This window comes from Sciurus carolinensis, chromosome 13 (assembly GCF_902686445.1).
Source record: "Sciurus carolinensis chromosome 13, mSciCar1.2, whole genome shotgun sequence".
NCBI classification, from domain to species: domain Eukaryota; kingdom Metazoa; phylum Chordata; class Mammalia; order Rodentia; family Sciuridae; genus Sciurus; species Sciurus carolinensis.
Window position 1 is genome coordinate 27,722,257 of NC_062225.1, and position 72,089 is coordinate 27,794,345.

Sequence of the window (72,089 nt, forward strand, 5' to 3'; positions counted from 1 at the left end):
GAGGGAGGTATTGCCTGACACAATTTACTTCAGTAAAGCAGAATTTAAGGTATGCATACATGTAAACAAATATTAGCATAAAAAGAAAGATGTAGGAACTGGGATGTGGCTCAGTAGCAGAGTGCTTGCCTCCCACATTTGAGGCACTGGGTTTGATCCTCAGCATAACATAAAATGAATAGAATAAAATAAAGGTATCATGTCCATCTACAACTTAAAATTTTTTTTTAAAAAGGAAGATGTACCTGAGCAACACATAAATGGATTAGAAAATATTTAGCACAAAAAGAGGAAAGGTCAAATAAAGGGTCAACTTTTATTCTAATGTGAACTATTATAAAGAGAGATGGATGAAAATCCTTCGTGGACACAAGGTAACTACAACTGAAGTATAATAACATAAAAGTAGTAAAAGAAAATGCAAAAAGCAAGAGGGTCATTCTCTTTCTCCCACTCTTCTATCCATCCTTAACACTAAGGACTTATGTTTCCTCTACCCAAGACATCTCCAGATCAGGCTAAGTATTATCTTGTAAATTTATCCATATCCTGTGGGTTATCCTGATCTGTATAATTCCATCTGAAACTCTGGGATCAATTTACTCATGAGCAATGAGTTAGGAGTAAACCTGTTTAGAGATAAGGAGTTGGAAACAGACTACAAGAGCCCTTCCAGTCCTGGATCCAGGAATTTATTTTATCAACTTCTTCTCACATAATGTACAATGTGAATGTTCCTGGTCCAAGATGGCCTTCCATGTGGCCACTCAGAAACCCAGACTCCTTCCATTTTATGGCTCCATTATCCTCTAGAGCCTTGGAATTCTTTGCCAGATTTCCTGCCCACATCCAGCAGAGAGGGAAAGAGAAGAATGAGGATCCTGTGGTAGATTTTATGACCCAGGCAATATAGAAATTGCAACTGTTAATCAGGTAGGCCTGCTACATTCCAACAGGCAGAACTTGGTTACATAGCCACATCTAACCACAAGGGTGACTGGGAAATGGTGTCATCTATGAGCTTCAGGGACCAAGGAAACAGGATTAGACAATACATCACAGTCTTTGCTGCAATTCAGCAAATGGTTTTTGAAAGTATATGATGTGATAAGCTTTGTACATCATTCTGAGACTCAGAAAGAACAAGAAAGACTCCCTGCTGTGAGGCACAAGTAAATAATTTCACAATGGTGTGGTAAGAGTGTGTGTATATACATACGTGTATATATACACATATGTATATATTTATGTATATGCATATACCTAAGAGGGGATTTGTTAGATTGGTGTATAGTTTCAGAGCTGGACAGTCTCACAATGGCTGTCTTCAGGCTGGAGAGGAGGGAAACTGGTAGCTATTCCATCCAAGAAGCTGGAAGTTCAGGACAAAAGTAACTGGTGATAGAGTCCTAGTCTGAGACTGAAGTTCTAGAAGCTCCCTGGAAAGTTATTGATGTGACTCTGCATTCAAAGCCTGAAGAATCTGGAGTTTGATGTCCACAGGTGATGGCAGTAGAAAAAAATATACTGCTGAAGAAGCATCAATTGTGTGTGTGCAAGGTTCCCCCTTCTTTCATTCTTTCGTTTTACCCAGGCTCACATTCAGAGCACATTCAGAGCACATTCAGAGCAGGGCTTCCCCATTCAATTTGCTAATGCACATGCCAATCATCTCTGGACACACCCTCACATACACACAGAAAATGTGTGTTACCAATTTTCTAGGCATCTCTCAATTCAGTCAAGTTGACAACCAAGATTAATCATCACGATGCATAACTTAAAGTTGGGAATGTTTGCTTATTGGTTGTATATATAGACTCAAGGAAATGGAGGTGCCTTGAATGGTCTCAGCTCTCTGACTTGGATAATCCTGTGATTTGTTCATGAACTGACAAGAAATGTAGATATAGTTAGTAGGTCCTAGACAAGGTGAGTGAAGTTAGTCCATTTTCTGCTGTTATAACAGAATAGCACAGAAGTTTATTTGACTCGTGGTTCCAAAGGATGGGATTCCAAGATTGAGGAGCTGCATCTGGTGAGCATCTTCTTGCTGCATCTTAACATGGCATCATAAAACACTTGCAAGAGAGAAAATGTGAGCTGGACTCATTCTTTTTATCAGGAACCCACTACCAGAATAAGGTTATTAATCCACTCATGAGTACAGAGCCCTCATGACCTCTTCAAGTTCCCACTTCTCAACACTGTTACAATGGCAATTAAACTTCAACGTGAGTTTGTAAGGGGCAAATACCACCAAGGAGTTTTCCCATTGTTTATTGTGCAAAAACCACCTAAAAACTTAGTGACAAAATCACCAACAATTTACTATGCTCATGGATTCTGTGAACTGAGAAGTTGCTTCAACTTCTGGAACTTTTATGGGAAGAGTGTATGGTTGGGAATTGAAATCACTTGGAGATTTCTTCACTCATTTCTGGGGCATTGGTGGAGATGAGTGGAAAGCTGAATTCAGAACTGTAGAATGTTTACCAGCATTCCCGTTCTCTAGCCACTAGATTAATAGTATCCCACCCACCCAGCAGTGACAATCAGAATGCCTCCCGACATTGCCAAATATCTCCTGTGGGATAAACTGTCACCTGTGGTTGAAGGTCAATGGGTCATTAATCTAAAACTTTGACAGAATGGGAGAGAGGAGAGAGAGAGAGAGAGAGAGAGAGAGAGAAGAGAGAGAGAGAAAGAGAGAGAGAGAGAGATTTTAATTTGTCAGCATGTAGGTGGTTTATAGAGTCACTGCAATATATATGTCTTAGGATGTGTGGAGTGGAGTGAGAAGATCAGTGGTTCAAGGTTAGAAAGATGGTCCCATCTTGAAGGGGAGAAGAAAGAGAAAGGGGAACATTAAGAAAAAGTAAAAATAAATATCTAAAAAGACAGTAGGAAGTACAAAAAAATCGGTATAGCCACTGTATAGTGGCTACTGAGCATTCTCAGTGTCCTGTCTCCACTCTTCTTACCCAGGCCTATCTTCTGGGACACAATGATTGGTCCATGGTTAGATTCTGTACACACACCAGTCCTTCCCTGTGGTTTCACATTCTATACCATGGAGCAAAATGATACCTTCCTCTTGTATCCTTGCACTGGAATGATATAAATCTGGAAGTGTCCACAATGTGTTCCCTGCCACATGGCAGTGGTTGAGCTGAGTGGTTGAGCACCATGAGTTGACAAAGATCACCTATGCCTCATGGTTTAGAAAGAGGGTCCTATGGAAGTTGGGGAGCAAAGATCATTCCTCATACCTTAAGAGAATTTCCTAGGCTCTTCAAACAACTTATACTTCCTAAAGTTTTCTCAGACTTTTGTCAGCTAGTGCTTCTCTGTGTAATTACGTTGGGGAGCAAAGATCATTCCTCATGCCTTAAGAGAATTTCCTAGGCTCTTCAAACAACTTATACTTCCTAAAGTTTTCTCAGACTTTTGTCAGCTAGTGCTTCTCTGTGTAATTACAAAGAAACAAAGGAACTGCACCAGAAGCATCCCTTCTATTCTATCTCTGTCTTCTGATGATTTCTGAGCTAGAAAAATCCAGAAACTGTGCCAAACACTCACACATATAACCTGTGAGCCATGTGGAAGCTTGATGAGTAGCTAACAATTCAAAAGGCACTATACTGGTACAAGTGTGGGGCAGTTTCATCTGCAATAGAAGGAAATAAAACCAACAGGAGAGAGAAGATGAGAGCTGAAAAAGACCAACCTTTTGATGGCATCTGAGACCCTGAACCCAGTCTTCCCTACAGCCAGATCCAAATCTGCTCCTCAAGGTTTTTGAAACAATGCATCCTCTTAAGGTGAATATCTTTTGGTTGTAAATCCAAGTGTCCTCTATAGAAACTGGAACCAGGAGTGGAGTGATAAACCTAAAATGTGAAACTGGGTGTCAAGATCAGAAGGTTGCAAAGCTGGAATCCTTGCTATATGGAAGTGAAGCAACCAGCAAAACTGTTACCTAGTGTACTATGTGCCTTAGATAAATGTCCCCAGCACCCTAAAAATGGGAACATCATAGACTTGGAAGAAAGGTATCAGAATAGTGGAGTGAGAACTGGTAAAGACAAGTGCTACAAAGTCCTTTGCCCGTACTGTAGCCCCTGCCTAGCAATGGTCATAATCTTTCCCTGCAATTGGATAAATCCTGGAGATGAAAGAACCTCCTGGCTGTTCTACTTTCCTAAAAGGGAGAGACCAAGATAGATGAAGTTAGTCTAAAGCCCCAGAAAAGGTGATGATTCCTGTGACTATTGCCAAAGACAAAAATTGGGAGGGTGAGAATCCTGATCAGAGATGCTGACTGAAGACTCTGGGCACTGTTACTGGTCAAAATAAGGCCATCCAAAATGATATAATCTGGTGAGCCACTCAGGGTTTGAAGCAAACTGTATCATCCCCTCCCTTGGCAACCAAAGATTATGAGTATCATTAAGACAGTCCTCTACACCCTATAACTGAGAGTTGATTGCTAAAGAAGTAGAGACCCCTGATTATCCTCTTAGGCATGCTGACATGGGCAGGGGAGATTCTCCCAGTGGGAAGGCTCTGGAGTATCCAGATAGGCTGACTAAGGAACCTACTCCACAGTAAGAGAAGGGAGCCAAGAGATAGGCAAATCTCATGGTTCCTGTTGATCTGTTTACTAGATATTGCTTCTTCCATTACTAAATATGGTCTCTTCCTTCCCCACCAACTTCCTCTCTCTATATGGGACCGCCATCTTATTTCTAGCCTTAGGTAAGTTTTCTATTCCTCTAACAATAAACAAATACACTGCAACCTATAATGGTTAATTTAAATTGTCAACTTGATTGGATTAAGAGATGCCAAAGATTGAGGATTATGGGTGTATAAATGAGGGTGTGTCTAGGCATGATTGGCATGTAGGATGCAGAACATGTAGGATGTATTGGAGACCCTCCTTAAGTTGGGTAGCACCGTTCAATAGGTTGGAGGCTTGGATGGAATAAAAGTTGGAAGAACAAGGAAGGAACAGCAGATGTAAGTTTTATTCTTCTTCAAAGTGTTTTTGATTGCTGCTGCGATTGCCTGAGGATATCAAACTCGTTCCTTCACTCTTCCAAAGTGATTCTCCAGGGAGTTTCCAAAAGTCTTCAGTCTCAGACTGGGGTAGCATTGTTGATCTCTGTTGTTCTGAGGCTTCAGCATCTTGGACTGTGCAGCTACTGGTTCCTCCAGCTCCCCAGCATGTAGACAACCACTGTGGACTATCCCGCTTCTGGTTGTGTAAGTCAAACTAATAAATCCCCATTTTATAACCATACCTCCTGTTGGTTCTGTTCCTTTAGAGAACCCTGACTAATACACAACCACAACACATAGCCTATAGAAAATGAAATGTCCAAAATTCCACAGGGACAATTTCTCCATTCTAATCCTTGAGGTGCCTGGCAAAAGCCCACACCCACCCATATAGAAGGCTGTCATTTAAGCTAAGTGTCACCACAGAGACAGGCATGAATCAAAAGAGTTTAAGTAACATTTATTTTTTTTATACCATTCTAACTTTGGTTTCCATCCTCAGCTCCCATTTCCATTCTTTTCATAGGAATCCAAAATTTTTAAAAACAACATGTTTAAAATCATGATTATCTGAAGTTATAATAACCTTTCTTCTTTCCAAAGGGGGGAGGAGGTCACACAATTTTAATTCTTATGCAGCATTTTCAAATATGCATGTCAATATATATTTTTTATAAACAATTTATAATTAAAACACTTCATCCTTTGAGGCTGACATTTGCTAGTTCACTGACACATCCCCCATAATACAATAATTCTATTCATTTTAATGAATGAGGTGGGAACTATACTAAAAAATAGGATTTTAATCCCTGAGGTGTCAGTTAAAATGGAGAGATTGCCATTGCAACTCAAGATTTTAAAAATTTAGCCTTAAATAATAAGCATGGATCATGCTCTCTGGTTCACAATCACCTCCACAACATGGAGTCACTTAGAAAACTGCATTTTGGGGCTATTCACCCTGATAACTCCAGCTCTCTTGCTATGAGAATCTTTCCTTTTGTAAAGGAATAACATAGCAATGAAGTCTGTAGAAACTTCTGAGATCCTCAGAAATCAAGAGAAACCATAGTCCCGTTTCTCAAATCTCCATCCACATTGTTGGAGAGGGTGTTTCAGCACCATTCCAAAACCTGGAAATGGATGAGCCAACTTGATGTTTCCTTTTGGAGAGAACCAGTCCTGGTTAGAAAATGGGCACGTCAGACTTCTCTGCCACCAACATTTAGCAGGGCTGGGTTCTGCTCCTTGTGCCCGCCACCATCCCTACAGACCTACTCCCTTCCAGGTGGCTTCAAGAGGTTTTGAGGGTCCCCGCTGCTCCCCTAGTAGTAGCGGTTCAGGCTCCTGGTGCCAGGTGCCTCGGGCTGGCCGTTCATCCAAATCTCCCTGATGATGCGCTCGCGTTCCTCCAGCCGCTGGGCGCGCTCCAACTCCTCAGCGGAAGTGAACACGTTCTTGTTCAAAGTCCTCTCGAAACGGCGGTGTCTCCGCACCGAGAGGTCAGATGCGGTGTCGGAGCTGCCATCCTCGCTGTCGCTGCTGTCACTGCTGCTCTCTCGGTCTTGCAGGAACTTCCTTTTGGGGCGTCGCTGGCAGTCTGTGTGGCAAGAGATCCTCATCACCAAGGCAGCCAGGGTCAGGACCAGCCCGATGCACACGCCAGAGACAAAGTACAGAGCTGCTCGCTCAGGGTTTTCTGGAGGAAGAAGAAGAAAACATTGGAGAAATGGCAACTTCACATAGGACTTTTGCCCAAAACCTCTCACAAGGCTCCAAGCCTTGATGGTTACCAATACTGCCCTCCAATGTGTCAAATCTATTAGTGTAGTCCAAATATTACTATTGACATATGGTGAATCTAGAAAGGATAAAGGGTATACGGGATCATTTTATTCACTTTCAACTTTAATTTTGAAATTATTTCAGAATAAAAAGCTAAAGAAAAACTATTTTAGTACCTACCACATGCAAGCAACTGTGCTTAGGTGCCATGTGTTTAGAAATATATCTTTTTAAAGGCTCTTTTTAACTGTACCAAAAAAAATTGCTCATGAATTTACTCATGCAACCCTCTAAATTACCTTTTCATTACTGTAAAAGGCAACTTCTGAGATGCCCCACTTCCTGGTACGCATGCCCCTGGGTAGCCAGTAGTCTCACCTTAAGGGCTGAACTCAGTGACTTACGTAAGAAACAGGATATGATAAAAGCTGATTCTAAGATTAGGTTGTATAAGACTGTGACCTCATCTTGCTCATTCATATTCCCTCTCTTTCTGCTCACTTGCTCACTCTGATGAAGCCAGATGCCATGTGTATGCTCTCCTCCAGAGAGGCCCAAGTGTCAAGAAACTAAAGGTGGCCTTCAGCCAATATTCTACAAGGAACTGAATGGTGCCAAGAGCTAGCTGGATAATCTTGGCAGGGAATCATCCCTGGGTTGAGTCTTGCAGGAATCATGTTGGAGACCTTGAACAAGAGAACCCACCTAAGCCACCCTGAGGTTCCTGAACCAAAGAAACTGAGAGATAATGTATGATTTTAAATCACTTAATTTTGGGTAACTTAAGTTTGTACACAGGAATAGATAATGTATGCAATCAATCACATGTTTAAAAATCACCTTAGGCATTTAGGAATGATCTCATGAGGTCAACTGAAAGAAGAGTAAGAATCTGAGGTCTTCCTTGGTGAGAGAAGAATGAAATCATTCTGTTGATGAGCAATATGCTTAGTGGGCCCAGTGGTGACCCTTGTAAGAAGTGCTCAATAGGAAGCCTTTGGGTAAGCAGCTGTCCCTTTCTAGGTTCGAGTGAAAACATGGGTACGTGCCTGGCCTGTATCACAGGACAGGCCATGGTCAAGCTGATAGGCTCAAGCTAGACATCAGCAAATTAAATTTCCATATTCCACATTCACTTGTAAGTACGAATCAAAATATCTATAATTTTATGGTTCTAAATAATACAAATGGAATCATAGAAGATGCATTTTTTGCTTTTTAAATATAAGAATATTTCTTAAACAGATTTCCAGATCTGTGTATTTAGGTCAACAGAATTTTTAAATTAGAGCTTTATCATTATTATACATAGTAGTGGGTTCATCCTGACAAACTCATATATGTATGGAAATTGATTTGGTTCTTGATACCCCCCACTTTCCCTCTCCTTTTTTCCTCCTGTCCTCTCTCCCTTCTCCTTCCTCTACTCTACTCAACTTCCTTTCACTCATCTATTAATTTGTGTTTGGCTGTTTCCTTTTGTAATCTTATCCTTCCCTCCCTCTCTCCTTTGTTGTACTATACCTTCTACTTATGAGAGAAAATATTCAGCCTTTGAGTTTCTAATTTTGGCCAATTTCACTTAAAATGATATTCTCCATTTTTGTCCATTTACTGGCAAATGCCATATTTTCATTCTTTGTAATGGCTGAGTAGAATTTCATTTTTGTGTGTGTGTGTGTGAGAGAGAGAGAGAGACAGTTTCTTAATCCATTCATCTATTGATGAGCACCTGGGCTGATTCCATAATTTAGCTATTGTGAATTGTGCTACTATAAACATTGATGGGGTTGTATCACTGTAGTATGCTGATTTTACATCTTTTGGAAAAATACCCAAGAGTGGGATACCTGGGTCATATAGTAGTTCCATCCTTAGTTTTTTGAGGAATCTCCATACGCTTTCCACAGTGATTGTATTGGTCTGCAGTCCCACCAACAATGTACAAGTGTTTCTTTCTCCCCACAACCTTGCTAGTATTTATTCTTGTGTTCTTGACCATTGCCATTCTGACTGGAGTAAGATGAAATTTTAGTGTAGTTTTGATTTGCATTTCCCTGATAGCTAGATGTTGAGCATTTTTCCATGTATTTATTGGTTCTTTGTGTTTCTTCCATTAAGAAGTTAGTTCTTTTGCCCATTTATTTACTGGGTTTGCTTGCATTTTTTTGGTGTTAATTTTTCTGTGTTCTTTGTGTTAATTCTAGCTGGCCAAGATTTTCTCTCATTCCTTTCGTCCTTTCATAAACATTTCCTTTGCTATGCAGAAGCTTTTTATTTCTGGCATCCCACTTATTGATTCTTTGTTTTATTTCTTGTGCTTTGGGTGTCAGGTTAAGGAAGTTGGTGCCAGCATCTATATGATGGAGTGTTGACCCTATGTTTCTTCTAGCAATTGTAAGGTTTCTGGTCTAATTCCTAAGTCTTCAATACATTTCGATTTGAATTTTGTGCAGGTTGAAAGACAGGGGTCTAATTTCATTTTTCTACATATAGCTATCCAGTGTTCCCAGCATCATTTTTAAAAAGGCTGTTTTTTCTCCAAGATATATTTTTGGCACCTTTGCAAATACAGACAGCTATAAAATTGTGGATTTGTCTCTGTCTTCTATTCTATTGCATTGGTTTTCATGTTTATCAGCAGCAATTTATTATTATTATTATTATTATTATTATTATTGCACACTGTTCTGTAGCACAGGCTTATTGAAGTTACTCAATAATTTCTGTAGCATATGAATTGTTTCTAACTTATAACAGGATCAATGCAATAGTCAATGTCCTTACACACATCTCTTTATTGCACATGCAGAATAATTTCTATAGGCTAGTTATCTAGAAATGGAACAGCTACATCAAAGAGCTTAGGCATTTTGAAGTTTTATGTATTCTAAATTGTTTCCAATAAAAGGTTCTGTCAGTCCAAATACAGCATATTGAACCCATGTGTTACTAATCCCTCACTCTCTCTGAAATCCCCATTGAAATGATGGCAATGTGTACAGACAGAAATTATAAGAACAAAGAGTAGAGTGGACAAGAAAACAGAAAACAAGACTAGGAGGTAAAGTAGTCAACAAATGGGACAAGAGTAGAGTGAAGTAACCTGAAACTGAACTTTACCAGCTAATATATCAACAAATGCAGAGAATCCAGGGAGCACAAGCCTTGGGGCCCCAACAGTGCAACAAGGACCCAGATCCACCCTGTTCCATTACAAAAGCAAAGAGCTACAATGGAAACAGGAAGTGGGAGCCCTGGAAACACAAAGGCAGGGGAGAAGCCAAGATGCGATATGGGAGTCTGAGGAAGAAAAGGTAGTTTCTGAGTTAAGAATTGATTTTCTACCACCAGCTGCATCAGGCAGGAATAAGGTCATTGTACTCGAAGCGACAGCTGGTCAGGGAGTCCAGGTTCCTTTCTCTGTCCACACACCCACAGCCCATTAGGTCACTGACCCTGCCTATGTTTCTGTGAGTCTGAAAGGACCTAAGCGATACCTCACTGCTCTGGGCTCTTCTCTAGAAAAGGTCTTCACAGTGTGACACAAGCTAAGAGGCAGACAGGATCCATGGTTTTGAAGAAATTAATTGCCAGACCTTCGCTGGACACTTCCTTTGTTCTTTCCTCTACTGGACCCACCTGAGAAAGCATCTGTGGAGAAGGGATGTGCTCACTTGCTTCACGCCTCCACTGTGGCCCTTCCCGATCCCACCCTCACTGTGCCCTTCCCCCATTGCACAAAAGGCAAGACTGGCTCCGAAACCCTGAACCTTATCACAGTGTGTCGCCTCAAAATACCAAAGTGGCCACCAAGGAAAATAACTTAAAATATAAACGTCAAAGTCAGGAGGCCAGCTGGGCATGGTGGTGCATGCCTGTAATCCCAGTGACTCAGGAGACTGAGGTAGGAGGATGGTAAGTTTGAGCCAGCCTCAGCAACTTTGTAAGACCCTATCTCAAAAAAAAAAAAAAAAAAAAAAAAAAAATTAAGGAATGAAGATATAGCCCTGTGGTAAAATGCCCCCAGGTTCAATCCCCAGCACAAGCAAAAAAAAAAAAAAAGTCACGAGGCAAAAGTGACTGGGCAGTACATCCCTTTCCAACTGTGTTTCCATGCTTACTTTTCAACAAACAGAAGGAAGGCTTAATCAAATTGTCAGCAGATAGATCATTAAAAATAATTTTTGATGACAGATCACTCTGACTTTTGGCATAAAGCACAAATTTAATTCAAAGACTTGAGTGATATCATTTTAATAAAACTCCTTTTGCTCCCATCTATGTATTTATGTGAACAAACTTTCTCAACACCCATATCTATGAAAAATGAAAACTGGAAGAGAATATTCACTGTATCGTACCTCACTCTTTTATTAAGTGATATTTACCCATGAATTAAAAGTTAATGGGGGGATTCATCCATCCCAAGAGATGTCCGTCAGTAAATTTTAATTTTAATATTAAAATTTATATTAAACTCCTTTGTAACTTCCAACTTCATACAAAACACACCTCATGTGAAACTGCTCTTCTTTTACCTCTAATCATCCAAGGTCTCTCTCCCTCTCCCTGTCCCCTGCCCCTTTCTCCTTCCCACTGTTACCTTTCTGCCTGAGGCCTCCCCTCAGCCCACCAATCACCTATGCCCAGGTCCTCTTTGAGTCCCTCTGTGGCTTCCATTCCCTGAATTAATGAGTCTCACTCTTCTCGTCTCTTCCAATCCTTCCAGTCTTACTGACATTTCCCAACAGTTGGGCGACCCCTGCAGCTTCCCAGCTCAACAACTCGATTCTAATTCCTCATGCTTCCATTATATTTTGAAGATAGACGTCAATGAGACATTTCTAACTGTGACTCCTATTACATGGCTTATTGCCTCAGTCCCCCCAAAAAGTAATCTTTGTCAAAGCCTTCAAAAATCAGGTTCCAATCTCCCATGATCATATCCCAAACTCTTCCATAAAAGACTTTACTACAGACAAGCCAAGGGCCTCATTGTCCATTCTTGACCCCAAAACATATCCTCTTCAGATTCATTGCTGACTCCTTTGTTGGAATGCCAGAATGTGGGCCCTCGTGTGCCTTTGTTCACAGTGAATAATTAAGGTTTGATAAAACCTCTCTTACATTAGCATAGTCCTGCTCAAGGTGAGATGCCTTGAACCCCCCTTTAGCACTATGAAACATTCTACACAAGTTTTCTTAGAACGCTACTAAGAAAAACTTCACAGTGAGTGTAAAAATAAGTTATCAGTTTGTTGTGAAAATTCTCCCTTAGGAAAAGAAGAATTTCAAATAATTTCAAATTCTCCTGGAAGGAGAATGGGAAAGGAGAGGGAGGACAGGAGGGAAAAGGAGGGGATCATGAAAATTGATTTTCATGTATGTATAAATTTATTGGGAGGAACCCAACTACTACATATGACTATAAAATCAGTAAATGCTGATTAATTGAGTTGTTTTTACTTTTTGGTGTTAAGTTTTTTGAGTTCTTTATAAATTCTAGATATTATTCCTCTATCAGAAGAGTAGCTAGCAAAGATTTTCTCCCATTCTGTAAACTCTTTCTTCATATTCTTAAATGTTTTTTGGCTGTGCAGAAGCTTTTTAATTTGATGCCATCCATCTAGTAACTCTTGGCATTATTTCCTGAGCTTCAGGGGTCCTATTGAGAAAGTCTTTGCCTTTGGCTGTATGCTTAAATAGAGACTCTACATTTTCTTTTATGAGTTGCAAAATTTCTTGTCTAATCCCTAAGTATTTGATTCATTTTGAACTGTTTTTTGTGCAGTATGAGAGATAAGGTCTAGTTTCATTCTCTTACATATGGATAACTAGTTTTTCCAGCACAACTTGTTAATAAGGCTGTCTTTTTTCTGATGTATGTTTTTGGCACTTTTGTCAAGAATCAGATGACTGCAGATGTGTGGGTTTGTCTCTGGGTCTTCTATTCTGTACCACAGGTCTATGTGTCTGTTTTTATGCCAGTATCATGCAGCTTTTGTTACCAAAGCTCTGTAGTATAATTTGAAGTCGGGTATTGTGATGCCTCCAGCATTGCTTTTTTGGCTTAGAATTGCTTTGGTTATTCTGAGTTTTTTATTCTTCCAAATTAATTTTATGACTTTTTTCTACTTCTGAGATGAACATCATTGGTATTTTGATGGGAATTGCATTAATCTGCATATTGCTTTGGATAGTATGTTCACTTTAAAATATTAATTCTGCCTATCCATGAACATGGGAAGTCTTTCCATCTTCTCATTTCCTCTTCAATTTCTTTCTTCCGAGTTCTATAGTTTTCACTGTACAAGTCTTTCACCTCCTTGGTTAGATTTATTCTAGGTATTTTTTCTTTTTTGAGATGGTTGTGAATGGGAATGTTTTCCTTCTCAGCATATTGACTGTTGTATATAGGAAAGCTATTGTATGTTGAATTTGTAACCTGCTTCTTGGCTGAATCTATTAGCTCTAGCAGTCTTTTGATAAAGTTTTTTGGATCTCCTAAGTATACAATCACATTATCTGCAAACAGTGATAATTTGATTTCTTCCTGTTCTATTTTTGTTCTTCCCCCACCCCCTTTTCTTCCCTAATTGCTCTGCCTAGAATTTCTAGCACTATATATTAAATAGGAGTGGTAAGAGTGAACATCCTTGTCTTGGTTCAGATTTTAAAGGAAATGTTTTGAGTTTTTCCCCATTTATAATGAGTTTGGCTTTGGGTTTTTCATATATAGCCTTTATGATATTGGCATAGGTTCCTTCTATCCTAAGTTTCTTTAGTGTTTTTATCATGAATGGGTGCTGGATTTTGTCAAAAACTTTCTCTACATCTATTGAGTTCATTGATTTTTTTGCCCTTAATTCTATTTATATGGTGAATAGACATAGCAGAAAAGTTTGGGCTACTTCTTAACTTTCCAAACTTGTCACAAGTGGAATCTCTTCTCTTTGTCCCCCCTTTCCCAACATTGGAACCTAAGAATGTTAAAAAAAAAGTGCACAGATATACATATTGCATGCACGCATACACCAAAAGATGGAAATACAGACATGGGAAGAGAGAGAAGGATGAGAAAGGAATAAAGGAAAGGAAAAGAAGGAAAAGGAAGATGGATGACAGCTGGATAGATGATAGACAGATACACAGACGTAAAAAAGGGACTATCATTCACTGAATCTTTGCCAAGATGCAGGATAATCCCCTTGTGCTGGTTATCAACTTGCAACCATTACCACAATCCAGAAAAGTAGGTAAGTATTGTTAGTCTTGTTTAAAAGATGAAACTGAGATGAGGTATGTTCTTGCTTTCACCAGGACAGAAAACTAAACCTGATACTAAAAACAGAAAAACAAATAATTCTGGTTTTCACATCCTGCCCTCACCCAATCTATTACATAGATCTAACCTTGGAGAGCATTTCTGAACTCTATTTTGGAAATTGCTATTCTCATTCTAGCATAACTAATTTATCCCACCTGCCCCCACAGATCAGAAACATCCTCTACATACAGCATCCCAGACACGGACTCCCACAGAAGCCCAGTAAAAGCAACCAGACTGGGCAAGGAGTTTCCTGGGTGTCCCTGAGTCCTAAGCTGATGCCTCAGGGCAGATTTTCATAGCTGATAAAATTTACATTGCACTACTACATCATTTTTCTGCATAAATAAGAACTGGAGCTCTCTGGCGATTTTTTTTTTTTTTCTCTAATACTTTGCTCCAGGTCACTTCCTCTTGGCCAATGATCCACCCTGGTCTTGACCAGATCCAGACAGCTGTTAATTACCCAGGAAGCAGAGTGGGGAGGGCTATTGTTGGTTGTTTTCCCTTAATAAATAAAAATAAATGTATTGCTATATCTTATTTCCTGCAGGGTCATTGTTTTCATGGACAGGAAGAGGCCCTATGTTGAGGTCCTGGGGCTAATATCATCTGCACCCTTGGAGGTCGCATCATGCCCACACGCTCTGCTGGAGTAGATAGCAACAGTCAGCACAGGCTGGGTCCACTGGTATCTGTGCAAGGGTAACCTTTTTCCTTCCTGGGATTTCTTTTTGGCCCCATAGTTTCTAATCCTTTGAGTGGAAGAGATTAAGTTTTTAAGTGGGCTTTAAAGAGAATAACAGGGCTTGTATGGAATCAGGGAGTGCTTAGCATAACCCCTTCTCTCAACACTTAAGGTATTATAAGGATGTCTCTGGGGAATTCTGGCCCACTCCCTAGGAGAGGGAAGACTCCTACTACAGCTTCTGTCCTCTCTGAAATGTTGAAGGAAGCTTCTTCCTCCCCTCACTGAATTGTTCCTTCCCAGGAAGAAGTAGTGGAGAATCTCTGTCCCCACAGGCCAGCCCTGGTGTTGTTCCTTTCATTTCACCTCCTTTATCTTCTTGTCCTCACCTCATAACCAATAAGCACCCTACAAGGAAGCCTCCACTTCCCTAACCCTCATGCTACCCACTCACTCACTTTTCTCCCCTACACTGGGAAATTCCTGTCATTCAGTAGTTATCATGCACTATGCTTTAGATGAGTGTCCCCTAAAGTCCCATGTGTAAGGGCGTGGTCACCAGTCTCTGATGCTATTGAGAGGTGGTGGAACTTTATGAGGTAGGGCCTAGTGGGAGGAAGTTAGGTCCCTGAGAGAGTGCCCTTGAAGAGATACTGGAATCCTAGCCCCTTCCTCTCTCTCATTGCTTCTTGGTCACCCCTAGGTGAACGGGCCTCCTATGCATGTGTTCCCACCATGATATACTCTGCTGCCACAAGCCTAAAGCTACAGGGCCAAGCAGCTATGGACTAAAACTGTGAGCTAAAATAAATCTTTTCTCCTCTTTTTAATTTGATTATCTTAGGTTTTTTTTTTTTTTTTTTTTTTTTTTGCGGTGTGCTGGGGATTGAACCCAGGGCCTTGTGCTTGCAAGGCCAGCATGCTACTGACTGAGCCTTATATATACCGACTGATATATCCCCAGCCCATATCTTAGGTATTTTTGTCACAGTGATGGGAGGCTGACTAACACACTCTGGGACTCAAGGGAGTTAGGGAGAAACCCTGACACATTCTCTAATCTGGCTTTGTCACTGTTGAAGTCAACACAGTATTCTGATGCTTTAATCAGTCCTTAAGTTTGGAAAGAAAGAACAGTGTGATTAATTAGCTCCTGCAATCTAGGCAACACTTTGTGTAGTTATAACTGGTTATGTGACTATTATCTTTCCCATATGATTATGAGACATTTGGAGCCAAATGAATCACTTTGGATTCTCAGAGAATCAAGTATAAGTACATTGCTCATGGAATGTACCTCACAAATATTTATTGCATTAAATCATGAATATAAAATTTCTAAAAGTTCAGTTAATAAATTTACATGTGGATATATGTCTATGTATAGATGTATGTTTATTTATGTTCATGTGTGTATGTAAGTATATATTTACATATATATATATATATATATATATATATATATGTATGTATGATATAACACTAAGGAGAAGGAGAAGGGAATGGAAAAAAGTCATAAAACCACCATAATTTGCAACTGGATATAACTATATAATATGTAGGATAGTGAAGTGAATTTTCTTTTTTTTCTTCAATCAGAATTGCAGGTCATGTTAAGTCAATTTTCTTCTGTTCTTTCCCTGTTATATAAAAATATACATATTTATATTTACTTGGTTATAGTCAGGGTATATATAAAATTCAAACCTTTTTCTCTGGATATATAATTCATAAAATATATAACATTGTTTATATCACTCCATAGTATTTTCCCAATCACATCAATAATGGCTACATGGGATTCCACCCAGTGAATACACCAGTTTATAAAAATGGTTTCCTACCTTTAGACGTTTAGGTTGTTGAAAAAAATATAATGATGGAAGGGATATTTGTGTGTTTAATACTACTTCCTTTTTTGTTTATTAACTGTTTATTTCCCTATGATTAATTCTCAAAAAGGAATCTCTGTGTCAAACAGAATATACATTATTATAGTTTTTGATACACATTGCCAAGTGATCCTTCAAAAGTGGTACATTAATTTTCTTGCCATCAGTCATATATGAGAGTACTACTTTCACCAAACTCTCTTTAACGAAGTGATCTAACATTTAACATTGGGGATGTTCCAATGTTAAACCTTTTCTTTTTTTTAACAAACTGAATATTTGCTAAAAGGTATTTATTCCACAAATTACTGTGAGTCTACAATTCCTTGGGCAGTGCTTAGGGGCTAAGAACACAAAGGTCCTCAAACCTCACATGATTCACAGTACAAAGGGGAATAATAAAATAGAAATGACAGAAATGTCCTTCTGAAATGTCCAAATTTGAGACTAGCATCAGTTGCATTCTGGAGAGATAGTTAGGCCCCACTTACACCAAGCTTATAAGAAACGTGATTTGAATTTTGGCCAGCTACTATATGGTTGGCACAGCTATAGTTGCAGTTACACATGCAGAGAATATCAGTTAAATGAAAATAAATAAATAATCCCCCAAACTTTTGCATTGAAAAATAATTACTATAAGCAAAGTCAAAAGACAAATGGGAAATCAGAAAAAAAATTTGTAATATGTAGGAGGGACAAAACAATAATAGATAAAAAGGACCTAGAAAGCCAGGCATGGTGGCATATACCTATAATCCTTGCAACTCGGGAATCTGGGGCAGGAGGATCGAAAGTTCAAAGCCAGCCTTAGCAAATTAGAAAGGCCCTAAACAACTTAGACCCTGCATCAAAACAAAAAATAAAAAACAGCTGGAGACATGGCTCAGTGGTAGAATGAATCTGGGTTCAAACCCTGTACCAAAAAAAAAAAAAAAAGAACAAAAGCACCAAAAAGAACATTAAGAAAATACTAACAATCGAGAAAGAAAATAGACAAAAGTTATAAACAATTCACAGAAAAAAAATACAAATGACTTCAACACATGAAAAGAGGCTCACTTAAGACAGGGATTGGCATGGTGTCACTTACAAGCCAAATCTGGCCAGCCCACTGTTCTTGTTTAATGAAACACAGCCACATCCAGTCATTCATGCATTATCTGTGTCTGCTTTCAAGCTGCAACACAGAGTTGAGTTGTAAGAAGAGATTGGCCCACAAAGCTGAAATATTTACTTTTTAGGCCTTTATAGAAAACAAATTTGCTGACCCCTGACCTTTAGATGTCATTTTTCATCTATCAGACTGTCAAAAACTCCAAAGGTTTAAAAATACTGCTGTAAGCGCTTCTCTTATATCTTTTAAAGAATAAATTGGTAAAACTCCTAATAATAAAACTCCTAATAATAAATTTGGTGATTTTTTTTCTGTGTAATACATGTTTATTTCACTCTCAAGTAGTCTTTTGTTGTAGAAACATGCTATTTTGCATATTTTGGTAAACATTTCTTTTTATACATAATAGAGCTACATTAATTCATAGGTAGTTTATTTAAAATATCCAAAAGACTCAAAGAAATGTTTATTATTTAATGGATATAATTTTTTTTGTTAGAATTTTTTTAAAGTACAGAATGATAATACATGCTTCTCGTAAATTAAAGAAGTCAAAATATATTAAAAATTAAAACATCTGTATATCCATTATAGATGTATATCAAAACAAAATGTGATTAATATCAATTTCTTAACACACACATATATACAAATGTACACACACTGAAATATTCTTATATTAGGATTAAAAAGGAGAGTAATGGGAATTTTTCTACTAAGCAACTATGAATCTATGAAACTTTCTTAACTTCTTTTTATATTATTTTAAAATTAAGAATTTATTATTAATAAACTTTATTGATTATCTTTATTTTTAATTTATTTTTATTTTTTATTGATTCTTTTTAGTTATACACAACAGTTGAGTTCATTTTGATATAATTGTACAAGCATGGATTATATCTTATTCTAGTTAGGACCCTATTCTTATGGATGTACATTATGGTGTATTTATATAAGTACGTACGAAATTATTTTGGATTCATTCTACTGTCTTCCCTTTTCCTACCCCACCTCCCTTCTCTTCATTTCCCTTTGTCTAATCTACTGAATATTTATTCTCCCCTCTACCTCCTTATTGTCAGTTAGCTTCCATATATAGCAAAAACAATTGACTTTTGTTTTTCTAGGACTAATTTTTTTCACTTAGCATGATAGTCTCCAGGTCCATCAATTTACATGCACATGTCATAAAGACATTCTTCTTTATAGCTGAGTAATAATCCATTGTGTATACATATACCACAATGTCTTTATCTATTCATCTGTTGAAGGGCATCTAGGTTGGTTTCACAGCTTAGCTATCATGTATTGAGCTGCTATAAACATTGATGTGTACATGTTGCTATAGTATGATGATTTTAATTCTTTTGGATATAAACCAAGAAGTGGGATAGTTGGGTCAAATGGTGGTTCCATTCCCACTTTTTTGTGGAATCTCCATACTGCTTTCCAGAGTGGTTGTACCAATTTGCAGTCCCACCAGCAATGTATGAGTGTGCCTTTCTCCCCACATCCACGCCAACACTTATTGTTACTTGTATTCTTGATGGCTGCCATTTTGCCTGGAGATGAAATTCCTTTGTAGTTTTAATTTGCATTTCTTTAATTGCGAAGAATGTTGAACATTTTTTCATATATCTGTTGATCATTTGTATTTCTTCTTCTGAGAATTGTCTGTTCAGTTCCTTAGACCATTTATTGATTGGGTTTTTTTTTTTTTTAGTGCTAAGTTTTTTGAGTTCTTTATATATTTTGGAAATTAACATTCTATCTGAAGTGCATGTGGTAAAGATTCTCTCCCACTCTGTAGGCTCTTTCTTCACATTCTTGATTGTTTCCTTTGCTATGAAGAATATTTTTAGTTTGATGCCATACCATTTATTGATCATTGATTTTACTCCTTGAGCTGTAGGAGTCTTATTAAGAAAGTGAATTCCTGAGCCAATATGTTGAAGTTTTGGGTCTACATTTTCTTCTAGTAGGTGCAGGGTCTCTAGTCTAATGCCTAATCCTGATCCACTGTGAGTTGAGTTTTGTGCAGGGTTAAAGATAAAGGTTCAATTTCATTCTACTACATATGGATTTCCATTTTTCCCAGAACGATTTGTTGAAGAGGCTATCTTTTCTCCAATATATGTTTATGGTGCCTTTATCAAGCATGAGGTAACTGTATTTTTATGCATTTGTCTCTGTGTCTTTTATACTGTCCATTGGTCTTTATGCCTGTTTTAGTGCCAATACCACGCTGTTTTTGTTACTAAAGCTCTATAGCATAATTTAAAGTCTAGGATTGTGATTCCTCTTGCTTCATTTTTCTCGCTCAGGATTGCTTTGGTTATTCTGGGTCTCTTATTTTTCCAAATGAATTTTGTGACTACTTTTTCTATTTCTATGAAGAACATAATTAGAATTTTGATGGGAATTGCACTGAATCTGTATAGCACTTTTGGTAGCATGACCATTTTTATAATATTAATTCTTCCTATCCAAGAACATGGAAGATCTTTTAATCTTCTAAGATCTTCTTAGATTTCTTTCTTTAGTGTTCTGTAGTTGTTTGTTTGTTTGTTTGTTTTGGGGGGTTACAGGGATTGAACTCAGGGCCAATCAATCACTGAGCCACATTCCAGCCCTATTTTGTATTTTATTTAGAGACAGGGTCTCACTGAGTTGCTTAGTGCCTCGCTAAGTTGCTGAGGCTGGCTTTGAACTTGTGATCTTCCTGTCTCAGTTTTCCTAGCCACTGGGATTACAGGTGTGTGCCACCATGCCTAGCTATAGTTTTCATTGTAGAGTTCTTTTGCCTATTTTGTTAGAATGAGTTCCAAGTATTTTATTTTATTTGAGGCTATTGTGAATGAGATGATTTTCCTAATTTCTCTTTCAGCTGACTCATCACTGGAGAATAGGAACACACTTGATTTATGGGTGTTAATTTTGTATCCTGCTACTTTGCTGAATTCATATAGATAAGTTCTAGAAGTTTTCTGGTAGAGTTTTTTTGATCTTCTAAATATAGGATCATGTTAGCAAACAGATACAGTTCCAGCTCTTCTTTTCCTATTTGTATCCCTTTAATTTCTTTCTTTTGCCTAATTGTTCTGGACTATGTTATATAGAAGTAGTGAAAGAGGCCATCCCTGTCTTGTTCCTGTTTTTAGATGGAATGCTTTTAATTTTTCTCCATTTAGAATGATGTTGGCCTTGGGTTTGCATAGACAGCTTTTACAATGTTGAGGTATGTTCCTACTATCCCTAGTTTTTCTAGGGTGCTGTATTTTTTCAAATGCTTTTTTTGCATCTATTGAGATAATCATGTAGTTCTTGTCTTTAAGTCTATTTATGTGGGGAATTACATACACTTCCATTGTTGAACCAACCTTGCATCCCTGGGATGAAACCCACTTGATCATGGTACACAATCTTTTTAATGTGTTGTATGCTATTTGCCAATAGTTCATTAAGAATTTTTGCATTTATGTTCATTAAGGATATTTATCTGAAGTTTTCTTTCTTTGATATGTCTTTGGTTTTGGTATCAGGGTAATACTAGAAAGAGAATTAAAAAATTCAAAATTTTAAAATCTGTAATGAAAAAGGAAATATCACCATAGACACAACTGAAATATAGAAGATAATCAGAAAGTATTTTAAAAATTTATACTCCAATAAGCTAGAAAATCTTGAAGACATTGACAAATTCCTGGAGACTTACAACCTTCCCAAATTGAACCAGAATGATATACAAATTTTAAACAGACTAATTTCAAGTAAGGAAATTGAAGCAGCCATCAAAAGCCCAGGACCAGATGGATTCTCAGCAGAATTCTATCAGATCTTTAAAGAACTAACACCAATCCTCCAAGAATTATCCCATGAAATATAAAAGGAGGGAACTCTTCCAAATTTGGTGATATTTTTGTTAGTAATTTATATATACTTTAATCCAGTAATTGGATTTTTGGAAATTTATTCTACAAATGCACTTGAACATCTGTGTAATGGTATTTACTGCATCTCTCTTAGTTGCACAGATTTGAACCACTGCTACCAGCCAGGGTAAAAAGCACTGGCTAATGGATGGATGGCCCATCTATACAACTGAACAGTATGTAGCTGGATAAAAGAATGAAATAGCTCCATAATATATTGTTCAGCAAACAAAGTGCAAAAGCAAGCGTGTTTGATATGGTACCTATTCCCAAGATAAGGAAGGATGTGACTGTGTGCTTATATTTTCCTACATCTGCATAAATAACTCTGGAAGAAGCCAGGTGTGGTGGCACATGCCTGTAATCACAGTGACTCAGGAGGCTAAAGCAGGAGGATGGAGAGTTCAAAACCAGCCTCAGCAACTTAGCAAGGCCTTAAGCAACTTAGCAAGACCGTGTCTCTATATAAAATATATAAAAAAAAAAAAAAAAAAAAAAGAGATGTGGATCACTTCCGTGGTTAAGCTCCCAGAGGTTCAATCCCTGGTATGGCAAAAAAAAAAAAAAAAAAGAGAGAGAGAGAGAGAGAGAGAGAGAGAGAGAGAAGAAACAAAGAATTCTGGAAGGATACATAAAAGCCTAGCAATAACTCAAGACTGAGAATTGGATGGAGGGGGCTACTCTGAGATTAGACTTCTGACTCTATGTCTTTTTATATTGTGGTTGTTGATCCATGTTTGTTCACTGATTTATTGAGCATCTGAGAGCTTCCAGGCACTATTTTACATTCTGAGGCTACAGAGCAGGTAACAAAAGAAACAAAAATCTCTCTTCTCCTGGGATTTTACATTTTAGTAGGTGAGATTAATAATAAATAAAATATGTAGTATACTAAATGATGATAAGGTATAAGGAGAAGAAAACAGGCAAAGGAGAAAGGTAGACATGAAGTATTGAATGTGTGCTGGCAGGAGGAGGGAAGTAGAGTGACCAAGGAAAAACTCATGAGAAGGTGACTTTTAAGGGAAAACCTAAAGGAATGGAAGAGTGAACCAGACAAATGTATTATCAAATCATTAAATTAAAATTAACAACTATTCCATTTACTCTAATAACTATACTAGAAGTTATTAATGAGATTATTATTGCTAATGAGATTATTAACCTCATTATAAAGTATTATATTCTGGCTTCACTGGGTTTCTTTGCAAATAGTTAAAACAAGGAATGTTAACTCCTCCAATCCAGGTGCTGAGATGAAAGGAAACAAAATACATGGGTAGATAAGATAGCTACTATTTGTAGCTGAAAAATAATCCTATCAGTTAAACTCCACATGTGTTCGGATTTTTTCCCAGAGGTAATGAAGATCCACTGAGGGATTATAAAAAATGAAAAGTAGTGCATCTTCACACCTGCAGTTTGGAACGATCATTTTGCTAGAAAATATGGGCTAAGAAGGAAGACATGAGTCAGAAAGACTGTGGGTGCCATTATGGCAATGCAGGCAAAAGAAAGATGGGGACTTGAACCAAATCGGTGATGACAGGAATAAAGGAGATGTAGGACAGTGAAGGGCAAATGAACTGAACCCTCGAATTGATATGGACCATGAAGAAGATGCATTAAAAGTTAAAAATCATATTTCTGGATTAGGTAATGTCCTAGATAGGTATGATTTAGTCAGCTATTTGGCTGCTGTGACTAAAGGACCTGATCAGAACAATTGTAGAGCAGGAAAAGTTTATTTGAGGGCTCATGGTTTCCGAGGTCTTAGTCCATGGACAGCTGGCTCCATTCCTTAGGGCTCAAGGTGAGGCAGGACTTCATGGTGGGAGAGTGTGGTGGAGGCAAGTAGCTCACTTGTTGATCAGGAAGCAGAGAGAGGGGCTCTACTTGCCAGACAAAAGCATATACCCCAAAGCCATACCCCAATTCCCACCTCCTCCAGCCACACCCTACCCTTCAGTTACCACTCAGTGAATCCCTAACAGGGGATTAATTCACTGATTAGGTTAAGGCTCTAACCCAATCATTTCTCCTCCAAAACTTCTTGCATTGTCTCACATGTCTTGCTTTTGGGGGACTCTTCACATCCAAACCATAATAGTATACAAAAGAAGGAGCTTATTTAAAGAGAAGGATAATATTCCATTTAGATCAGGTTGATTTGGCACATCCAAGTGGTAATTTTCAGGACACTTAAAACTGAACTCACAAAGTCAGAAAATATAGGTGGATGGGAGTTGTTTAATGTATGTGTATTGTAAGTAAAAATATCCTAATAACATGACTTATTACAAAGTAATATCAATAAATAATAGACCACTTTAAAAATACATTCAAGCAAAAGAAAATTAAAAATACACAGAGACATACTCATACAATCTTAGTACCCAGATATAAAGTATAATAAAGTGTGGTTACATTTATATAAGGATATATACAAATAATGGGATTCTACAGCATATGTTCTGTGGTAACAGGTTTTAGCCATTCAAAAGCACATCATGAATATCCTTCTAGTTCAGCCAGGTTCAGCAGGGCACGCCTGCAAAAATCCAGTGACTTGGAAGGCTGAGGCAGGAAGAGCATGAGCTCAAGACCAGACTCAGCAACTTACGGAGGCCCTAAGACACTTAGCAAGACCCTGTCTCAAAATAAAAAATAAAAAGGGACAGGGATGTGGCTCAGTGGTTTTGTCCTCAGAGTAATATTTCTGCCTGATTATTTCCTTGGAAGAAAAGATTCCTAATAGTGGGACTGCTGACTAAAATATATATATAAAATATATATATATATATATATATATAACATATATATGTACAAACTACATATATATAAAATATGTTATACATATATGTAATCTATGCATATTTGAGGTTTTGCTAGATATTGCCAAATCATTATCTAGAGAGATTATAGCAATTTACAATTCCATAAGCACTATATTCAAGTACTCATCTTCCCACACTTTCTCCAAAACTGTCATATACTTAGTCATACAAATCTTTAAGACTTGTATAAATAAAAATGTAAATTGCATTGTTTTTTCCCATTTTCCATTTATTTGCTTGAATTTAAACTGTTTACATTTTACTGGCAATTTGTATTTTTCCTTTTGCAAACTACTAATTGTCCTTTGTCATATTTTCTTTTGTAACACTGTTATCAACTTGTAAGAGCTTCTTACACATTATAAACTTTAATGTTTCATTATTAATGCTACATTTTTTCTTAAAAATGAAAATACGTTTGTCTCTTGTCATTTATCTTTAGTGAGCATTTTGTTAAGCAGAAAAGTTCAATTATTGGAATAGTCAAGGTTTGAAATGACTGTTGTGAAGAACAGGGGCCAGATGTATCAAGAATATATACACAATGGAATATTATTCAGCCATAAAGAAGAATAATATTATGGCATTTGCAAATAAATGGATGGAATTGGAGAATATCATGCTAAGTGAAATAAGCCAATCCCAAAAAACCAAAGGCCAAATGTTTCCCTGATAAGTGGATGGTGATATATAATGGGGATGGGGAGGGTGGGGAGTGAGAGAAGAATGGAGGAACTTTAGATTATGTAGAAGAAAATGAGAGGGGCAGGGTATGAAAATCATGGAATGAGACAACATGACCCCATGTACATGTATGATTACACAAATGGTATGAATCTACATTGTGTATAACCACAGAAACCAAATGATGTACCCCATTTGTGTACAATGAATCAAAATGCAGTCTGTAAAAAAAATAAATAAATAAATAAACAATCTTAAAAAAAGAATCAAATAGAAAAACTAAAGCACCATGTGAAAGGCTTGCTGAGAGGGGAGACCATGCATTTGTCCTGGCTTTGACCTGCAAACTGAAGCAGAGCTTGGCAACATGGTTACAGAGGGAGAATGGATGTCCACATAGTAATTCTGTACAAAGATTCAGAAAGTAAAACCAGCCCTTCCCCAAAGGAAATATAATCAGAACCTAGTCCCTTCCTTTTCAAACAACATCCAGAAACACCAGGAAAAACAAAACAAGAGCAATCTATCAAAAATTTAAAACTCTTTCAAGCAGCACAGGAGCAGTTTGGTCTTTTAAATCATGGAGCATTTCCGTATATTTTTAAATGTCTCCTTTTATATTAAGAGCATCGAGTCTCCAGAAATGGTCTTAAAGAGAAAGTCAGCCATCTTCCTAAAGCATCAACTTTGGAAGGGGCAAACATCAGACCCTTTCAGGCTGTCATACCTTCAGTATCCCTCTCTGCCGGAAGAGTATCACCACCTCCGACAGCCCCCAAAACACAGAATGAACACGCACGCACACACACGTGCACATACACATATATATGCAGAGAGAGAAAGTGAGCAGGATTCACTCAGGGTTTCATCTATTGGTTTAATTAAAAGCTGGACAAGGGAATGAGCTAGTCATGTGTATTAGCTAGTGTTTTGTTAAAGTAACAGACCACATGGATAGGACAAGAAGCAACTTGCATTAGGATTCTGCAGAGGAACAAAAGCAGCAGAATATATATACATATATATATATATGTATATATATATATATATATATTTGGGAATTTATTAGATTGGCCTACACTGTCAGAAGCTAAATAGTTCCACAGTGGCTGTCTGCAGGCAGGGAAAGCAGCTGCTTCTTAATCCAAGAAGCTGGAAGCTTCAGAAAAAGAGATACCAATCATGCAGCCCCAGTCTGAGGCTGAAGGCCTGGAAGCCCCCTGGGGAGTGGCTGGTGCAAGTCTGCATTCAAAGGGCTGGTGAATCTGGAGTCGAACGTCTGCAGTCAATGGCAACAGCAAGAAATGTACCTGCTCAAGAGTGGAGCATGCTTGTCTGCGAGCTTCCTTTTTTTCAACTTTTTTGTTCCTTCTGGGCCCCCGCCTATTGGATGGTGCTGTTCATATTCAGGACAGGTCTCCCCACTCACTACACTAACCCACATGCCAACCATCTCTGGAAACACCCTTCACAGACACATTCAGAACCATGCTTTACCCATTTTCTAGGCATCTCTCAATTCAGTCAAGTTGACAGTCAAGATTAACCATCCTACAACTGATGCTTGTAGGGATGGATCCAGGGCCCTGAGTCAGCCAAGACCATGTGTGGCAGAATAAGAACATGAAGAGAGCTACAAGATATTTTCCACGATTATTTCCTATCATACTTCTCATCACTGCTTCCAATTCACTTATTGTATTTTCTTTAAAAACAATGATTATTTCCAACCTCCATATTCACCTTCATTATTTTAAAGTTCCTTTTATTCAGTTCCTTTACAACCAGGGGGGTGTTCCAAATTTCAAAATTAATCCTCAATCATCAAGTCTATTTACTGGACCTAACAAATTTCATTTTAGACATTTAACTTTTCACTATCTTGCATTGTTAATTTTTTAAAGATTTTATTGGTACACTATAATTATACAAAACAGAGGGATTTGTTGTTACATATTCATACAAAATAAAGTTTCATGCTACCTTTTCTTTTTTCTTCTTGTGATTTGGGGAACTGAACCCACGACCTTACATATGCTAGGCAAGGGTCCTACCCAAGAGACACATCCCCAGGCCTCCCTGAATTCTCTATATTAAATTTTAGCTTACACTTAAAAGCAGCACTGTCTTCCTGCATCACAAACAGCATTTCATTCCAGAGTATGGGGTGGAAAGACAGAAAGTTGGAGGGGACAGAAATACACCACCATGTACCCTTTCAGCCTTGAGAAAAATCACAAGATACACAGTAAACACCAGACCATTCAATGAGTTACCACATTCGATGGTCACAACTCAGGGTCATGCTGACCGAAATGGAAAACTGCCAGGTACCTCCTGTGCTGAGCTGAACTCCAAAGTCCAGTAGTCTGTTTGCTGTCACTAGAGACAATTTTTTTTTTTTTTTTTTTTTTTTTTTTGGCAACAGCTGATTTGGGACCTTGGAAACTCTAGACCCTCTCTAACATACCCCTGCTTCATTGGGGAGACATCTTTACTATAGAGTCAGGAGATTATTACCCAATTTCTTGTGAAAACATGATGTCAGAATTTTAATCTTCTTGATTTTAGCTCCAGTGTCCTTTCTCCCCAATATAGCCTTAAAGAAAGATAAAGAGTGAAATTCCTCTGACGTGTGGGTACCCAGGGAAGGAGACAGCAGACTGAGCTGACCAATGGCCTGGTCTTCACTGAGCCAAGAACACTGAACCCTGGATGTGAGCCACATGCAGACTCCATATTTCGCCTTGCCAACCACAAAGGAGCCATCTAGGTAATCCCTGAGTAGTCCCCCTTTCTGAAGTCAGGTTCCATGTCATCCATGATCCTCTCCCAAAGAGAAGCCATGAGCTTCCTTTACCCTCAGTGCTGATTAGGATTTGCCACAGTAAATAAAAATGTCAGGCCTTACACTTTAACTCACGTCACCATGTGTGAATTCAGACTAGAGAATCAGAAAGTAAAACCAGCCCTTCCCCAAAGGAAATTTAATCAGTGCCTCGGTCCCTTCCTTTTCACACAACATCCAGAAGCCTCAGGAAAAACAAAACAAAGGCAAACTCAAAAAAATTAGAAACTCACTCCTTGTATCAGTATCAGGTTCCCAGAAATGATCTGGAGGAGACAGCTATCTTCCTAAAGCATGAACTTTGAATCAAGGAAAGAGCAAATAAAAGATGATTACGGACTCACCTTCTGTCTCTCTCATTCCCAAACACCTCAGACAGCCCCCAACATGAAATATACACACACAACCTGTGTAGGGTTGAGAACTGCATAGAAATTACCAGGCTAAGGTACTCACAGCCTCTTCCCTCATCAGAGATGATGCACAATGACAGAGCCAACAGTAGGCCCCAGGCCACTTCACTCACTTCTGCTGAAAGGAAACCAAATATTTCCAGCAAAATAAAGCTCCCAGAACCAACCCTTCATCCACCAAATTAGAATATGCCAATCTTAACTTCCAACTGAAAGACCTTTCATCTCAAAACAGCAAAAGCAGAGCCATGATATAGTTCATAGCATTTCCCTCCTAGTATAAGACCAGCAATGGTCATCCAGGAAGAAACCCTGGACCCAGTAGAGAACAGACACCCACCTGAGACAAAGGAATAGGCTGCCAGGATGTTGCTGAGCAGAGCCATCTCCACGTGCTCCGCAATCACTGGCTCTGTGCTGTGGCTGAGGGACAGCTTCATGTGGCATCCAGCAGAGACCTCCCGGAGATGCCGCGGGTGAATCAATGTGGCCGCACTCCCTCTCTTTTCTTCTGTTTAGAAACAAAGTGAGGGATGAGACACATTCAGCTTTCTCGGGGCTGTGTTCCAGGTAGCCTAGGCTCAAGAATAAAGAGCCAGTCTCCTGAACGCCAGCCACCTTTCCCAGCCAGGCAGACACTATGATCCAGGGTCTTGTCCTCTTTGCTCAAGCGAGCTTCTTGGTTTTCAAAGAGGAAGCAACTCCTTATATCTGCTTTTCCTGACCTTTCTCCTTTCTCTTCCCCACCTCGCTACTTCCCACTTTAGCACACCCCTCTTACCTGTCCTGGGATTCTTTATTGCATTCGCCCTGGTTCGTTTGAAGAACAGTCCTTTCCTTTGAGGATTCAAATCTCCACTACCTTAATCCCTGCACTATAACCCCAAGCCACACTTTGCTCCTCTCCTCTTCTTTTCCCCTGGAGCCTGCATTGACACTTGTGTACCTTGGTCAGTTTGCCTTATCCCTCAGGTCAAAAAGTTTGCACCCTTGGCAAAGAGTCAGAGTCGGCTATTCCAGAACTGCAAAAGTCACTCGAGTTCTAAAATATCCCTGAAAATTTGAGAGCTCAGCTTGCTCCCTGCCCCCAGCTCCATGACCTGTTGCTGTGTAGGGCCATCCACAGACATGGCGCACTCTCATGGTCCACAGACTGTCCACTGACAGAACAATCCTTCCAGGGGTCAAAACAAGGACAGGGATCTCAGCGTCCAGGGGTGCCACCTCTGGCTATAGGAGCACATCCCTTCCCCAGCATGGTCCTCAGCCCCAGCATAGTCATTACCTAGTTCACTAGGCAAACACTTCCAGAAAAGCCCCTCAAGACGGAGGGAGAGAAGTGGCAAAGACCCTGGTACTTGCATTTGAAGCTGCTGTGTGCTGAGTCTGGGAACACAGCAGCTACAGGTTACAGGGTGACTACAGGAACAGAAGGGTCCAGTCTGAGAACAGAAGAGTCCAGTTTCTTGGGGAAAAAACTTGGGCTCTCAGTGGGTCACAGGGGTCAGTAACATGGGTTACATTTAGAAGGCCTGGAGAGCTATCATTCCACAGATGGACAGAGTGTGTTACAACAGAATAGACAACTGTCATTCTGGTAAGTTCCTGCAGCCTTCAGAGAAAAATAAAACAAAGTCAGATCAACAGAAACAACCACAAAAATCCCAGAGCAGCTGGAGCCCCTGAGTGGTAAGGTTGAAGAGTGAGAGCTTCAGGGACTATGAGAAGGGGCTGGCTACAGTTGAGAGGCCCCCTGAGCCTCTGGGCAAGGGCGTGGGGTCTCCTTCATTAGTCATTTGAATTCCTAAGAGGTGATAATGTTGGAGAGTTAGAAATACCAGCCTGAGTTGAGCAGGGGTGAGCACCCCAGGGCCCAGGAAGAGAATGAAGTAACTACACTCCGTCTCCGTGTGCTGTGAGATGAGCTGTTTCAGATCCAGTCCCTCCTGCCTAGCCCCACAAACCGCCCACAGTGCATGCAGGTCTCACCACTTCATGCCTGGAAGTGTTCAGCAGTCTCCTCTCTGGTCTGTGTTTTGCTGACACCTTCTTCCTGCTCAATGTCACATTCTTCCTGCTCAATGTCACACCCACTCTCACCTCCAGCATCATCTTTCCACCGTACAAATACGATCACATCACTCCCCAGCACAGTCTTTCAAGTCATCTCCACTAAACTCAACACAATGTCACTTCCACAATATTGGACACCAGCCTTGGCTCCTAATTTATCTCTTCCCAACTCAGACACATACACAGAGAAACTAGCTTGCTTAAAATTCAGACAATTCCAGATTACTTTCAGTTTCCCATGTGCACCAACCGTTTTTATCTTTCCATGTGTTTGATCATGCTCTTTCTTTTGCCTGAAATGCCCCTCTTCCCCTCATCTGTCTAGCAAATGTTTCCTTCAAGTGAGAATTCAAATGTTCTATGGCAACCTCAAAATCCCACGGACTTTTTGGCAGAAATAGAAAATTTCACATTAAAATTCAAATGAAATCTCAAGGAACCCCAAATAGCCAAAACAATCTTGAAAATCTTCTTAATAAAACAAAAGAACAAAGTTGGAGGTCTCATTCTTCCTGATTTCAAAATGCATTGCAAAGTACAGTAATGAAAACAGTGTGGGGTTGGCACAAAATAGACATTGAGACCAATGGAACAGAATTCCACAAATAAGCCTTTACTTGTACGTTCAAATGATTTTCAACAAGAGTGCCAAGACCATTCAACAGGGAAAAGACTGTGTTTTCAGCAGCGTTAGGAAAACTGGGTAGTCGTATGCAAAAGAACAAAATTGAACTCTTAACCTCACACCACAATAAAATATAAATTAAAAATGGATCAAAGACCTTAATGTAGCAGCTAAAACTTCTATAAATCTCTTTAAAGTAAAAAGGGGGGAAGCTTCACAACAGTGGATTTCAAAATGATTTCTTGGATGTGACACCAAAATACAGGCAACAAAAATAAAAATAGATAAATTGTACTCCATTAAAATTAAAAACTTCTATGCATCAAGCAGGGCATGGTGGCACATTCCTGTAATCCCAGAAACTTGGGAGGCTGAGACAGGAGGATAGCAGTTTGAGGTCAACCTCAGCAATTTAGTGAGGCCCTAGGCAACTTGGCAAGACCCTATCTCAGGATAAAAATTAAAAAGGGCTGGGAATATAGCTCAGGTGATAAAGTTTTCCTGGGTTCAATCCCAGGACAAAAAATAAAATAAAATAAAATAAAGTATTTCTATGCATCAAATGACAAAACAGAATGAAAAGGTAGCTCATGGGATGGGAGAAAATATTTGCAAATTATACATCTGATAAAGGTTTAATACCCATACTATATAAAGAACTCCTACAATTCAACAACAACAAAAAATTCATTAAATAATGGGCAAAGGGCTTGAACAGACATTTTTCCACAAATATACAAATAGTCAATAAGCACATGAAAAGATGTTCAACATTACTAACTATGTAGAGAAATGGTAGATATAGAGAAATTGGAACTCTGTATATTCTTGGGGCGGGGAGGAAAAATTGGGTAGCTGTTATGGAAAATAGTGTGGTTATTCCTCAAAATGTTTAAAATAGAATTATCATATGACCCAGAAATTTCATTCTGTGTATATACCCAAAAGAAATGAAAGCAGGGATGTGAATAGAATTTGTAAACAATGTCCAGAGTCGTACTATTCACAATAGCCAGAAGATGGAAGCATCAAGTGTCCATTAACAGAGGAATAGATAAACCACGTACACATATAATGCAACAGTACTCACAGCCTTAAGTGAGAAAGAAATTCATGCTATGGCAAAGATGAACTTTGAAAACATTATACTGAGTGAAAGGAGCCAGTCACAAATAGTTCATGATCCCACACATACGAACTACCTGCAGTAGTCAAATTCATACAGACAGAAAGTCAAATAATGGTTGTCAGGGATTGGGGGAAGTGGAGCCAAAAAGTTATTGTTAATGGGTACAGGGTACAAGGTGAAAAAAGTTCTAGAGCCAGGGGTGGTGGTGCACACCTGTAATCCCAGCGACTCCAAAGGCTGAGGCAGGAGGATTCCAAGTTCAAGATCAGTTTGAACAACCTAGTGAGGTCCTCAGCAACTTAGTGAGACCTCTCTCAAAATAAAAAATAAAAAGGGTTGGGGATGTAGCTCAGTGGTACAAGGGCTGGGCATGTAGCTGAGTGGGTTCAATCCCTAGTACCAAGAAGAAGAAGAAAACAAAACAAGGTTAGAATGGTGGTGATGGTTGCAAAATAATCTGAATAAAGAATGTCACTGAACTATACACTTAAAAGCAAGCTAAGAGGGCAAATTTTATATCGAATCCCCACAATTTTAAATTAATAATTGATAATATTTATTAATTTAATAATAAATTAATATTTATTTATTTAATAATTAATTGATGATAATTACTATAATAAGATGTTAGGTATGACAGTGAATTTTGAAGGTTACTTCTTGTAGAGAATCCTACAATCAAATTTTGGTTTCCAGTTAAGAGGAATGGTAGCAGAATTCTTTTTTAGTGGTATTGATGTTCAAGTGGCTAAATTTAGAATTCACATCACCTTATGAATATGGTTTATTTTTAAGTAAAATATGTTATCTTACATTAAGAAATTGGGTAATAAGTAAGAGTAACTCATCACATTCATAGATTAGCAGAAAAAATTCTATCACATTAATAGATGGAAAAATGTTTTTGTGTAAAACGTACTAAAAATTCATGATTTTTTTTAAAAAAAGGCCTACAACAGTGAAGCTCTCCAAATGCCTTCCTTTGGCTATCAAGTTTTCAGCTATTCTTCTTCTACTGTACCTATAATATTACAATTGGAATTGCCTATTGGCATGCTTGTCACCTAAACTGAAGAGGTGACAAGAATCAAGTACCTGTATGATACCTGATGAAAGGAGGGTCTCAAGAAATGCTGGCTGGCAGGATGAATGGAAGATGAATGAAAAGAGCAATTAGGCATGAGGTCTGTATTCCTAAATCTTGGAAAGAAGGTCTGACAGGTCTGATTCTGTGTGGGCCACCAAGCAGCACTCCCTCAAGACTGTGAGAGGATCACATGCATAGATCGCCACTATGGCACACAGACTTCCCCACAAGTCGCCATGCCCAAGATGCCAATGCAGAGGGTTGCAGGAATCAGGATCAAGAGGAAGAAGGACCAAGAAGGCGGGTCCAGGCTGAGGAAAGATATCCTAAAGGGCAGCCTCTATGGATGAGCCACCATGGTCCACACGGTACAAGTCAGCCCAAAGTAGAGGTCCGTACCCCTTTTCCATAAAAGGTTGAGAGCAACTAGTTTAGGTTTTGAGGGCCCTTAAAGTCTTGGTAATAATTATTCAATTTTGTCAAACATCACAGAAGCAACCACATATAATGTCAACGAATGAGTGTGACTATTCCAATAAGACTTTATTTACAAAATAGGCAGTGGTCTCATTTTGGTCTACAGCATCATTTGCAGACACCTGGTCTGAATCCTTACTGCTCAAAATATGATCCAAGGATCAGTAGTATCCATATTATTTGGTTATTTGTTAAACCTGCATAATCCTGGGCAGCACCCCAAACTCACTGAATCAAAAATCTCATAGATGCCTAGTAGAGTTTGAGAAGTACGGCTCTACACAACCTTCGTGACCCCTTTCAGTCTGAGCACTATGATGCCACTTAGTAGCAGAAATCCCAGTGAGTTTCACTTAGTGACTTTATAAATCTGATCAGGAACGAGAGGTCTTGTCCCCACTAACCTGACCTATAGCTCAGTTCTCTAAGCAGTTACAAAGTACCTCAGTGAGGGCATGGGCTAGAGGAAAGGACTCGGCAGAGGGGTCTTCAGGGCAGCTGTCCATGAGACAAGTCTGTGGAGCTGGAGAAGTGATGAACCAAGCCAAACTCCACTCCCAAATCCTTCCCTGTGAGCCCTCCCTCAATAGGATGAACCTGCTCCAGGTAGCTCTAGACACTCCCTGTTGGCAATCTGCCCTGTCATTAAAACAACTCTGTATCTCCTACCAACATAAAGGTAAGGAGCATGAAGCACTCACATACTGCCAAGTCCAACCTTATCCTCTGTTCCTCCAAGACACTTCTTGTCACTGGTTGGCTCCTAGAACTGTAGTTCTCAACCCTGGGGCTGTTTTGCCTCCCAGAGGACATTTGAGAGTGTCTGGATATATTTTAGGTTGTCACAGCTACTGTGTGTCTGAGTGGAGGATTGAGACTGGCATCCATGGGACAGGAGTTAGGGATGCTGCTAAATATTCTACAATGCACAAGACGGACTCCTGCCACAGAGAACAATCTGATCCAAAGTGTTCATGGTGCCAATGATAAGAAACCTGCTCTAGAACAAATACCACTACTCCACTGACCAGCCTAACCAATTCTCAGGGCTTATGACTACCAGGTGTATCACCAACACAGTGGGAAAGGTGACAAAGAGGGGCTGCTTAGCCACTCCCACTGCCTTGACCAGAGTTGTACAGCTCCAAACTCTGGATCAGCAATGTTCCCAGGGACCAAAAGTGATTACACTCCAGAAGAATGAGTCACAATAACAAAGTCCTCTAAAAATTGCATCATCAACCAACACTACCTTATTAATTGAACTGGAAAGTAACCTGGAACAATATCTGATTAGGTCCTCCTCGGGACATGTTAATGCTAGGGACTATGTTGGCAAGGACAAAATTACAACCAAGCCATATATTTTCAAAGCCAGGGCTTTCTCCCAGAGATAACCCACTGTAATAACCCCACACCATTCTAGAGAAGAAAGAATTTATAGAGAACACTCTAGGACCAGTAACCAGCATCACAGCACACTCTGGACAGCACTGACCAAGACTTACCTTACTCTACAACGGCTTTCCTTCACCCAAAGCTTCTTCACCTCCTTACTGATGAACTGCAGCACAATTGAAAGAAACAGCTTCTTTCCATCACTTACATACAAGAATCTTGTCTTCCTGACCACATGCTGCTCTCTTGATGAAGATGCAATAAACGCTGTCTTGTGAACACTTCCCCTTAGATTGAATGGCTAATTGGATGTACGGTGTGTTATTTTTACTGGCTTTCAATTTAGAGGTAACCTCATTCCCATTGCTGCAGATTTATATTCTCTGGAGCCCTGAATCCACCCATCTATACTGAGTATAATATCTAAATGGCAAAGTATAAAATGAAATGTACCTGGAGAGAGTATATTTCATCTTATGTGTCAGTAGCAGCAGTGAGCATCTCCTGGTATGTGAGCCCCATGCAGGTGACTATCTCATTACATGGTACTCAGGGGGTAGTAATCTCATTATTCCTTTAACTACCAGGGGAATGGTGTACTGTCAGGAACAAAGAAGTACCTGGTAGGAGCAGGTCATTCCTGTTGATGTTAGTTTCAGTCAGTAAAGGATCTAAATGTGGATGGCACCGGTTCACTTCTCAGACTCTGAAAGAAGAAAGAGGTGACACAAAACCATCACATATCCAGGAGATCACATCATGCCTTAGACAAGCTGTTGACATGAACCCAACAGAGAGGTCTTGGTAGTGTGTGTCTTGATCCCTGGAGAGATGGGCAGTATTTCCTCAAAGAAGAAAGGTCATTGCCAAAATTTAATCTGGAATGTGGATTAGACGCCCAGGGACACCAACCTCCCAAGGTCATTGTAGAAAGGAAACAAGAGGTAGAAGATCAAAGACACGTGTTTCCTCTTCCCTCTCATCAGCCAAAAGCCATTAAACAGCTAGAGAGGGATGTGTCCTTCTGGCCCTTCATCAGCAAAATTCGCAGGGTGACCTCTCTAAAACAGGAAGGGAGAGAATTTGGTTCCCAGAGAGAATGCCCAGATGAACCATGAAATGAAGTCTCCTGCAGCTCTGTGGGCACTGGAAACCTGTAAATGCTGATATGTGTATTCTCACAGCCTGTTGCTTCTATCCTGAAGACCTCCATTCCATCCAGCTTGGGAAGCTTCTTTCTGTCACCAGCTTCTTTTAAGAGTGTGTAGGAGGAATGAATCAGTCCCAGAGCTCCAGTGCTCTGAACACTCCCTGCTCCACTTGAACAACTCATTCATCACTACCACATCCTGCCGGTTCCAGCAGCATCTGACTCCTGCCCATTTACATCTTTATAGATACTAATCTCAGTTGCTTCTGCTCCACAGAGGATTTTCAGTATCCTCCCAAGGCAAGAAATTAAAAGCAAGAAAGAAAAGGAAACTTGAGGCAGGAGATTGGTAGTTCTTTACAACTCATGCACCTAAGTGCAGAAGCAGGCTCTGAGGACCTTGACATGTGATTCTTCACTCATGAAAACCATCAAGGATGAACCTCAGGGCAGTTACTTGGAGTATGAGGGGCAAAGGCTCCAAAGGAAAAGCAGCTCCCACACACAGGCTGGGGAGGGGATACACGTGCCCCTGAGAAATGGCTGAGCAGAGAGAAACCCCAACTTTCTCTCTATAATGGATAACACCTGCAGATGACATATCCACCATACTAGCCTGCCAGTCACTGGGACCTCCTTTGTTCCCACAATCTCTTTCAACTCACCACACACATCAGTTCCAGGATATATTTAGGACCCTGTCAACACCTAAAAAGGCTTTTCACCTCTGAGGCTTGTGCTGTGAACCCTTTAAGGGCAGGGACCATGTCTTAATTTCTTTCTGTTCCCAGAACCTCCCACAGTAAGTGTGCTGAGCTAATGCTCAGTGACTGTTGAATGAATGACTCACATTCAGAAATCCCACTTTTCAATCAGCACCTTTATCCACCTCTTCACTCCCTGAATCAAGGTCAGTGTGCTCCCCAGCCTCTCTTGAGGTTTCTTCTTTATGCTCATCCAGTTTATCATCCTCATCCTGGGCTCACCTTTTGTCCACACAGCCTGGCTACTACAACTGCACCACACTCTGTGCTTGCCAGGACCCATCTGCTGCCCTCCTTACCCCCAGACCTAAGCCCCAAACCACTCCAGCCCTCCACCTGTCTGCTGTCCTACCCCCCACCTAGGTACTTCTGAAAAAAAACTCATGTCCTTGCATCATGGCAAAGGTTGGGTTTATGAACTCTACCAGTCAAGGGTCTTGATGTTGCTAGGAGAGCCTGAATCTCACTCTCTCACTTTCCCATTCCCTAGAGAAAATGGACACAAGTCTTCCTCTTCTTGCAAGCTCATTTTTCCATCCTCACCTCTCTCCATCTTCCAAGCTTCCCTGAGAACACATAGGTCACCCTACATGAACTTCAGCTTCATTCTCTTCTATCTCAGCCTGACTTGCCTTCCCTCCAAGGAATTTTCTCCCATGCGTTTGATCAAATCACTCCCTGCTTCTTCATATAAAGCATAGTTCCTTCCATGATTTTCTCTGTTTCATTTTCCCTCCCTAAGATAATCTCTGTCTCTCTAAATGAAAAGACAAAATAATGGAAAAATGGATGGATATATACATAATACATATACAGAGAGATGATATAGATATATATATATATGTATAATTCTCTCTCAAACTTTTAGTCTCTTCCTTTCTCATCATCTTCTTCCTCCCATAAATATGTATTGTATATATGTGGATATAGAGAACACACCTACATGAGTTCACACATGCATATATGTATGTATGTGTATGTGTGTTTGCATGTATATATACATATCTTTCTCTCTCAAATACTCTCTTGTTCTTTCCCACTCTCTCAATGGTTCAATCTACTGACATTATCTAGTGTAAACTCACTTAATTGCCTCCACCCTTACACTGATCTTCCCTTTGTTCACCTCCCCTATAGTTCCTGATCACTCATTCTCCTTCCTTCAAGGCCAAACATCCATGTAGAACCTTACACTTAAGCAATCGAGTCTACACCTCCAATGTCTGCTCCAGGATGGAGACCATGAGCTCCTGGCTGTCTGGGATCTTGCGTCTCATCTCTCCCTATTCATTGTGGCCAGCACAGTCTCTGGCACACAAGTGCTTTGAAAGAAATTCTGTCCCATGATGGGAGTCAGAGTGTGTGGGGTTTAAAAGAGAACCATCAGTGACATATTTACAAGACACCAACAAGACCTTTGTCCTGATTTGAGCCTAACAGCTGAGTTATAGAACCAGGGTTTAGACCTCGTTTAGCCCCAGACAAGATATACATTAAGGTCACAGACCGTGGGAGTCCTAATGCCTGGAAACTTCACCTAGGATTGGGCAAAGGTCAGTATTTGAAATGGTTCACCCAGTGTTAGGAATGGCTTCCCTACCCTGTGATGCCTTTCAGCCTGCAGGTAGACTGCTGTCCTATCCAAGGCCAACACCTCTTGTCTTAAGTCAATAAACATTTATTAAGCCCCACTGCAAACCATTTATTTAGCTGCTACCAAGGAACTTAGAATATCCCGAAGGAAGGTCCACATCTTAGTCACCTCAGTGCCCACCACTTGACCCATAATGCTTCCTTTAAATGAATCTAGAAGTGAATAAATGTGACCAGCAATAGCAATTTGCAATCTGGCTACCTACAGTGCAAATATAAAGCATAAAGGAAATGTAAGTTAACTGATATGAGGAAGGTTTCGAAAGAGTAATTAAGTACAATAATGGGCAGCAGCGGGGAAAATCCATAAAGACTCCACAGAGAGGCTAACTAGTCCAGGTAAAGAATGATGAGCACCAAAACCCATGGGCATCAAGTAGCTGAAGAAGCTAGCAACCCGGAAACCAAACCAAACAGGCAGAAACAAACAAGCCAAAAATACCCAACAAATACCTACTCTCTTTCACCAAAAGACCAGGAAAGGGGCAGTCTAACAAGACATGAAGCTTTTAGACAACTACTCTACTCCAGTCAAATACCATAGAAAAACACTGTGATCACACCCACACCAGCGAAGCCCAAGTGAAGAGCCTAGATAGCCACCCGGAAGAGACTATATAACAAGCAGCCCCAACATCCCTGCCATGTTGATATCAGAGAAGGCAAGGAGGGAGATGAGACTTTCACCCAAGACAGTTAACAAGCCATCCTCCCTGGCAGTATCAGTGAAGACCAGATGGAAAGCTCAGATTCCCACCCTGTCTTGGTCCATTTTGCGTAACTATAACAGAATACCACAGACCATGTGATTTATAATGAATATAAATTTATTTGTCTCACAGTTCTTGATGATAGAAAGATCAATATGAAGGTGCCAGTACTTGGTGAGGGCCTTTTGGCTGTATCATCCCATGGCAGAAGGCAGAAAGGCAAGAGAGGGTGAGAGTGAGAGCAAGAGGCAGACTGAACTTGCTCTTACAGCAAATCCATTCACTCAGTAACTAACCCATTCATGCAGTAACAACCATCCATCATGAGGGAAGAGCCTTCATGACCTAATCACCTCTTATGAGGCCCCACCTCCCAACATTGCTACATTGGGAAATCAAGTTTCCAAAACGCAGACAATGAAGGACACATTCAAACCACAGTACACCCCCACCCAGAAATAACCAGGTGCCCCTCCCCATCTGTGCTGGGGTATCAGAGGACGACTTGGGGACAGTCAGTATTCTGATCACTGCCAGTGTGGTTACAAGCTCCACATCAGAGGAGACCACTGAGATACAGAATTCCCATCCTCATCCAGCAGTAATGAGGAGCCATTCAATAGATGTTGACAATAGAAGATAAAATTATTTGACAAAGATTTTTAAATGCCCACTAATAAAAATGCTTCAATGATCAATTGTGAAGATCTTCAAAACAGATGAAAATAAATTGGAAGTCTCCATAAAGAAAGAAAAAACCTCAGCAATGAAATATAAGATATAAAGAAAAGATAAAATTATAATATTAAAAATATAATAACCAAAATAAAACATTCAGTAGATAAACTTGATGGCATAATGGAGAAGACAGAGGAAAGAATCAGTGATCTGAAAGACGACATTGCTCCACTGAGCAATGGAGAGACAACAGACTAGAAAAAAAATTAACAAAATCTTAAGAGACCTACAGAAACAGAACAAAAGACCTAAAATTTGTGTCACCGGTTTTCTAAATTATATTTAACAGGCAAAGCAAAACATTTCCTGATATGATTTAAAACGAACATAAAGGAAATACCTAAGTAATGTAAATTATAAATGGAAGAGGGCAAAGACAGAGGGGTAAGGTTTCTTACACTTCACTCAGACTGGTGAAACAACACCAGTAGGCTGTGCTACATACGTATAATGTAATACCTGGAGCAACCACTAAGAAAACAAGACAAAGAAACACCCTTGAAATCACACTATAGACAAATCAAAAAGAAATTCTAAAAAAATGTTCAAGTGATACAATTAAGGGAGGAAATAGAAAACAGAGAAAGACCAAAACCAAAAACAAAACAAACAAACAAAAAACCAGAGGAAAAAAACCAAAATGGCAGATTTAAGCATGAATAAATAATAATTACATTAAGTGTAAATGATCTAAATATACCAATTAAAGACAGCTATTGGCAAAGTAGATCAAAAACATGAGCCAACTATATGTAATCTATAAGGAGTTATTTCACATATAATAATATGGGCAAATATAATGAAAAGGGATGAAAATTTTATATTATGCAAAAATTAATAACAGTAAGAGGCTATATTAATATCAGATAAAATAGATGTCATAACACAAAAAATTACCAGGGTCGATTCATAAACCTCTATCAAGACTGACAAAAACAAGAAGAAAAATAAAACTACCAATATCAGGAATAAAACAGGAGACATCACAGACCCTACAGATGTCAAAAGGATAAAAAGGAATATTAGAACAACTCTACGCACTTAAATTTGACAATTTAAACAAAATGAACCAATTCCCTGAGAAACACAAAGTACTACCAAAACTTATGCAATATGACAGAGAATTCAAATAGCATTATAACCATTAAGTAATAAACTTATAATTTGAAATTTAAAAACTTACCCCTTTCCCCCCACCCCACCCACAAAAAATCTCCAGACGCAGTTCATTTCACTGGAAAATTTTATTAAATGCTTAAAGAATTAACGCAAATGCTACACAATCTCTTCCAGAAAATCAAAGAGGAGGGAATAGTTACCCATTCATTTCATGAAGTTGGCATGACCCTGATACTAATCCCAGACAAGGATAGTGTAAAACCAGGCTGGGGGCTGGGCATGCAGCTCAGTATTTGAAAACTTGTCTAGTATGCACAAGGCCAGGTCCGGAAAAAAAAAAAAAAAATCCAAAACCAGAAGACTCAAAACACTCAGGAATATAGACATAAAAAGTTCTTAGCCAGGCACAGTGGCACACACCTGTAATCCCAGCAGCTTGGTAGTCTAAGGCAGGAAGATCACAAGTTCAAAGCCAGCCCCAGCAACTTAGTGAGGTCCTAAGCAACTTAGTGAGACCCTGTCTCTAAATAAAATATAAAAAAGGGCTGTGGATGTGGTTCAGTGGTTAAATCACCCGGTACCAGAAAAAAAAAAAATGCCCTTAATATAGGATTAGGAAATAGACTTCAATAATCAATAAAAATGATCTTTTCTTGTGACCTTTTATAAGTAGACTATGTGGGGCTTACTCTGAGGACACAAGATTTGCTCAGTATTCAAAAATCAGTTGATATAATCTTCCATATTAATAAAACCAGAGAAGAATAGTCATTGATGTTCACTGTTTTGGAGACTGACCTTCCAAACAGCATGGCACCAACCCTACAAGGGCCCCTGTGGCTGCATCATCTGATGGTAGATGGTACAACAGAGACTGGACAGCATGTAAGAGGGAGAGCTCACATAGGCAGACAGGAAGACAGGAAGCCAAAGGACGGCTGGGGACTAACTGAAGTCCCAAGAAAACCACATGAATCCTTTCCAAGGGCACATCCCCAATGATCCAAGGCCTTGCCATTAAACCCTGCCTCTTCATGGTCCCATTACCTCCCACATGGCCATGCTGAAGACCAAGTCACAATGAACCCTTGGGGACAAACCACATCCAAACCAAAGCAGTGCTTAATACATGGTAATTATAATTTTTATGTGCCAGTGTTATGTGATCCCACTTAGAATCACATTTTCTCATCATTTAATATCTGAATAGATAGAAACACAAGCTGGGGTTCATGCCACATGAACTTTGCCAAGAATACTTTTTCCAAATGAGCAACATATCCAAAAAATGTAAAAAGCAGCCCTGTCCTAAAGTTTCACTGTACAAAGCAAATGTTGAGTTTCCACAGCTGCTGGCTTCAGCCTACCCAGAGGAATGGTTTTTAGTGAAATATTAATCTCTGAGAAAGCCACACTGGGATAAGATTGCACCGTAATTCAAGCAGCATGTGCAAAATTTTTATTTAGTGTTTGGCTGGGAATGATTTTAATTATGTGAAATCTTCAGAATAAGAAAAAAGTGATTGAAGCTGCTTGACTAAATCAGTCGTGGAGGCCCTGCATGCTCCCAGCCTTCTCTCCAGCTCTCGTTTATTTCTGCAATTGCCAAACCATAAACACAAAGGAAACTCCCATGGAACCAAATGCTGACACCGTCAGAACCAAAGTACAACTAGCAGCCAGTGCAACCAAGATAGGAGACATCAACACCAGCAACCCAAAGACATCCAGTATGCATGGAGGTCAAGTGTCCAGTCATGGGTCTCTACACCAGGGTATGGACAGAGGGATGAGAATCCAAAGGAATGTTCAAAACCCGAAAGGCAGGATGCAGATGCATTCATCAAAGGTCCCAGTGAATGTAAGGTGCACGTAGTGTTGTACACCTGCTGGACACCTCACACTTGCCAGAAGCCAGTGGTGGGAGTGGGGAGAGGGCCAGGATTCAACCCTGAGGACAAGAAAGGAACTGGGCACTGGGCCTTGCAGAAAGAAGAGTTGAGCCAACCCTATGGGACCCGAAAATGACCAATAACCACGAGTCACAAAGTGTCTCCTAGGTTACTGGAGTATATAATAAACCCAGGAAGTTATTTTAAAGATGAGCTTTCAGTCTCTGGGGTCTGTCCATGGACATTAGGGATATGATACCATCCTGGGGACAGGGTTTTCTACCTTATAAGAGGGCCTTGTAAGGTAGAACCTCAGAAAGGGAATATGTCTCCAAAAACAACCAAAAGTTGATCCTATGAATGGACCACATGGGTTGGAGATAGGCAGCAAGATGTATGATCAGTCCTGAATGGGCCCATCAGGACTAATGCCCTAATATCTATGCCCATGACAGGGGACCCACTGAAGTATTTACTGCCTCAAGTCAATAAGCCTGGGCACTGACGGGGGCTGGTCCTAGCTGGGAGGTGTGGGGAGAAAAGACCCATGACTGGAACCTTGGGAGCACCAGCCTACAAGTGTCAGTTGGAGAACAAAGAAACCATCATGGAGACTGGCAGGAAGCAGTTGTATGGAGTGGAAGACAATCACAACATTCTTGCCACACTGAATGTGAAAAGAATTTCCACCACAGCAAACATGTACCTGAATAATACTGACCAAGCCCTGCATGACATTTCCCTCTAGAATCGCAAGGTAGAGTAGGACATGCTGGCAGATATGTGGATCCTTAATTTACAATGTTAAAAAAGGTGTCCCATTTGCCACCATTTTATTCCTACCCAGAATTCCTTGAGCAAAGGCTTCAGTCTGCTGTCATGGGCTTTCCAGTTCCCATATACCTGAGGCTCCTGCAGATATAGAGAACTCAGAAAAAAACGCACAATAAAGAAAATGCAAATGGAAACAAGAAACATTCCTGGTCATCTGATTCTTTTCTATGCAGTTCCAAAGTAACTTGTGAGAGCATTACAATAAGTAAAACCAGAGCATAAGCCCAGGAGTCCTGAGGAAGTCAACAGGAGGCTCAAAAAGCTTGACTACAGGGAGTCTGGAAGCCCAGACAGCTCCCCCTTCTCAGGAGCTGGAGGAAAGAGATGACTTGGCAGGGGCTGTGCCAACCTCATGGCAGGAACTGTGTGGATTCTAGGATAGACATGGAGCTTGCACCCGAGACCTTCCTGATCCTTCCTCACCAGGGGGAGCTAATCCCACAGCCCTGCAGGGCCTGCTCTGTGCAAGTTCAAGTCAACTCAGAGCTGACAAGTTGCTGAGCTCCTGGGAGGTGAAAAGCCCTGAGCTGGGCAGAGGGTTATTAATCCCATGGACAACAGGGAGTCTGTTCCAGACCAACCCTGCCGAATGTCCCACTTGAGACCACAACTGTCATACCTTTCTTCAATACAATGAGATCAACCTATTTCTTTCAAAGGCTCTGCAAATATTAGACTCAAATTACATTTTCAAAGTATTTGGAAACTGTAAACAGACACATTCAAGTACATTAAGTCAAATGTGAACAACAATATGGGGGTGTAGCTCAATGGTAGAGTGTGCATTTAGCACGAGTTCTTGGTTCAATCCCCAGCAACAGAAAAGAAACAAACTCACAAACTCACAAACAAACAAAATGTGAACAATTACAGATTCTATTTCTTTACAAGCCACAGGTGAATATGCTCACGCCCACTTCAGAATGAAGGTGCTCCTGCCAAAACCATGAATATGTTTGAACACATATAGACATGTCATTAATTAGGAAATCCACAATTCCAAAACCGTCTTTTAACAATGCAAATCCATGCAAGTCCTTTCATGCTGCAAAACTGTAGAAGCAAGAACTCTGGCTTCCAGGTGTCATGTTCAATTAAAATGTCTGGCAATGCCCAGTGACTTCCATTGAATGCAGTCTTACAAAGATATAATGGTAAACCATATAGTAATAAGTGACCACATAATTGGATGCACCATTGTAAATATGATTGGTAGGTTCAATGGCTGTTTTAATTTGCTTGGCAGACATTTACAGAGCTGAACAAGACCAACTCAGCTATATAGGGATACTTTGTTAGGTCGCCTCCTATGACCAATGTAGTGTCAATGATAAAACTAAATCAAAGTTTAGGTTCAACATGCCAAATTAAGCATTTTTTAATGTCAAAGGATTTAAGTGACTACTATAAAGCAACAGGAACTGATGTTTCTGGAAACAAAAATTTAATACCATAATAACATCTCACAATGACATAACTTTGGGAAATACTTTCTGCCAAATGAAGACACATTAGTGGAAGAACCTGTTCGTCTATTTCTTCTAGTTAGAGTCTTTCAAATTAAGGAATGCAAACAACTGTTACGTAGTGTTACTGAGTCAAGATGAAAACCAAGTTTTCCTATAATTCTCTTTCAAGTTTCTAGATATTTTAAATCAGAATAGCCTGAATCTGCAAGGTAACTGTTTAAAAATATTGTCACTTCTAACGTCTAGTTGGCACCACCTTGCCCAGAAGATTCAGCCAATATAATATATAAGGGTGCATTTGAGAATAAAATGCTAAGAGGTTACAGTGATCATCCCGGACCCTCAATTTCTAATTTTCATATTTATCATAACACTCATTAATGAGTTGTATGTAATAAGAATTATCAAATACACTATATATAATATTTATTTCTTCTCTTCTACTCACTAATATTCCTTATGTTAATTCATTTAAAGAGTTTCAATGATAAAAAATGAAAATCACTGTATCATTTACTACATGGGAGAAACCCAATACACTAAGCAAGAAAGGGTAAAAGAAACAGATCATTTGGGCTAAAAGGTAGAAACTAGATAAAAGTGAATGCACTCAGGCTCAAAAAAATGCTTGTTGAATTCATCAGTGAAGCAGAAATAGTGTGTCCCTTGCTTCTGGAAATGGGACAGGGGGGAATTTTGGAAGTGGGGAAACAGGGAAGGCCATGGAGGAAGATCAGCCTTCCTAGGAGAACAGTCTTCCTAGAGACAAGCATGCAGAACAAAGAGAAGATGGTCAGGGTAGACAAATGTGGCTGCTGATCATCAGCGCCAGCACAGCTGAGGGGTAGGCACAATGGAAACAATGTCATGAGCAGAGATGTCTCTGGATTTGGGGCAGAGTAAAGTGGTGACCAGATGTGATGGGGGTGGGGGCAGGCCAAAGGAAAAGTTCTGCCTGGGAGCAGAAGTGGAGCTAGGAGCACAGGACTCACTCACCCAGCTGTTCTCTGAGGAGGCAGCTAGGTCTCTCCAGGGGAGGGAGGTTGTTACCAAAGGGAAGGGGAAGGCAGGGGAGGAGGGCCACAGTTAGCTTCCTGGAAAAGGTGACCCCGGATGAATCTCATAGAAGTAGGAGTTAATCAAGCCAATAGTTCAAGGTGAAGAAGGACATGTCCCAACCGAAAGAGCATTCATGGAGACAGGCAGGATGTGACCGCAGAGTTGGAGAACAGCAAGTGGATCAAAATGAGCAAAGAACAAAGTGAAAGGAAAGCAAGAGCAAAAGATAAGACTGTCATGGGGCTGGGCCAGGTCGTGGGGGCCTGGTGTACTCTTGGAGGGATCTTGGACTCTCTCATATCAGCACTAGGAAGCCAAGGGGGATGCTAAGCTGGGAAAAGCACAATAACAATAAAGAGGTGTGCAAATAAAACCTAGGTCCAGTCTTTGCTACACTAGAGGCTAGCTGAGACTCTTAAGGGCCTGGATGGGTCTTAAAAGGGAAAAAAGATGAGAAGGGAGTAGAGGGAGATGCACATGTTCACAGATGGGGCTTCATGTCACACCCTGAGGGGAGGAGATTCTGTATCTCAGTAATGGTTCAGGCTTTGACACCAGACTCAGGTTAAATCTCAGCTCCACCATTTACCAGCTATAGGACTGACCATTTCTACACTTCAGTTTGAAAAAGACAACTTCATATTCCTAAGAAATGTTAAGAACTATGCCAAATAGTGAGAAAATCCATGTAATGACCAAGTGCAATGTCTGGTGACCATCAGGTGACCTCTTAGGTGGTGTGTGTTTTTCTGAGTCACATGCCGATAATGTCCAGAATTTTTTTCCTTCACTGGAAGAATCAGTCCTTGGAGCATATCACAAACCATTTCTCCCCCACTGTCCCTTCCTCAGTTGATCGGAATTAAAGTGCTAGCCCCTAATTGGTCTCCCTACTTCCATTTTCTCCCTGCCTTCTAATCCAACCTTCACCAAGTCACCAGAATTACCATTCTAGAACAGGGGATGATCAACTACATCTCATGGGTAAATCCAGCCCACTGCCAATTTCTGTGTGTAAATCTTTGTTGGAACATAGCCAAGTTTATTCATTTACATACTGTCTAAGGCAGTTTGGGCACTATAGTGGCAGAGCTGAGTAGCTGTGACAAAAACTGCATTATGACCTACAAGCTTAGAATATGGCCTATCTGGTTCTTTACAGAATACCATTTGCTGGCCCCTTAGTAACTTGTCACTCCCTCCAGTGACTTGCTTCTAAAAGAAAACTTATTAACTGTGTTAGCTGGACTGGCTCATTTCTTGTCACTCATCTTTTGTCCTCTTTAAATACATCACGTTCCCTCTACTGAAAACACCACTACTTTTCCACATAGAAAAATTCTACCTATTCTTCAAGTTTGTTTTTAAATATCCCTTTCTTTCTAAAGCCTTCCAGAACAGCTTCTCAGTCCTATCCCAGGGTCACTTCTTCTTTTGAGCTCTCTTAATACCATGTAATATCCCACCAATAAACAGCATGTCCTATATAATGCTAGGGGTCCACATATCAATCTCCTTCTCTAGACACACCCAATTTAAACTGTCTTCTCTCTCACCCTCCTAGACCACCCTGTTCTAACCTACCACAGCACTTACCAAAATATGTTACCATGTGTTTATCTGTGTATTTATTTCTCTAATGTCTGTCCTCTAATAACAGTGAGTTTCAAGAAAGCAAAAACTAAGACAATCAGAATCACCACTTCACCACTGCTCCACCTAGAGCCAGCCACATAGCATTTGTTCAAATTGTTGAATGAATGAATGGCTGAATGAAAAAAATTTTTTCTTAAGGAGTAAAATTCAAACAAAATAATCTAAGGTATCATTTTTTTTTACTTTATGGGTACAGTGGATACTGTATTCCAAACCATTCTGACATCCTACAGTCCAGAAGATTGGATGGGCATAAGCATCACTGATAGCTTACATGAGGGTCTTTGAAATACGGAGATGGTTCTGTGCACTCATCTATGGAATCAGTGTGGGGCATGTACATAGACCTTAACCCATGCCTACTAGAGTTGCAATAAAGTCACACACAGGATCATGTATCTTCATTGAGTGCACATTTGTGCTGAGCCATCGGGTATTCCAGATAAGCTTGCTGTAGAGAAGAACATCTGCTCTCTGTCTACCGAGGAAAGGTTCAACAAGACACCTTCAGCTCCTTCTTTCTGTCCCTAAGGAGAATGTCTTGTCTACCACACGCACACCCAGCCAAAGGTACTCTGAGCATGCCCACATCTAAGTGATCATCCTTTGTGGGGTAAGGTGGGGAGGGAACAGACAGAGATGGTCCTTCCTTGCCTCCCACAGTGCCCTCCAAGATCAAGGGAACCTCCAAGATTAAAATGTAACTCTTGAAAGATGACCTATTCACTTTTCCTGATACCTGAAGGCTCAAGATTTAGTGATAACTCATCTGAATCGTTGCTTTATATGAAAACTATGCATGCGTGCGTGCAAGCGTGTGCACACACACATACACAAATATCCTGAGGCCATTTCCTGTGTGGCCTTTCTGATTCAGGACAGTGTCTCTTTGGGAGAGGCTCTTCATAAAGGCCCTCTGTGAAGGTGTGTTCATTTCACTGAGATGTTTCCAAGAAGAGCAAAGATGCCATTTCATCCAAGGCAACTTTATAAAGTTGGCAGCCAAATCCTAATTCTAGCCCTGAGCCTAAGGGATGTCAGTGCCACGAACCTCTGCAAAACTTAATTTCTTCAGTCAAGCTTTTAACCCTCTGTGGCATCTGCCTGTGTTCTGAATTTTAAAATCCTAGATATCCCAAAACACAGAGACCGTCTTTGCCCCTAGATAAATACATCATCTCAGAGCCTGTATTCTCTAAGCCTGGTTTCAATGCATTCAAAAGGGAATGCCAGTCTTTTCCACCATTAAGAACTTAAATGGCAGCAGTCAAATCATCCAGGGTCATTTTGATCAAACTTCCTCATAATATACCTTCCATTTCCTACAAAAAATTAATCCACCCTGTTTCCTCCCACAGATTTGCCTTTGTCCTCAACCACCTTTCTTTCTGCTCAGAGAAGCAGGCATCCTGTGTCCAGTCCAAAGCTGGTGTCCCCTCCCCACATCCCCACTGTGCTTGGGTCCTCTTTCCCCCTGCCAAGGCCTCACACCACCTGTCCGTCATTCTCACCTTCCCACTATCTACAGAGCGAACACCAGTTCCCCGTGCAGGACATGGATCCCCAGCACACTGCTGTCTCAGACACTCTTTCAAAGGCAAATTCAGTGAATGACATTCTGTACCTGAAGTTGATCGTATCTGGATTGAACAAGTGATGATTCACCACTGGGCACTGTGAAAGACAGCTCCTCCACGCCACCTATCTGTGACTGAAGATCTGAAACACTACCTGGGACTTCGTCCATGATGTCCAACTTTCAACATGGTAGCCATCCAGATTAGGGGAAGAAACAGTAAAAATCTTTGTGGGAAAAGAAAATGAACAAGGAGATATTTTTCCCAGTGTGAATAGAGCATTTGTGGTCACTCTGCAGGGCCTCTTCAGGCTCATCCCTCTACCTGTAAACTTGTGCAGGTCTCCTCCAAAACCCTGCCTCTACCTAACACATCTTCTCTCTCTTCTAACTTCTGAAGCTGAGTGCTGGAAAGAATCCCCTATGCTCAGTATCTCCACTGTCTTACTTACATTTATTTGTTTGTTAGCCCAATTCATCTCTCAAATTCCCCTCACCAAGTCATCAGTAACTTCCTAATTCTCAAATCTGTGGACATTCCAGTTCATGGGGACAGCAGCTTAACATGAGGCTGCTACCCCTCCCTCCAGGATACTCCTCTTCCACAATTCAATGACCCATTTCCCCCTGACTCTCTGCATGTCCCCTTCATGCATCACTCACAGAGGACAGCATGGGACGCCAGGGGTCTCAACTCTCAAAGCAGGTCAGCACAAGCTTCTGATCCTGACCACCTGGCTATAATCCTAGGTCCAATCCTGATTGCTGCAGGACCTTGGGCAAGTTACCATCTCTGTGCCTTAGTTTACCCAGGTATAAAATGACAACAGTCCTCCCTGGCAATTGTTGTTGAGAGATTAATGCACATAAAGTATTTAGAACACTCAATTAGCAATAGCCATTATAATTCCTCTAACCATACTCCATAACTCTCCTTCATGAACTGATCTACGCCATGACTCCCCTACCTCTTTGTTAAGTTTGCCCATGAATCTTGCTCAAGATTTCTCTTCTGAACGTCAAACCTACAGAACCACCTGCCCACAGACACCTCTCCCTGGCTGTCCTCGGTGCTTCAAACTCAGCACGTCCGAGGCTGAGCTCATCATCCTCTCCTACAAGTGCTTCCTTCTCCCTCCCCCACCTCCTCCTCCATCACCTCTCCTAATGAATAGCTCCACTATCCTTACTGTTGGTTGCCCAGGCCAAAATATCACAGTCATCTTAGACTCCTGCCCCTCCCTTACTCCCCCAGCCAATCATTCACCAAATTGAGTGACTTTATTGCCCAAGTATTCCTTGAGTGAGTGCCCAGTTCTCCACCCTGATTACCAGTATCTTCATTATTTAGAACTTCATTATTTCTCACCTGGAGGATAGTAAGTAACAATATTAAAGATAATACTGGCCACTAACATCACCTGCCATATAGTAGACATTTCACATATTTCATCCAGTACGACCCTGACCACCAGCCAAACCATTCACAAGAGAATTAGAGGCCCTGTTCTCAAAGACAAAGGCTCAGAGACACCAATTATATAAAGAGATACTGAGGGGCAGAGAAGTAGACTGAGGCACGTCTGACTCCAGAACCCAGGCTGCTTCTACCACCTGCACTGCAGTGACATCCTGACCGTCTTTTTCTTCTCCAGTGTCTACTCTATTGCCAGATAGGTGTGTTACTACAGTGAAATTCTGACCCAGTCTCTCCTCTGTGTGAAATCCTGCAGTAGCTCCCCAGTGCCTCCAGAGGAAAGTTAGAGTCTACAGCAAGGCCCCTCTCCCTTCTCTCTCGTCAGCCTGGATGGCAGCATCTCCCCAGTTGGTGTCCTCCTACACCCACCTGCTGTCCATGAGTTTAGGTGATCCTCCTCCAGGCACTCATGGCAATCTGGGATTGCCTCTAGTGCTGCATTTTAGGGCAGTTCAACTGCAATGGTTTGGATGTGTCCCCAGAATTCATGGGTTGGAAACTAAATCCCTAAAGTCACAAGTTAATAGTATTTGCAGGTGGGGGAAGATAATAAGGATTAGATGAGTCATGAGGGTGGGACTCCTATGATTGCATTAGTGGCTTTATGAGTAGGGGAAGAGACACGTGAATTGGCAAGCTTGATCTGTCTCCCCAATGTCCTCTACCATGTCCTGATCCAGGAGGAAGACCTCACTAGAGGCCAAGCTGTACTTTTAGAACCATCAACTAAATAAACCTCTTTTCTTTATAAAATACCCAGTCTCTGGTATTCAGTTTTAGCAACAGAAAATAGACTAGGATAATGTTCATTGGTTGGGCACCAAGTATATGCCAGAGTTCATGGTAGGCGGTGATGATTTGGAAATCAACAAGATATATGCCCTGCTTTCAGATAAATTATTTTGGTGAGAGAGATGGTCAGAAAAACATTGTTGCAGCCCTATATCCAATCTCTTTGTCCTGCATTGAATTGCTAAACTCTTTGGGCAAAAAGAGTATCTTGTTCATCTCTGTGTCCCCAAGGGCCTAGAATTATGCCTGGCAGCTGGGGGTATCAGCAACATTGAACTGTGAGTACAAAGGGTCCCTTTAGGGACACTCCTCACTCTGAACTTTCCTAAGGTTCTGAGGGTAGAATGCTGGGGAATACCCAGGTCAACCATTCCTGCCCCATGTGGCTGGTTTAGTGAGAAATTGAGGGATCGAGTCCTCACTGCAGGCAAGTGGCAGTGTAGACTCCCTTCTGATGTTCATTGCACCCATCTCAGGGCAGCAAAGAAAGGAGCTACTATCAAAGGTTGTTCAGACAGAGATCGTGCAGGACAGGAGACCTCAGGAAAGTAATACATGCATCTGCCAGTAAGAGACCCTACACACCCCTTCTTCAGGCTTCTGTAAAGGGCCTCGTCCTCATGAGATGAGCTAGCAAGAGGACACAGAGTCATTTGCAAGTGGGGCCTCTGAAAGATAATAAAAATTAGGTGAGGTTATGAGGGTGTAGGTGCCCAGGGAAGATGGCAGTCAGAAGCCCTAGTGATCCCAGGTATCCAGAGAAACCTGTTCCCTGCAGCCACTGTCCTGAGTGACAGGCAAGAAGGTACAGGGCAAAAGGGGTGGGGAGGGACCCATTGCCCACAGCAGGTGTTCGAAAAACCCTGTTTTCCTGGCAAGTTTATGGCAGCTTCTCTGCTGGGCAGCATTTCCTCCTCCTCTCAACGAGGAGGACAAAGTGCAGGCCGCCCTGGTGATCAAAGAGGGGGTGAGAGTCACTGAGTCCCAGAGCAGAGAGCTTCTGACTGCCCCAGGTACAGCCTAGACATCAGGCAGGGGAGAGGACAGAGGAGGAAGGCTGCCCCTGCCCTGAGCCTAGCAGCCCACACTGCTCTGCCCTTGTGTATAGAAAACAGCTTTTCTAAAAGCATCTTTGATGATAATACTCTACCCCAAGACTGTCCAGGGCAGAGGTGAAGGACTCAGAATCAGTGGCTGGCCCTGATTTGGGGTGAATCTGTCCCTGTTTCCTGTATTTGTTGTCAATTCAACAAAGACACCTGAAGCCCCTGGCCCCCACCTCAGGTGCTACTATTATAACTGACCACTAGGGACCAGCCATGGGACCACATTCTCAAGGGAGATGATCCTCAGAAGACCACACCCTTCTCTCTGCCTCCATTCCCTGATCCCTGGCAGGACTGGGCCTTCCTCTGCACCCATTTGGATCTTCTCTCCATGGCCCTAGGCCACTGTGCTGTGCTGTCTGTCTTCTGGTCTGTCTCCTCTTTCAGGCTGTGAGTATCCTGAAGGTGGTGACTGGGACTTCCATACTAAGGCATTCATTCACTCATCTATCACTAAGCATCTCCCATGTGCTTGAAGATCACTAAATGGTGAACACAGTGACGGCATATCAATTATCCAATCAACAAACACGGGTGCCCATCATCTTTGGGGAACTCATTGCAAAAGGCTTTAGGCTCCAAGACAGACTGCAATGTGAACACAATTCCCAGGAAATGTGTCAGTTCTGACAGCAAATGATCTGCTGGATCACAGGCTGGATTTTACATAAAACAGAATCTCTCTTCCTCCTCTCCCTATCTTTCTCTTCTCTTTCCTCCCTTCTTTTCTCCCTCCCTGTTTGCCTCTCTTCCTCTCTAAATCTGGAGAAACCCAGCAATGCCTTAGCAATTTATACAGGCTTTTAGGTGCTCCAAATGTCATTGTTCCAAAGCTCAGAGTCTGGAGGAGCCGTCCACATAGTTCATCAGCCAGGCCTTGAAAAGGAAACAAAACCACCACCCACAACCAGTTTTGTTTTGACTGTGGCTTCTTTGCTTACTGGAGACAGCGTCCCTCCCGGGCCCCTGAACTCTGATCTCACAGCCCCATGAGGAAACAAGACCAGCAGAGACAGGAGGCAAAGGTGCCCTTCAGAGAGATCAGCACACCTGAGCTGTGAATGTCCACTCCACTGTCTCCCAACAGTTCAAGGACAGGTTCTTGAACTGTTGAATGGTCCAAGTCACCATCTCCACCACTCCAGTCCTCAGTATACATAAACATCTGCCAGGCCTTTTCTCTACTTTCTACTTCATGCCTATTGTTTCCTGTCTGTAACACCCTTTGACCACCAGTCATTCAAAACCCAGCAAGCTCTTACTTATGCATTAAGGCCCAGCTCAAACGTCCTCTTCCCAGGCCTTTTTGGATTCCTCTAGCAGACTGTTAGCTGCTTCCTTTGAGCTCCCAGGTCTCTGCTCAGGTCTCTCAATCTACTGAAGACACTCTGATAACCTGTTCTCATGCCCATCCATACGTCATGGACTGTGACCTTGATGATACAGACCATGTCTTCATTATCTGTGGCATCTAGCACAGAGCTATTCTTTGCACCTGTATTTCAAGTCACACTAACACCTCAAGATTCTGCCAGCACTCTAGTCTGAGACCATAATGCCCCTTACTGTACCAAAAAGGATTTCACATCAAGTCAAACAGAAGAATACATTTCACAGAGAACACAGTTCAAGACCTAAATAGGGCAAAATGTATCTCTCTAGAACCAGGAGTCAGCTTTCACTAGAAACCTGCCTAGTGGTCAGTTAAGAGGAGCCACTCAAGATGGCAGCCAACAAGGTGTGACATCAGAGGCACTAAGCCTGACACTCCCACCCCATCACCTGTGACCATTTAGTTTCTGGGCCACACTGTAAAAATTAGTGTATATACAAGTGATGCCCAAAGGTTTTGGATCTTTCACTCCAGTCACTAACATCTTAGGGGAATTTGTTTCTCAGACTGGCCAGCTGGTGACCAGGGGAGGAGATAATTCCTGGAAACAGTGAGTATGCGGTCTGAAGGGAAGGCAGCGCTACATGGGGCATCTGCAGAGCCTCAGATGTGTCCATGGACAAGTTTTCACCCTTTTCCACTCTTAAGAGCAGCCCATCCAGTGTGGTGGCACATGCCTCTAAACCCAGCAACTTAGGAGGCTGAGGCAGAATTCCAAATTCAAGGCCAGGCTCAGCAACTTCGCAAGTCCCTTAGCAATTTACTGAGACTCTGTCTCAACATAAAAAATAAAAGGGAAGTAACTCAGTGGTAAAGTGCTCCTAGGTTCATTCACCAGCACACACACACACACACGCACACACACACAAAAAAGTTCTTACTGTCTAAAACAAAACTGTGAGTCCTTGCCTACACCAGGTGACCTCATCCCACTGAAGTTTGGGGACAATCTGCAAAAACAAGCAAATTCAGGGGAATTACAGCTATGTGAAACAGCTGCAGAGAACGCCAGAGTGCACAGATGTGCAGGTATTTGTGCAAGGCAGCCTGGCCTGCAGAGCAAGTGGCCTGGGGACTAGCAAGGAAGGGGGCTCAGCTTTCAAAGTCAAGGCTGCTTTTAGGAGAATAAGAGCAAGTTAGTGAAGTGATCTGTAACCAGTATCCAATGTCACACATAACTCACACGGGGTCCAAACCTGGTTCTCCTATACACCATGTGGGTCATTAGATCCCTTTAACAAGTTTTACCTTGGATAGATGAATATTTCTCCTAACACTGGTGAGAAGGTGTGCTCTTGCATCTGATCAAGTATAAGGTGAGACAGCAGGTGGACTTATTCATCCACCTTCACTCACTGATTGGCTTCACCATCTTTGATTGATGCTGTAAAGGGCACATGCTTGGTAAAGACAAAACCAGGGTCATGGAGTTCCCGACCCCACGTCCATAACTCTCTCCTCCAGGCAGGGGTGTTGACTCCACCCCCATCCCCAAGAGATAATGCTGTTCTAGCTCTGACTAAGCACACTTAGGCTTCATTTAGCATTGAGGTCAGTGGTGCTGGCCCAGCCTGTGACAGGGGAATACCTCGATGTCCTGCCCCTCTGTGATTGTGGGCAAGGAAAGGAACAGGTGTTATATAAATAATGGTATAGCCTTAGAGCACAAGTGTGATGCAGGTGAAAACCCAGTGAACCTGGGCTCTTATTAATGCACTCATCAAACCTCAGCTCTCATTTACAGAGTGCTTACTATATGTCCATCACTGGGTTAACTCCTTTACCTAAACAGTATTAAGAGTGAGTGTTCTACAATCCAGATGTCTATGCAAATCCTGACCCCACCATTAATGAGCTGTGGGATGGTGGGCAAGCTATTTATCTTCTCTGTGTCTCCATGTCTTTTCCAGAGGGACAACATCAATACTAACTTTAAAGAGACATTATAAGGATTGAGTAAAAACTCATAAAATGCTAAACTTGAACCATATCCTGGCAGAGAATAGGCACTCAGTACGAAGATGAACAATTATGAACCCATTTGTTAGTCATACTAGTCTACAGAGAAGGCAGACTATTTCTTCAAATTTTACCAATGAACCTTTGAAAGACTGAGTTAACTTGCCCAAGGTCACTGTTAACAAGTGACAGAGCTGGGACCGGAATGCAGGTAAATGGACCCCAAAGTCTGAAAGTTTGCCCCCACCCAGGACCACAAGTGCTGTGCAAGGTTCAAGGTATAGAGACCAGTAGAGAGCAGAACAAGGGATCCCTACAAAGTGGAGTCACTGAATGAACAAACCGTGGAACAGGTGGAGCAGCAGGGAGCATCAGGACTGTCTTAGCATGCTTCATCCATAAGGAGACGAGGTCTAGTCTCAAAAGAATGGTAAAGGATTTGCCAATCAAGGAACATTCCAGAAAGTAAGGACCCAGAATGCCAAAAGAGCAGTCAGTTAGGAGGTATGGCAGAAGCACAGAGAAAGTGGTAGAAGTGAGGTTGGGAAGGTTGGCTAATTGCAAAGAGCCATCTGTACAAAGTCAGAGGTTATATTTTACTTTATAAAGACAGTGATTCTCAAACTTGTACAGGCAGAGGAGTTACCTTTAAAGCTTGATCCCTGTTAGCAATGAGGGTCCAACAAGAGTATGAGCCAGTATATAGAAGAACGAAATTATGTCATTTGCAAGAAAATGGATGCAACTTGAGAGTATTAGGCTAGGCAAAAATAATCCAAACTCAGAAAGTCGAGGGTTGTATATTTTCTCTTCTATGTAGAAGCTAGAGACAAACAATGAAAAGAAAGATGAAATCTCATAAAAATTAAAGGAAGACTAAGATAGGCTTAGGGGAAGGGACACAGAAAGGGAAAGGAAAAATACTGGGGAAAGATACTGACCAAATTATATTGTTATACGGTGTGCAAGTATGAATATATAACAATGAATTCCATTATCATGTATAATATAATTATAATGTATTAATAAAATATTGAAATAAAATTAAAATTTTATTAAAATTAAAAATTAAAAAAATAAAATATTTTTTTAAACATAAATAAAGCAAAACAAACCAAAAACATTTGAGGCAGTAAAATAGCATGTTCTGATTTGGCTTAGCAACAAATTCTGGTTCTGGAATGAGGGGAGACAGGAGGACAGAGGCTGGTATAATCAGTCAAACAGAAGCAGAAGAAAGGATGAGAGCTGGAAATAATAGCACTCTATGAACTGATACATTAAGCCAGGGTTTCTCAACCTCAGCACTATTCATGTTTTGGGACAGATAATTCTGCCTTGAGGGGTGATGGGCTGTCTTGTGGACCACGGAATACTTAGTAATATCCCCTGATCTCTCCCCATCAGGTGAACAGCATCCTCCCCACTTATATGGTGATAGTTAAAATGGTCTCCAGACATTACCAGACATCTCTTGAGGGTCAAAATCAAAACCCTGGCTGAAATGATTGCTTTAAACCCTACCATTCCAACTTCACAGATGAGAAAATCCAATTATCAAAAGGTACAGGAAGGCAGGCAGGGGCATCCGCTGGGATTCAAAGACTGGTGTTCCAGTTCCACGAGTGTCCCTAGCCACTCTACTCCCTTTCAGGGAGAGACTCAAGTCAGTCTTCGGTGGCAGAATTATAAATTTGGTGATAGACCGGATGGCAGGGAAAGGATGAGAAAGTGAGACTCAGCTTGCCACTCAACTGCAAGGATAGGTGCTAAATAGTTTGGATTTGAATAAAATCAAGACCTATTTGTTCAAAAAGGGAAAAGCCTGGTCCTCTGTGGTATGAGCAAGCAGGAGGTGGCTCAGACTGTACAGAGGAACCCTCTCTACCGCTGGACTAGGTATGTATAGCACTGACCTGCTGGGATTCCTCTTTCGGAACCTTTCCATCACCTCCACACTCCAGAGCCCCAAATCAAGTGCGCCCCCGAGTCCTTGGGTTCCCCTCACCCCGAGATTAGCGGTGTGGAGCTGACTGTACCCCTCTCCGCTAGCAGAGCATCCCGCTAAGGCTTTAGGGGGCGCCAACAGCCTTTTCACTCCGCAATCCACACTGATTTCGGGGTCCAGGGACGGAGGTGGGGGGGTCCAACAAATGCGCGCCGGGAGCTGGGTGCCTCCAAAACAAGCCAGGTAAATAGTTCAACTAGTAACGCTTAATTTTCAGGAAGGTAAGCCCCAGATAGGCCGGAGGTCAAAGTCAGTCACTGTCGCGGAGGGGGCCGCTCAGACCTGCTCTGGGAGGCGAAGGAGAGAAGCGCCCAGATTTGGAAAGGACCAGGTCTCCGAAGCCAGGCTGCAGAGACAGGGAGCAAAGAGTTGATTGATACCGAAAAACAAACATACAGGCGAGGGGAGCAACAGGGAAATAGAAGGAAGAGAAGGGAAAAAAGAAAGAAAAAGAAAGTGCTAGGAAGCAAGTGATCCTTGGGGGATCCAGCCTACAACACCTGGGCAGGGGTTCGAGAACAAAGCAGAGGCTTCAGGTCCTAAGTGCTCTGGGTGTTTCCGAAGCGGGGCGCTCCGGAGAAGCCGGGGCCCGCTGGGAAAGCCCGGCACCCCTGCGCCCTGGGCGCGCTCTTGGGCGCCGCTTACCTTCGCCGGGACCGCCGGCGCGCACTTCCGGGGGCTGCACTCCCGGCGCTCCGGGCCGAGCCGGGGGACCTGGAGCGGATCACCAAGGGGAGGACGCGACGAAGCGCTGCCCCGGGTTTGGGCTGGCACTCGCACCTCGGAGAGAAATCCTGGCCACCCAACCGGGTCCGGCCTGAACTGGGCACACGGGGTCCCGGCCTCGGCGCTCACAGACAACCGCGCTGAGCCCCGCAAACGCTGGAGGAGCCGGAGTCAGTGGGAGGAAAAGGTTGTCTCATTTCCTTCGGTCTCTCCCCTCCTCCACCCCCTCGGCTCCGGACCTGCCCTCCCTCTCCCCCGCCCCCTTCCCTAGCCAGCGGCCCATGTGGGCGCTCACAAGACGAGAAACCTGAACGGCTGTGGCGCGGGGCGCCTCCCTCCGCGCCAAGTTAGTTCGCGTTCGCAACTCTTGCCTGCTTCTCCGCGCTTCCGACTGTCTCCAAACCCAGAGACTCCCCAGCGGCCGTCCCCCCACGCCCCGTCCCTAACTTCCAGCTCATTCCCCTTCTGTGACAAGCCCAGTTGTGGAAGCAGACCTTCAAGCTCCTGCCAGCATCCATGCTCCCGTTTCTGTCCTGTCGCCTGCTTTGAGCCGTATTAAAACATCCAAGTCGGACAGGAAATAACCACTTACTTTGTTAAATTTGATCAACTTTTTTTTTTCTCCGAGTGAAGAGTTTAAAGTCTGATGCATAATCGCGAAGGAATGCTCGTTTTTATGAGAACGAGAGCAGCTGAAGTCTTTGGCCTCGCTTACTCAGGTTTGAGGTTTTGTTTGTTAAATTCAACAAGTATTTATTAAGAGTCTGATAGAGACTAAGCTGGGTGTTGGAAATGCAGAAACGAAACCAGAGGGAGGGCATCCTGTTCCTAGACGATCATCACAGGTCACAAATGCAGGGAAGAAGAGGTCCAGGGATGCTGTCATGGCTCAAGGAGTGGGAGAACTTTCTGCTGAAACCAGCCTAGGCAGAGGCAAGAGGGAAAGAGAAAGCCCCATCAGGAGGGAATCCAGCAAAGCACAGAACCAAGGTAGTGAGTGATCTTGAAGAACAGGGAAAAGCTGTGCACCCACCGGTCCATAAAGAAAGGATCGGAGCTGCAGGGAGCAGTACAGTGGAATCCCAGATCTGATGAGGAAGGACTGGATAGGGTGGAGATTCAGAGAGAGTGAAAGAGAGGAGGTGAGAAGGGACTCCCAAGTCTCTGGATAGAGTAACCAGTACCAAGTAGGTGACCAAAATCTCAGAGCACCAACTGGACCTGCTACTGGAAGTGTGGTCCAGGGACAGGCAGGATTAATAGAACATGGAAAACTTAACTAGAAATGGAGATTCTCAGGTTTTCCTTTATCTACTGAATCAGAATCTGCATTCTAACAAAATCCCCAGGTGATTCAAGGATTCAAGTGTGCATTATAATTTGGAACCATTGCTCTCTAGACCACTGACTATAGACTGTGGTGCCCTGGCTTTATATTAAAAACATCTGGGGAACTTTTAAAACCACTAAGAGCCCCCAGCTCCACCCATACAAATACTTAATTGGATTGTAGTGGGGCTCCCACCTCAGTATTTTTGAAATGCTCTCCAGATGACCTAATACAGAGTTGAGAACCACTGTTCTAGACTACTTAGGAGCTACTCCATTTCACTTGACATCTTGACTTGAAAGGAAAATAGCACCCATGTTTAAATGAAAGTGAAAATATGAGTTATTCTGCTTTTGTGAAGAGACAAACAAATCAAGTAACTAGGTTCTAGCCTCAGACAATCACTAAATTACTATCTGAACTTGGTAAGCACTTCTCTCTCAGACGCACTTTCCTTATCTGAAAAAGAACACACACACTTGACTGACTCCAAATTCCATACCCCGGCATGCAAAGTGCCATCATCAGAGCACTCCCTAACTCACCAGCTTTATCAGGGGACAGCTGGAGAGGCAGTGTCAAGAGGCAGGTTTCCTGACATAATGCCCTGTGTGCCGCCAGCCCAGGGCACAACAAACACCAGTATCAGACTTCAGAGATTTGTGTGCTGAAAATTAGGACCACACACAACTGGTGCTCAGTAAAATGTGTGTTGAATGAATGAATAAATGAATGAATAGAGTAGGTGAATGTAGACTTACCCTGGGGCCATTTGGCTCTAGACCATTTTCTAGTGACTATTGAACCTATTCATATTCCCTGTAAGCTGGAGAAAGGATCCTGGAATCATTTGGACCCAATCTAACTTTAGATGTAAAACTACTCTGACTACTAAGAATTAACAATATATGTTGAATATTTAGTACAGTCATTGGGCTAAGTGCTATTTATTTATTTTTGCAGTGCTGGAAATTGAACCTAGGGCCTTGTGCATGCTAGGCAAGCACTCTACCACTGAGCAATACCTTAACCCCTAAGCATCCTACTTATAAATATTGCCTCATTTTTTTAAAATGATGTAAATACTGCTGAACTTCTTCTCTTCACCAGCTTTTAGGAATCAAAAATATGGAAGGACTAGAGCTGCCATCTGGGTAGCCCCTGCCTGTGTTGTGTAGCAGGACATAGGTGCATCTACTGCTGGCCAGAGAGGCTCCTTAGGGTTCCTACACATCATTCTCCAGAGCAGGCATTCTTGCATGGAAACAAATTTTGAAAGGAGTGACTATTCCAGGATCCTACAGAGGCAGATGCTTGCAGGAGTCAGAGGACCTGTGGGCTATGACTGAGTCTTGGAAGAAGATCCCCTTGGGGACTGGGGAGGTGACTTGGTGGTAAAGTGTTTGTCTGGCATGCATGAGGCTTTGGGTTGATCTCCAGCATCACAAAAATAGATACATAAAATTTTAAAAACACAGTAGTCAAAGAGAAAATCATAATGGAAATTAAACATTATTTTTTAAATGAAGACTCTCCAAAGCTACCACCTTCTTGTTGCATATGCATGTGTGTATGCATGTGCATGTGTGTGTATGCATGTGCCCATGTGTGTGCATGTTCCCCTGCCTTTATGAACAGTCTCAAGTGCCAAACCCTGTACCAGACCTTTTCACATATATTTCCTTTAATTCTCACAGCTTCTGATGGGTTAGGTACGCTCTCATTTTATAAGTAACACTGAAACATGAGGTGAACTTTTCTTCCTAAAGTCCAAGTTTCTTAAGTATACTCTGCTGCCACAGTTGTCTTCATCCACCACCATCCTTCCCACTTCTTCCCAGGGAAGAAGAATCCTCATTTAAATTCACTTGTTATGGTTACAGGTCATCAGAACTCTCAGTGACCTATTCCCTCACCTGTAAAATCAGAGACCCTTGATTGCTTTTTTTTTTTCAAGTTACTGTGGTAGCTTGACATCCTGAGAGGAGATGAGGGGAGATAACCCACAGACTAAGAGAAACTGAAAACATTGGATGATTTATCACAAGATGAGAAGGTGTGGTACTTCCATAATAGCACAACCATCATAAAAGAAGCAAGCTATCTAATTTCCATTCCTAGAGGAATAACATTAAAGAATAGCATTAAATACCAATTAAGAATTCTAGTTAAACCAGGTGTGGTGACACATAGCTGTAATCTAAGCTGTTCAGGAGGTTGAGGCAGGAGGGTCACAAGTTGGAGACCAACCAGGACAACTTAGTGAGACCGTGTCTCAAAATAAAGAATAAAAGGAACTAGGAATGTAGCTCAGTAATGGAGCACAGTGAGTCCAATCCTCAGCATCACAAAAATAAATAAATAGATGAGACTTTAGGTTAGCTAGGAGGGAGGGACACTAAAATCCCTGTGCTAAACCAGGGCAGATGCTTAGTGGCTGCCTCAAGAAGCCACTCAACCAGGTCTTGCAGGGTCTGCTGGGATGCCCTTAAGGGCAGAGGCTAAAGGTGAATTGGAATGCACAGGATGACACAGGCAGAGCAGAGGAGGAGTCCAAGTGCACAGGGTGCAGCTCTGGTTCTAACCAGAAGTGGGGAATTAAAAGAAAAAGGGTTCGTGGCAGGAAACCAGGATCCACAGCTCAGGACTCATGCCTAGGGCCAGGCTTGATGCTGTGACCTGGGACTCTCAGAGTTAGCAGCCTTGCTGATGTGGACAGGTGGTGCCAAAAGGCTGGGCCTCCCTGCAGAATCCACAGGACTCTTAAGATACTAGTGGTCAGAGCAGGGGACCACCATCCCTCATATAGATGTTCAGGCCAACAGCATATACAACTCATGGGGAAAATCTAGACCCATGGGCCCCTTCAGTTCGTGCAGAGAGGTGTGGTAGTTCAAAACTCAGTGCTATCAGGCAGTGGCTTTCCCTCAACAGCTCTAACGTCGTGAAGATAAGAGCTAATAAGAGGATCACCACATCCATGTCATCACTGAGCCCTATTGATTAGCTACTGTTAGACATGACCCCAATCACAATTCTGCTGCTTCTGCTTCCAAAATTCCATCTGTGTTTCCATGACAGCAATTTGATGATTTTACATAAGCTCTTTGGGGCAAATTTTTGCTAGTTTTTGCTTTGAATAAAAGCACAACCTCAGATTTTATCAGCATTTTACTGATGAGCAAACTATGACCTAAAACCCAAAGGTGGTCAACAAAATAAAGCAGAGATCCAGCTGAATTAGGGTGAGAACTTAGACCACTATGATTCACCCCAAAATGATGAGCTGCTGAAGGGACCACAAGATGCCTACAGTGAGATATGTTTAGAAATGTCCTCACCCCAGATCATCTGGTACTGTGTAGCACATTTATTTATCAGTGAAATTCAACATATCTGTCACTTCCTGAAAACTGCCTGCCCTTCACAGGGAACTGTCCTAGATACCATAGGTAACCTTGGTGCATATTATACTCAGTCTCACCTGGAAAATGTGCTCAGATTGCAGGATGGTTTCTAGACCACATCAACTGAATCAGAATCTTTAGGGTAGACCTTATTTAAAAACAAAACAAAACAAAATAAAACAAAAAACCCTTTATAGGTAATTAATGCATGCAGTCAGGATGGAGAACCACCTTTGTAGGAAATACAGAGAAAAAACCCTGAGTCCTCACAGATGAGGAGCTTATAAAACAGTAAGGCGCTCAGTCTAGGAATGGATTGTTTCCAGAAGTCATCAGGAAAAGGAAAACACCAAAATCACTCCCCCATCCAAAACATATTAAGACAATGTCAGCAGGGGCACAGTGGGACATCCCTGTAATCATGGCTACTAGGGAGGCTGAGGCAGGAGGATTGCTGGTTCCAGGTCAGCCTCAGCAATTTGGTGAGACCCTGTCTCAAAATAAAAAATCCAAAGGGCTGAGGATGAAGCCTAGTGGTAAAGCACCCTAGATTCAAACCCCAATCCAAAAAAGAGACAGTGCCAAAGGTACAAAAATCCCTGGACTTAACCTCTGTTTTAACTGAGTAAAGTCACCCCCACGTAGTCAAGGGTGGGGAATCTGGGTCCACCCTAGGAAAGTACAAATGATTGAAACCAGAATCCATGCCTGCTTCTACTATGGCACTGCTATTTACAAGAAGCCTTCAAACTTCCAGCTCTTATTAGTTCCAGAAGTAGTAAATGATCTCCAGGAGTGCAGGAGCAAGGCAGTCATGTAAACCAAATAGTGAGGGACAAAGGAAATTGCCTCATGGCCCAATGAGAAGCTAATGGATGTGCAGACAGAGACACCAATGTGTCACCATTAATGATGTCACTTTAGGAAAAATCAAGAGGCCAAGAATTTTTTTTAAGGCTTTGCCCTACGGTGGTTTCATATCTATTCATCTTAGCCAAAGTGATTTTGAAAAGAAAATGTACACTTGTTTAAAATGTTAGTTTGGGGAGAGCAGGACAACCAACATTCCTCACTTCCATCCTTCCTTCCTTCCTTCCTTCCTCTCTCTTTCTCTATCTCTTTCATTTTTAACCCACTGACTCATTTCTGCCATTGCATTCCCTGGCAAAGGAATGGGATTTCTGTTAAGGCCCAGGGATAGTCATTAACTAGGTGGCATTTAAATTCATTCACCCCATGACAGCGTGCTGAGATGAAGCTAGTCATTTGATAATGTTGGTTACCAACACCTCCCAGACACCAGAGGTCAACGAACATAGCACACCTTATTTACATCCAAACTTTCACCATTTCATAAAGTCTGATGTCTTTAATCACCAAATAAATCAACATTCACAGTTGTACCTTCTCTGAGGTGTAGACAACCAAATTATAAAAATCTACATCCTCCAGACTTTGTATTTCTTTCCAGGAAGTGAAGTTTCACCTATTCAGGGGAATAGGAAGAGATGCCAGGAACACCATTCAGTTGTCAAAAAGAACTTTTAATAGAACTAAAAATTCCAGGGAATACAGGTTACGTGACTGCGTCCCCACAATGTCCAATCACATCCCCCACCTTTCTTAAAAAGTAAGCTTTCCCAAAAAGATAAAATAGTGAGAAGAAAGCACGAATTAAGCATTGACTTTATCTGCTCTATTACAGAGTGAAGGCTTATCCAATTGAATTATTTGCCAATCAGAGGAGGAGAAATCTGAATACTCTTGGTTCAATCACTTTACACACTTTATCTTCTTGCTTGGGTTAATAGAGTAGCAATCAAAATATTTCTCTATCCAGTTGCTGCTGCCTAGTACAACATTACTTCTGATTAATGATAGGTTTTAAATCAAAACATTTCTCCAGTTAAACCATAAACATAGCTTAGTATAAATTTTTCTTCTTTTCTTTCCCTCCATCTTTTTAATAGTGAAATTCTCCTGCCCAGGGTTGACAGCACCTTTACTTTCTTCATCTTGGCTAACAAGGTTAAATAAGCAGAAACTTAACATTAATAAATCATTCATGTAAAGCTGTCCCTTCCTAACCAACAGGAAGCTACTGTAAAAGTGAGAGGTTTCAATTACAAAAAAAATGAGACAACGAGACTATTTAACATGGCTAGAGAAATGGCTAATACTTCTTCTTTAAGAATATGCAAGTTAGATCCCTAGCCATGATATACGTGACCCCATAAAGTTGTCAGTGAGATAAATGTCTACGTCTATTTTATGTAGGAAATACCGTTGACACATAAAATTGAGATATCCTGCTATGCTGTAGTCCCACACTCTATCAAAAAATCACACATCTTTTATAGAAAACTATGCATTTAGAACAAAAGGAGGTGCTAGAGTTTAGAATAAAGTATAAATTTGAATCAAAGCAGTTCAACCTGACAGCATAACTGATCTGAAAACTGAGCCCTTATTTCAATGTTGCATGACAAGCCTACCTGCAATTCTCCCAGATTCCTCAGAATTATTTCCCATAACTCTGCAAAAGGCATGAACTTGAAAAATCAACAGTCTTGGTCTGAAAGATAAATGGGCAATCACAGCACAAGAGAAATCATACCAAAGTCTTTATTTCCTGTAGGAGTGCATACTTACTAGAACAGAAGACTGTGTGGGATTCTGGAAACCCCACAGTGCCTACATTTTCTGATTCATTAAATTTGCAGTAGCAAGTTCTAGAGCAGGCTGTCCTTAGGCACAGGTGTGAAAGATCTAATCAAACTAACTGGTGAGCAATGTGTTCATGACCGGGTGTCCAAATTGGGGTGATTTCCATTCCTAAATGGGCACCTGCAATCAGTAGCTGGTGGGTCTCCTCCATAGATGCATCAGACCAAATTAGGGATCTACTGTAGATGTAAACAAGGAATCTGAGATTTTGATCCTTAGAGAATATCAGATAAAAAATAAAAGACTGATTCATTTGCTGCACCAAAGGGTCCCCCCCTAGGAATTCTTTAAATTAGCAAATTGGATTAATACGTTTATAGTATATAATTTGGTGAGTCATTGATTTATTTTTAATGGTCTACTCTACTCCCTGGCAGCATAGGTTTACTTGTAATGAGCTGTGCAGGGCACCAGAGCTTTCACATGGATGAGTGACTTCAAATCCCCTGGGCACATGGGATTCAGGTTGGGGTCTTCTCTGGGCTTCAAGCCCTTGTTTGCCAGATCTTTCTTCTTCAGCTTCACTTCCTCTTTCCTTGTCTTTAATCATTCCACTGTCTCTTTGCCCTCAGCTTTGAACTTGCCTGAACTACGTCCCACCCCCCATCATTTAAAACATGTTGCAGTGGCTCTGGCAAACTGCATGGAAGTTCCTGAAAAAACTACAAATAGAATTACCATATGCTCCAGCAATCCCCCTTCTGGCTGTTTACCCACAAGATCCGAAGTTAATTTGTCAAAAGATGTCTGCACTCCTATGTCCATTGCAGCATTGTTCACAATAGCCTTGATACAGAGTCAACCTAAGTGTCCAACATCCAGTGAATGGATAAAGAAAAGCTGGACAATGGAATACTATTCAGTCTTAAAAAAGCAATAAATTGTGTTATTACTAAGAACATGAAGGAAATTGGAGAATCATGTGCTAAGTGAAAAAAGCCAGGCAGAAGACAAGAACTGCACAGACTCCCTTATACGTGAAATCTAAAACAATCAAGGGCACCAAGGCAGATAGTAGAATGGTGGTGACAGAGTCTTTCAGGGAGACGATGGGTACAAACTCTGGAACAAGAGGAATAAGGATGTTTTTCTGGTTCTATTGCTCGGCATGGTGAATATAGTTAATAATAGTGTATTGTATATTTGAAATTGCTAAGAGTAAATTTCAAATGTTTTCATCTTGAAAAATGATAAGCATTTGAAGTGATGGATATGTTAATTAGCTTAAATGCCCCACATGGTGTTCATAAATCAAAATGTCACAATCTGTCCAATTATACATTGTCTGCGTACAACAAAAATAAAACAAATAAAATATGTTAATCAATTATCACATAGATTTTTCATATTTCTAAATATTTTTTGCATCTTTATTTTATTTTCTATAACAAAACTTCTCAAGCAAATGGATGTCTTCCCTCTCCACCCCGCTTTCTTAATCCTCATTGGATCCTAGCTCATGGAGTCTAGTTTTTGTCTGCACCGGCACTGCCCTCATTAAGTCACCGGTGTCTGTCCTGTGCCTGTGTTTCCATCTCTCTGCAGCATCTGCTCTCAGCCTTCTTTACACCCTCCTCTTTCACTTCTGCACTTCCCCATTTCTGAGATCCCCTCCTACCTTCGAGATCATTCCTCCTTTGCAACGGTCTTGCACTGACTTGGACTCATAACAGAAGCATCTGTTTGATCACTAAAATATCTCCAGGGTCAAATGGAGACTCCTTAGCATAGAATGCAGAGGGCCACCCGCTACCTGCCTCTCTCACCACTCAGTAACAACCTCCTCTATGCTTCAGCCACGTCAGCCTCTTTACAGTTTCCCCGACATGTAATGCCATTTCACGCTCTGTACCTAGGTACAGTATGTTCTCCCTCAACGCCCCCTCCGCCCCTGTACTCCTCTGAAGAACTCCACATCATCTCAGAACAAAGGTGAACAGTTCCAGGAAGTCTTCTCTGCCCCCAAACAGGCAGCTGCAGGGATTCCTTCTGGGTCCTGAGCGTCAGTGACTTATCTCCATTGTGGAGCTCTGTACTGTGTCCCCTCAACCAGATCTGAGCTCTGTGCTTCTTCATTATTTTGTCCTGGGGTTTAGTATAGCACCTCTGCATGATTAGGGTGCAGGAAACATCATTTCTTTCATTTCTCTAAATTAAATTTAATTTGCTGTGAGCACTCTTCTTGCCCCATAGGGAAATGTAATTTCAGACATATGTCCCCTCCCCAGAGTCAAGTGGAGGTCCCGGTGACTGGCGGGATATAGAAGATGCACAGAGAGCCCCCTGGATTCTGTCTACATGGTCACCACATCCAGATTATTGCCCAAGCCTGCATGGAACTGTGAGGCAAGTTCACCTGAGGATTGAGCAAGTTCACCTGAGGATTGAGCGAGTTCACCTGAGGATTGTTCACCTGGACATTTTTTTCACAGGGGTCCTCAAGGCCACAGCCCTTGGTGTTTAGTTTGCTCTATCCCCCTCTAACCTCTCACCCCCTCAGCAGCCCCCAGGGTGGGTGCCGTGGGAAGGCAGAGTCCAGGTGACCACATTTCATGGACACTACCAAAGATGCCACACTTTCATTTTTAGGGGACTCCCCTGTCTCCACTCGGGCTGTGCATCCTTAGAAATGCAAAGCCCGCCCCTTCCCAGAGCAGCAGGATTCCCCTCAGTGAGTATAGCCAACCACAATACAAATAGGAAGCGGAATCCTTCTCCTACTCAAAAGTCCATTTTCAGCCCTGCAACAAAAACTCTCACAAGAAAGACCAGGAACACAAAAGACTTGCTGTCTCCTGGAGAAAGATGAACAACTATAGCCAAGAGAACAAGACTCAAATATCTCAGAAAATCATTCTGCCATACAACCATTCTTGAATTTAACTACTTATTTAAAACCATGAAGAACTTGCATAGAATTGTTTTTCTAAAGGAAGACACCTCCAGGAAGCTGGGAGTGGGGACACATGCCTGTGATCCCCAGCAACTCAGGAGGCTGAGGTAGGAGGATCACAAGTTGGAGGCCGGTCTGGGCAACTTAGTGAAACTCTGTCTCAAAATAAAAAATAAAAAAAGGTTGGGATTTAGCTCTGTAATAAAATGTCCCTGGATACCATCCCCAGGACCAAAAAAATAAAAAAAGAAAGAAAGAAAAAAAAAGAAAGAAAGAAAGAAAGAAAGAAAGAAAGAGAGAGAAAGAAAATAGATATCTCCATCTAGCATCCCTCCTCACTCAGCCCCGCCCTCCTCATGTCTTGCCCAGAGAGAGGCCTGAAAGGCCCAGGATGCTTGGTCTGTGGCACAGGAAGTCCACTCACATGGCCGAGTTTATCCGAGCTGCTGACCTGGGTTGCTGACGCAGGGCATTCACAGCAGCTGCGCTAACCCACTTTCTCCCATGGGTGATTTTAATCTCTTTAATTTTTGCCCAGCCTATGAGAAAACTGAAAGCATGGTTGGGAGAGGGCGGGAGATAGAAGTTACAGGTCATGAGCTGAGTGGCAGCTAAATCCCGAGGGAGGAAGCAAACGCGAGTGTAATCCTTTCAGGAAAACAAGTATTACTGGAGAGGAGAAAGCTGCCAATGTAACTTTGTTCCAAGAATAAATAGCACATTTTCCCTCAGTGTTTGCTTTTCTCTCTTTGATCCCCTCGAAACCCTCTGGAAATGCCTGGGCAGCAATTTCTGTTCCCTCTGAGGCTGGGGAGAAGGAGCCACAAGCACTCGCTCGAGATTCCTCAACTGGAGGCATAAGTGGGGGCTCCCGGGCGGTGCTGGAGCCACCAGACCAGTGGAAGCCGGGAATCCAGATGTTTCAGTGAAGTTTAATCACCACAAATATGCCACAGTGTTTCCAAACATGTTGTCACGATGCCCGGAAGCTGTTTAAAAGGGAATAATAATGGATAGCGTCTATTTGACCAAAGCCACCAGGAGTCATGGGAGTTGGAAAATAAGAAAGAAAAGGCAAAGTTTGAGCGAGTTAATGTTTAACTTTGGTCCCATGTGAAGTCTATGCCTGCACACAGCGAGGCTCATGAGAGGATGCCCTCGCCAGGGGATTTTATGGTTTAAGGGCTTTAGAAACTACAGTCTGCAGTTACTCACATAGTTTCCTCTTCTTTTCCCTGAGAGCATCATCTCTAGGGAGCTATAGGCAGGGCAATGGCAAGGAAAGATATAAGGGCCTTGACATCAGAAAGACCTGCATTCGATTCCGGTTTTCCACTGACTGGTAGTTCTCGGTAGGGCAAATTAGGTACTTGGCTTCCTCATCTGTCATCTGGGAATAATAATACCAATTTTATAGGATGATCATGAAGAACATATGAGATGATGGAGCTCTAAATACTTGGCATCACGCTTGACCCCGAGTGTTCAATAAATGTCAATTCCTTTCCACTACTACCTCCTTCCATAATCTAGCATTCAATTCAGAAAATACCAAGCAGTGATTAATGGAAAAACTTATAACAAGCTTAAGGCATGAAGCTGAGAAGTATAAAATCCACTCAATGGGAAATGACATTCAAAGTGAAGATTCAAAACCGGAAAGGCCAAATGACAGGCACATGTGATGTCATAAAACCACACAGGAGATTTTGATGGATGGCCAATTCTGACAGTCAGTTTGGGGATCTCCCAGAAGGTAGGGGTATCTGAGGGAAAGCTATATGAGGGTTGGGTTTGCTCTGGGGCAAAGAGATGAGGAACACGTAGGTACATTTTGGGAAAGCTCATAGACTTATCTGATTTAAATAGAAACCCCTTAGAGGACTTGGGGTCGGGGTGGGTGATTCTGGAAAGGAAATTAGAAAATGGGGTGGGTTTAAAGATGGTGGTAAGTTTTTTGTCACCCCCTCCTCATCATGAGATAGCGTGTGCTTCTATTCTTCAATCTATGCTGAGACTGCAAGACAAATAAAATGCAGCAGAAGTGATACTATGTCAATGTCTTAGCCCATTTTCTTTTGCTATAACTACATATGACAGGTTGGGTAATTTGTAAAGAATAGTTTTGACACCAGAAATGGTGGTACATGCCTGTAATCCCAACTACGCAAGAGACCGAGGCAGGAGGATGGCAAGTTCTAGGACAGCCTCAGCAAACTAGTGAGACCATGTTTCAAAAGAAACATTTAAAAGGCTCCCCCAC

At 41.5% G+C, this 72,089-nt stretch overlaps 1 protein-coding gene across 6 annotated transcripts; it reads right to left on the reverse strand.

Moving 5' to 3' along the window:
• Window positions 1–5,502: 5,502 nt before the first annotated feature.
• Window positions 5,503–60,028, reverse strand: Eva1a (eva-1 homolog A, regulator of programmed cell death). 6 transcript variants are annotated; one of them, XM_047523266.1, is made up of 6 exons: window positions 59,964–59,985; window positions 59,389–59,625; window positions 36,009–36,094; window positions 35,499–35,554; window positions 28,940–29,110; window positions 5,503–6,769 (listed from the first exon to the last, which is right to left on the reverse strand). In XM_047523266.1, exons 5-6 carry the CDS (start codon window positions 29,037–29,039, stop codon window positions 6,396–6,398), a joined length of 474 nt encoding a protein of 157 aa, XP_047379222.1. In that variant the 5' UTR covers window positions 29,040–29,110; window positions 35,499–35,554; window positions 36,009–36,094; window positions 59,389–59,625; window positions 59,964–59,985; the 3' UTR covers window positions 5,503–6,395. The 6 variants fall into 6 exon arrangements, with proteins under 6 accessions (XP_047379222.1, XP_047379224.1, XP_047379221.1 ...); XM_047523268.1 differs by lacking the exon at window positions 35,499–35,554 and having other exon boundaries at window positions 28,940–29,107; XM_047523265.1 differs by lacking the exon at window positions 35,499–35,554.
• Window positions 60,029–72,089: the final 12,061 nt, after the last annotated feature.

What these genes read in the sequence shown, in the direction of transcription:
- Eva1a (XM_047523264.1), bottom strand. Translation starts at nt 29,039, where the DNA reads ATGAAGCTGTCCCTCAGCCACAGCACAGAGCCAGTGATTGCGGAGCAC. An exon ending in AGCCTATTCCTTTGTCTCAG is followed by an intron (nt 6,770 to 28,939) that starts GTGGGTGTCTGT and finishes TTCTTCCTCCAG; the next exon opens with AAAACCCTGAGCGAGCAGCT.